Raw genomic sequence first — 60,948 nt, forward strand, 5'->3', positions numbered from 1 at the left:
AATAGGAGCTTTTCTCCCTGTCCTCTCATCAGACATAGAACTCGTGGCTGTCACTGTGGCACTGAACCCTGGCTAACAGACAGGGCATTTTAGTGTTGGCTTAGGCATGCATCTAGCATAGCCACATAATTCTTCGTCGGTAGGCAGTGTGAGTTCATGCCTGTCCTCAAATAATTGTGCAGACATTCTTTCTGTTGCATTTCTGTAAGACTGAGAAAAAAATGGAATGATGACCATCATTTACCACATGAACAAACTTTGAGATCTTGGGGGCTAATCTCATCCCTCCTGGCACCTCCAGTTCTGAACCAAATCCTTTTTAAGGCAACATCTGTTTACAAAGTATGCTATTCTCATAGCTTGTTCAGCTTATGTGACTTTGTCAAATCATGTTTCCTCTCCATCCTTTATCTGCATTCTTCATGTAATGTGAACCAAATGGCTGTGTGTTTGGACAGCAAGGAACTCCTATGTAATACAAAAGAAATACAATGGTATGAAGGTGCCCCAGTTTAGCAGCATTTAACCTCCTCTCAACACATCACTGTGGCCTCCTACTCCTTCCTGTAGCTCTGATCTTTTATTGCTTGCAGTGTTCCACACTCAGAGGCTTAAGTCCGTTGGTGAACTAGACCAAATCTTGCTCTCCCCAAAGCCAATAGAAGTTTTGCTTAACTGTAAGCAATTTTGAGTACAAGACATAAAGATATATATTTGCTTGATGGCATTCAAAAAGGTTTATTTGAACAGTAACAACATAATTAGAAATCCAAACACGTTTCAATACCTTTTGTATCTGACTTTGTTCTCTTCCCTCTCACTTCAGACGGCCGAGAGACTCATCCATCTCTCAGTAATTCTGGTTTTGGCTTATCAGTTAGTTGTGTACTCTTCTTGGACATTAAAAAAACTTTGCATTTCAGGTTAACTTTCAAGCACCATTTTACTGGATAACCTATACTTTGCCTGAAACCAACCGGGAGGTCTTTTTCACATAAGCATTTTGGCAGTTAATATTGTATTGCAGCATTTTTATTACACTGTATGAATCCTTCAACACACTTCAACAAGTAAATGAGAAAGAAATTATTAAACATATCTGTGCAATTAAATACCCTAATATATTATAAACAAAAAATATTTCATGAGTAGCTGAACAAATGAAGTCTGGTTTGCTATGGATTTGTTCATTACATGCCTTCATTTACTCAGTCCCCTCTCCTTACCGCAGTATGATCAGCTCCTTTCCTGTCTGCTTTCTGACTGAACAAGAAGTATCAGAGTGCATTGGTCAAATGGATGCTGCACCATAAAGTAGAAACACAGCTATGTTAAATTGCTTTTTCTTGGTAGGGGAACTACTTTGGTCTTTCTATACGCTTGGTTTTCCTAACACTTACAGGGACCAAGTGTACTGAAGCTTTGTCTCTGTCTGTCAAACATAGTTAAGGTCTCTACTCTTTTCAGATATATGTAAAATAATCTACCCCTTGGTCAAACCGATGGGGGGAAAAATAAAAAAAGAAAGCCAGAGAGGCAGGTGTAAGTCTTGCTTCTTTGAAAAATACTCACTTTTATAGGAGACTGCATGAATACTTCTTGTAAGTTCTCATGCCACATGTTACCAAATATGAAGTGGTCAGAAATGTTCTCCTCACTTATTTTGTTACTCTCTAATGCTGGACAAACACATTTCAACATTTAACACCTCTGTCTGAGACTTTTAGGAGACTTCTGCCTACTTTTTATTTCCAAATCAAAACTGGCACAAATATGCTCCTACTTTTCAATGTAAAAAAAGTAATTAAAATGTAATGCAATGTCAATGCAAGATGTTCAAGAATTTATGACAATGAAATTCTTTGCTAACATCTTTGGCCATAGTCTTGAGATCATGTCAGCTTTAGGCTGGCCAAAGTCCTGCAGGACCACCCCATAAAACTTAGTCCAGAACTGCAGCTGGAAAAGCCTCAGTGATTCCTTGTCATTTTCAAACATTAAATTAAGAAATTTGTTCTGACAGTTTTCTAGTAAACTTTCCAAACTGATTTTTTAGATATTAGGGGGAGCGTTCTGTGGCTGGCAGAGCAATACAGAAATGGACATATCTTGAGGAGAAAGAAGACATCGGTCACCTGTGCTGCTCTGGGAAGGAGTAAGGCTATGGAAAACCTGCTAGGAACCTGCACAGAAGAAAGTGGGCTATTGCTAAGCCCACTCTTAGCTGAACTAAGCACTTCTTTCCAAAGATCTGCTGCACCACTAGAATCAAACAGTGCAAATGTTTTGCCCATTTCTAATCCTTGCAGGAGCCATTCACCATTGCTGGAAGATATTTGCCTCTGGGCTAAGAGCATTCATGCATATCGTCAACTGAGTCCAGGACACTCTGACACAAAAAATATGCCAGAATAAGGTTGAAGAAAAGATGTTAATTGCTATCCAGCAGAGAAAAAGCAACATTATTGGCACAGAAAAACATTATGTCAAGAGGTGGTCTGGAATCTCATTTGTAGCCTGTTTGAATGCCATTTCTTTTTTTGTGAGCAAGGATCATGTTGGATTTTTTCTTCATATGAAGGGCATATGTTAAATACAACACGAACTGTCAGCTCCAAATTCCTTTATACTAATGGAAGTCTAGAGTTAACTCCACAGCCTTCTGAACCTGGTTTATAGAGCTTAATCAAAAGAGCTGCATAGCTCTTCTCATGTATTTAAGAGGACTGCAATATAAATGAAGGAAAAAGTGGGTCACAACTTTGGCAACCCTTTTTCCTTCCCTCTATTTTTGGTCTCAGAGTTAAAGCCTTCAACATTTCCTTGTACGGACAAAACAATTAATAAAAAAACAAACATTACAGTGGAGGCAACCATACAACTAAGATGGCTTTACTTTACCAGTGAGGAAAATACATAAAAATGGGCAACAGCCTGTAAAAGCCCCAATATCATACCACATATGGTGCGAACCGATAAAATTAGCGTAGGTGATCTGCAGATAGTATCTAGGAAATGTTAACAGTAAAACTGTATGTGCTAAAGGCCTCCAAAGTTTAAATAAATATTCCAAGTAAATGTTATGAAAACCTCTATTCCTTTCATGAGAACCTGTTCCAAGAAGGCTAAATGAGATATAGTTTATTTACACAAATCCCATTTTGATCTTCAATAAAAATAAAGTACGGGCTGTGTTGGGCAGGATGGTATTGCACACCCAGCAAGACAGGGCACAAATCCCATTCATCTCAGGGATATAACTAGCCTGTGGAAATGGGAGATACTGTCTTCCTAGGAAAGCATGCAAAATTTTCTTCTGTGCATGGTCCAGTTTTGCAACTTCCAGAGTGCTTAAATATGCAGATTTGATTGATCCTTCTGTAGGAGGGGTCCCAATTCAGTTTATTCCCTTTAGGAAAGTTATAAAAAGCCGAAGGGGAACACGTTCTGAAATGCTTTGTCCACACACAAGGCCAAAAAAGGCCCCTGGTCAGCACAGAGAGAGTTCTGCCGATCCTGGCCCAGCAGGACACTGCCCTTTCCTTTGCTGACCTAATGCTTGCATTGGGTTAAGCACAGCCAGGCTTGGGAACAAGAACAGAGGATGTTCAGTGAGATGAGGAGAAGGTGGAGTTGGGATGCTGAGGCAGGTCCATGATGTTTCTGGGCTGGTGGACATAATAAGGCTTTAGGTGGGGATAGGGACAAGAAGAGGTTTCAGGCCCTGCAAATGGGAAATTATTTTTTGAGATACTACAGGAACAAGGTTTCTTTCTCCATCTCCCATCTTCTCAAGAGCTGTCTCCCTCACACAAAATGCCCAGACACGCTCCTGTACTTCCTCACTTCTGCAGCACGTTTCACCAAAGGAAGACGATGGAGGAAGGAAGATGGTAAGGTTGGGGACCATTTCCCCTCATCAAGAGAGGGACAGGAACACATCCCAGCTAGTGAACCAGTAGGAGAGCCCCAGGGGGATGTGCTCACTGCTTTCCCTGTGCTGGTGGACCTCTGCAGAGGGCAAAGCCATACGCAGGAGGGAGAGGCAGAGAAGGAGGCTTGTTGCCAGCTGGGGGTGGGCTGATTAGGGGTTGGGGTGACAATACCTCTGCAAGCAGGGAGGCACGGCAGCCTCACTGCTTGAGGGTCCCTCCCAGACTTCAGCTCAAGGCCAGGAGAAGCCCCCAGTGGGACGAATGCAAAGTCTGGCTGAAGCCAGCTGTGTTACTGTTGCTCCCCTCCATCGCTACCCCTCCAGACTTTGTTTACAATTGATTGTAAGTCCCACTCTGTTTTATTTACAAATGAACAAATTCCTTGTAGGTTCTGTACCAAAGTCTCCATAACCCCTGACTTGCAAGTTGAAACAATGTTTTCAACATGGTGGATCACCATTGCACACTGTGAGTTTTTATCAGTGGGCTTGGGCAGTGGGATCAGGCCTTGATACTGTAATTTCAAGATATTTTGAGATTGTCTAGGGGCGGGGACAATGCAGAATGCAAAAGCAGATGCTGGGGCCATGGGGCTGGTTTATGCTATTTTCTGTCTGAGATAACTAAGCCATTTGATTCATCTGAAAAATCACTTTTTTATATATTGAAACAATGGCATGACAAAGCAGGTAGAATGAAAACTGAGTGACCCACAGTTTCAATTCTTGATTTTTAAAGGCTAATTATCTCAAATCCCAACAGAATCACATTTGTCAGGTTTTAATTTAAATGAATGTCTTCAGTTTCATAAACCAGTTTGCTTTTGGGCTGATGGTACATGTGTCAGGATTCCTATTTATGACTGAGACAATGAATTAAATAAATAATACAGAACCATGAACGCATTCTTCTTTCCTAGCAATTTTTATTTTGTAGAAATATAAAAATAAATATTTGCATTTGATTAGTAAGTTTTAGCTTGGTTGCATAACTATGTTGTTAACTTTTCTTTTGTGTTCATTTAATACGCCAGTTTTTCACTTCTGGCTTGTCCTCAAGCCTGTTTTGTACATGGTCCGGTTTTAAAAACGTTAATGCTAAAGAGAACATGAACTGTGCATTGTCTCTGCTAACGTCATAATATGATAAAATAATTTCCAAGGATTTTTTCCCCCCAGTGTTAACATTTTGATGGCTATATTTTCCACAGGTAGGGTAGGGTTTTCTTTTATTTATCTACATCATTACATATGATATTCCCAGTGATTCACTGAATAGGGAAATTGTACTATCAGATGAAGTATCTTTGACAGAACAAACAGCAACATTTAACTTTTGGAAAGCTGGTAGTTTCAAAAAACTCCTATGTAGTACTTATAGATTATCAACTTTGATGACCTAGGGTTAAAAAAATATTAAGCTGAAATAAATTGAAAATATCAACAACTTGGGTATTACTTAAAAATCATGCTTCCCTTGATACAAAAACAATTTCATTCATCTGCACCACTTCCTTTCATTTTTATTAGCTGTCCAAACTTGGAGTCTGGACTCCAAACTCTGCAAATCCCAGTCCTACTTTTTTTTTCAATTTGATAGGTCACACTGAAAACTGATAAAAGATGTGTATGTTTTTTCCTGCTACATTTGCAGTGCTGCCAACCACAAACTTAAAGAACACAAGGCTATAATCCCCATAGCCTTGAAATGGAGGAAAAGTCACGAAGAAGAAAAAGAAAGGTGGGTTATTGATATCTGACTTGGGACTTTTCAGCTCTCAAACTATAATTGTCTCACATTCTTCACACTTTGTCTACAAGTAAAAAAGACAGAAGCTTTGCTTTTAATGCAAGCAGAGATTATTAAGACATAGAAAAGTTTTAGTTTTATCTCAGCCATCAACTTAAAGCTTTAAGAAAAAACATAAGTAGTGAGACTTGTGATGAAATTGTGAGAGCTGGAAACACCTCAGTCAAACTTGTTGTCCATTTCCATTGAAGTTGAAAGAAAAAATGCCAAAACCATATTTCTGGTACAAAAAGTGATAAACCAGCAGAAAAGTCTTCCCAGTGAGCTTTTTCTCTGAAATGAAAGACAAGCATCTTGTAAAATGTCTACTCAGAGTCCCAATGAAGTCAGATTGCAAAACCATCCCTAGATGACTCCAGTGTTAAAACAGTGTGCTCACCGAAGGGGTTGTTCAAGGGAAGAGAGGGTACTTGGTACCAGGTTGAAATTTGGATACTCTTGGTCTTGATAAACCTGTAGCTCTTTAGAGGCTGGCCAACATAGAGAAATCTTCTTCTTATTGCCTCCTTACCTTCAATGGCAAGGCAACCTGCTTAGTGGATGAGGGAAAGGCTGTGGATGTTGTCTACCTAGACTTTATTAAAGCCTTTGACACCGTTCCCCACAACATTCTCCTGGAGAAACTGGCTGCTCATGGCTTGGATGGGTGTACTCTACGCTGGGTAAGAAAGCTGGCTGGATGGCCAAGCCCAGAGAGTGGTGGTGACTGGAGTCACATCCAGCTGGTGACCAGTCACAGGTGGTGTTCCCAGGGCCCAGTGTCGGGGCCAGTCCTGTTTAATATTTTTATCAATGATCTGGATGGGGGGATTGAGTGCACTCTCAACGAGTTTGCAGGTGACACCAAGCTGGGTGGGAATGTCGATCTGCTTGAGGGCAGGAGGCTCTGCAGAGGGATCTGGACAGGCTGGACCGATGGGCCGAGGCCGAGTGTGTGAGGTTCAACCAGGCTCAGTGCCGGGTCCTGCACTTGGGTCACACCAACCCCACGCAGCGCTACAGGCTGGGGCAGAGCGGCTGGGAAGCTGCCCAGGGGAAAAGGACCTGGGGGTGCTGGTCAACAGCCGGCTGAACGTGAGCCAGCAGTGTGCCCAGGTGGCCAGGAAGGCCAACAGCCCCCTGGCTTGTGTCAGAAACCGTGTGGCCAGCAGGACCAGGGCAGTGACCGTCCCCCTGCACTGGGCACTGGTGAGGCCGCCCCTCGAATGCCATGTTCAGGTTTGGGCCCCTCACTGCAGGAGGGACATTGAGGGGCTGGAGCGTGTCCAGAGACGGGCAGCGAAGCTGGTGGAGGGGCTGGAGCACAAGGCTTATGAGGGAACTGGGGGTGTTTAGCCTGGGGAAAAGGAGGCTTGCGGGGGGACACCATGTTGCTCTCTACCACTGCCTGAAAGGGGGTTGCAGCGAGGGTGGTGTCAGTGTCTTCTAAGTAATAAGTAATAGGAATGGCCTGAAGTTGTACCAGGGGAGGTTTAGATTGGATATTGAGAAAAATTCTTCACCAAAAGGGTTGTCAAGCACTGGAACAGGCTGCCCAGGGAAGTGGTTGAGTCACCATCCCTGGAGGTATTTAAAAGATGGGTAGATGTGGCACTTAGGGACATGGTTTAGTGGTGGACTTGGCAGTGCTGGGTTAACAGTTGGACTCGATGATCTTAAAGGTCTTTTCCAACCAAAAAGATTCTATGAACTTCTGCTACTGACTTTGCTGTGAAATATTCAAAAGTTATGCTGAATGCTGTGTTTCTGTTTATGTTTAAGAGAAGCTGAATTTATCAAGCTAAATTAAATATTTAATAGAAGTTTGAGTTAGGAAACTAAATTAAATTTTTGCAATTTATTAAAGAAAGCGGTTTTATTGGCTAAGGGATACAGACCTAACAGGATGAGATAAGTCATAAAAGTGTAGGTTTAAGAGTAAATACGGCACCATGATGAATAACATATGAAGCTGTATACTCAATATTTTTTAAAAATATTGAAAATGCTAGTGCCAAGTCTTATTTAGCATCACAATATCCTTTCTACAGGTGCTGTCTTCATCCAATGCATGGTCATGTTGACATGAAAAATGCCTGTGCAATCATCTGTGCTCTGGTTGTGTGTACCCACCACTTCTTTTTCATTAGCACTGGCAATCATGCATCTCAGAGCTGTTGGATTGTTGGATCTGCTTGCACAGCTGCCTGAAAATCAGCCCATGGGAAAAAAAATAAGAAAGAAAAAAAAAAAAAGAAAGGAAAAGAAAAGAAAAGAAAAGAAAAGAAAAGAAAAGAAAAGAAAAGAAAAGAAAAGAAAAGAAAAGAAAAGAAAAGAAAAGAAAAGAAAAGAAAAGAAAAGAAAAAAGAAAAGGAAAGAAAAGGAAAGAAAAGAGAAGAAAAGAAAAGAAAAGAAAAGAAAAGAAAAAAGAAAAGGAAAGAAAAGGAAAGAAAAGAGAAGAAAAGAAAAGAAAAGAAAAGAAAAGAAAAGAAAAGAAAAGAAAAGAAAAGAAAAGAAAAGAAAAGAAAAGAAAAGAAAAGAAAAGGAAAGAAAAGGAAAGAAAAGAAAAGAAAAGAGAAGAAAAGAGAAGAAAAGAAAACAAAAGAAAAGAAAACAAAAGAAAAGAAAAGAGAAAAGAAAAGAAAAGAGAAAAGAAAAGAAAAGAAAAGAAAAGAAAAGAAAAGAGGTTAACATTTAGCTGAAGCTTGAAGATGACCTGGCTCTCTGTTCATCTGAAATACCCAAATATCAGACATGGGTGGTAGTAGAAATATGCATGCAGTGGTGGTGGAAAAGTAGGACTACTGTTTCCGCAGAAGCATGGTCTTACAAAAAGCTTAAGCTATTCATTAAACTGGACCTTGACATTTTAAGTTTGTCTTGAGTAACAAGGTCTGTCTGATTCTAATTGTGCTGCCTTTCCACCACCTTGCACTTTAGGAAACCCTTCCAACCTGTGCAAACTGGGCATAAAAAAACAGAGCAGATGGTTCTCTGTTGGCGGTGCTTTCTAACTCATTTCTGCAGGTTTAAATCACTCCACCAGGTGCTAACCAGAAAGCCCAAAGGCTGGATTAATTTTTCTTCTTTAAAACTGCTTTGTACTATTGTAGTGAAAATGAATACAATTGTAATAAAAACTGTTTTCAAGTTAAGACAGTATCTAGCTCAGCATTTGCTTATTGATGGTGCCATAGTGCAGAACATTAAATTTTCATGTCTACCTACAGACATTTAAGACATTCAATTTAGTCTTTGCTTTATTTTATTTCCACCTGCCTAAATCAAATGCATTTTATATTAAAGACAAGGTTTCAATCAGGAATCAAATTAACAGGCTGAATGAGCAACCAGCACAAGATTTTGTTACTGTAGCAGAGAGTTGTATACACTTCACTGAAAATCTTAAGCTGTTGCTTTAAGAGTTTCTGTATCACAAAGCAAATTCCCCACTACCTTCCTTGATAGTAAGCAAAAAATCAGTGCTTGAAGAATTAAGGAAGAGGAATATTATGATTTTCTACAATACAAGATGAAACTCTCGTGGAACAGAAAGGACATTGATCTACTAGTGTGGGCAAATGCCTAATGGGTAGTGCTGTGTCTTTTACTTTGCCACAGTAAGGAGCACACAAAGGAGCAAAACTGGGACAGTGAAGTCAAAATTAACTGTTTACTGTGTGTGACTTGTCAAGTCCAGATACACAACTAACTGTTTGATATGAGCAATCAAATACACAGCAGTTAGGAATTATGTTGGGAAAACAGCTATTCTTTTCTCATCAGAAAGCAATTGATAGCTAATTAGGCAATTAAAATTCCTTCTAAGACAAATCCTTTGCTAAGCTAATACTTAGACCGTATTTCCTTTCCTTGTTCACTAGGCATCCACAGTTCCTGTTCTTTTTTTTTTACTGTACAGCAGGATCCTGTCTCTGTTTTGCCTGTTCCTCTTCATAAAGTGAACAGTCCAACAGAACAATGTGAGCAAGGTCCAAATACCTCCATTTACTCTGTAAATACTCAGTGTGTAGTGTGCAATACCAAGCAACATATAAACACCACTGCTTTGACTGAGTTTTGGTGGCTTGGAAACAGAGGATACAGTCAAGGTCACTAGATGTTTCACAAGCTGTGAGAGGGATACTCCTCAGTTCCTATCACCGCAGACATATTGTGTTAGTTTGATAAGGAGAGCTGTATTTAAAATTATAAAGTAATATTAGTCTAACAGGACATCCAAAGGTGATCTAGCCCAAAGCAGGGCCAACTTTCAAGTTACATCAGGTTGCTTGAGGTCTTTCCAGTCTAATTTTGAGCATCACCAAAGATGGTGATGTGATACCACAGTCTCTTCGGACAACCATTTCTGGTGCTTGAGCACTCTCACTGTGAAGAATGTGTCTGTTCTTTCCCAGAGACACAGTTCAGGAAAAAGGGGGATTACACCAAGCATTAGAGCTAAAGAAGAGGGGCAGCACGTCTGCTAGGCAAATGCTGGAGGGCAGGTGGCATCAGAGACACAGAGAAGATGGCTTCCAAAGCTGTGAGGTCATTTAGGTCACATGCTGGGTGGTAGCTAGTGCTGTGCAGGGCTAGAGGATGATGTCTGGATTCATGAGCAATAGAGTAATACTGCTAGTTTTTGCTTCTACTTGCTTGAAGGTGATGATCTATTTGAGGCCACTTCATCTTGAGGTCAAGATGGTATTCAAGCACTGCTGTAGCTCGCCTGTGATGAGGGTTGTGTAAAGAGTTTGCATAGCCAGTTGCAGCCTTTATAGCACCCCTTGTAAGCTTGGGTTGACTGACAGAAAAAAGCCATTTACAGTGTCTTCCCTAGCCTTGGAGAAACTACTGGGAATTGGTGATCCTGCAGAGCCACCTAAAGTGTGATGTGGCTTGCCAGATTGCTTTGGGGTGCTGTATCGCTTGCTTATGATCAGACTTCAGGCTCTCCAACACAGCATCAGTTATTGTAGAGGTTCATTCCTGACACAGTGTCGCAGCAGCAGCTTTATAGGCCTGAGGAATTCTTGTTGCCTGCCTGTTTTTTACCACCAGTAATACTTCACCCCTATTAACAAACATGCTATCTGTCCTACGTTGTTGCCTTAGGGCACAACCAGAAGTTGCTGCTGCATTGTGCTATGTTTTCTCTGTGTGCACTGCAGCGCCATATGCTACTCATTCAGGGGCATCAGTTTTAGCCCTGCTGGAGCTGTACAGGGCCATACTGATCGTATACTTCTAAATATGATGATGTATAAAGAAGTAGAACTCCATTTTTGTGATTTTTTTTGATCCAATTCCTAACTGAGAGGGTCCATTGATTTCAGTGGAATTGTGCAAGTGATTAAGCTGCTTTTTTTTTGTTACAGTAAGTCCTATTCTGTAGACAAATGAACACCCAATTAAGGGAAGTGTTCACCACTTGTTTTACCAAGACACTTTGAGAGAGGATAGGAGTTGATTCATAAGGAGGTCAAGAAACCAAATAACACAACAAAGAAACATTCTTTTTTTTCCTTAAATGTTTGCAGAAGACGATAGAGGCTCTTTTATGCATGCCAGGCTGAAAATTTCCATTTTATGAAGCTGCTTTTTCCTCTAGAAATCTGTAGAAAAACCTGCTTAAAGCCTCGGTTTTTGCAGGACAATCAGCTGCTGCCTGTGGCATTGCTTCCAGACAGGTTTTCTTTTCCCCATAAATAATCAAGTTTATTTTGTTTGAAGTATTTTACATCCTGTGCTAAGGCATTCATCTTGTGCACACATTTAAACATGTACACACAGGAACATGCTGGGAGATATTTTTTTCTCCAAGGCCAAGACAAAGAAAAGGTGGAGACTAAGTCTGAAGTCTCTTGCTGTCAGTGATGGAGATTCAAAGGTTACTGGATAAGCTCTGAGCCTCTGTGTGAACATCTGAGATCAACTGAGAATGTGTCAAGGTCTATAATGTTACCTAGAAACTTTAAAACTTCTGTGGATTAGGAAAACCATTCCCACGGCTTACTTTGCCCCTTGGGCAAACATTGCCACTCAAAATCGGATAACTTCTGGGACATTACAAGCCCAGAGGCTCTAAGCTATTGCCTTCTGACAATGTAGTTCGGTCCTCATGGGGTGTTAGATGATTATTTTGATTTCATTCCTAGCTTCACCTTCATTATCAGTCTTTGTAAAATAAGAAAATGAGATGGATCAGTTTTGTTGTACTTATTTATTGGTGCCCTCATAATTCTAGAAGATAAGAGTTAATTTTGGAAAAAGACATACTCTTTTCCAGCAGTTGCACTCCAGTGATGAAACATGGATTTCTGTTAAGCTTGAACAGAAATAAATAGAAGAGGAAAAAAAGATGTAATTCTGCTAACAGTTTTGGTATTCTTTTTCCAGTAGTTAGCATGGGAGAAATAAAAATGGGAACTAGCAATCCTGATACAATAATGATTGCAAACATAGCCTAGCGTTGAACTTCAGGTCAAGTAGGATTACAGAAATGAGGGGAAAAACAAGTAGGCTAAGAAACATAGAACAAAATATACCAACTAAAATTATACCTAAGTTGGAAAAAGCTTTTGTGTGTGAGCTTGTTTGTAAAACTGATGCACTACCCACCTCAGGCAAACTGCTGATTATTTTTTTCAATTCCAAATTCTCTGACCTCTTATCCTGGCAGAAAATGTTTGTGGAACTTGCTGAATTTCTGCCAGACTTTTAATTATCCTACTGGGATGTTATTTACAGCCAGCATTTTAGGGTGAGCCTTGGAGGTGCAGTTCCCATTAGTATTAATGATGTGTGTATGCTGTGAAGGTAACTGTAATCCCTTTGCAGATTAAACACTTGATGCTGTCAAATCTTTTCCTAATGCTATAAATCTGAAGGCATTCAAAATGGGTGTAGGCCTTTTTTTTATTTTAATTTTCCATATGAGTGATTACAGCATTTTTGAATGCCTTGGATGAACAAAAAGATCTCTCCAGGAATGATGCTGTCTGCCAGAAAGCATAGCTATGAATGGATGGCCTGATTAGTGTAGGTGTTCAGGATCTTTGAAAGTCACACCAAAGAGTCTATCCAATATACTCTTGTTGGAGCTATTGTAGTTAATGTGTATAAAAACTTGCAAATTTTAATTCTTTGGTTGAATTAGTCCACTGTCAGATTGCTCATGGCCCATGCTGCATTGTAATACATTCAGTGAAGCAGGAGGATGGTTCTGTGAGTTTCACGAGTTGTGGATAAAACCAGAATGTGATCCCATGTGAAAAGTAATTGCTCTTATTTCTGAAATATAAGCTTCTCCACACACTAAGTGTGATATATCTAGTTTTGCTCTCTATGGATGTGTTACATCTTCAGCTGAACAGAAAACTAAGGTAAAGAATTTCAACATCAAACTTGTAGACATGCTGTGCTGGTCTACAATCAAATTAATGTGCAGATAATTGCACAAGGAATTGATAAACATGCTTCAGACCGAGAGGCCTAACTGTGGGTATCCTCTGCACTGGAGACCTCTGCTTTGTAACTAAGCCAATATGGGAATCCAGAAAGAGACAGAAATACAGCTGAAGTACTCACATCTTCAAGCTAGATAGCAAAACAAGGCATTTGAGAGAAAGATATAAACAAATCAAGACACAATGTAGCCTTAAAATTAATTCTCTTTTTCATATTATGCAGTTACACTTATCACACATACATTTAAACACAGAGATATTGAGGCCTGTGGGTAAGAGGGTTTCCCTGGGGGGAAATGGCCCTTGTACTTGTTGGCACTGGCTGATGAGACGGCTGTTCTACTTCATTTGCTACAGGCAAAGCTGAGCTGGCTCCTGTTGCATTCAGGGCTGCATCTGCCTTTGCCATCCATCCACCCCAACAAAATGTAAAGCCTAGTCACATTTATTGCCTCTTTCTTCCAACCATGTGGTGGTAGTAAATTGTTAATTGATTCTTAAGGGTAATCTAAAGGTTTAGCTCATTAAAATGGCCCCAAAATACCTTGTAGTTATTCAGGAATATGATCTGTCCTACCCAAAGCCTCATGGAAACCTGGGTGGGAATGGAAACCAAATGTACTGGGAGAGTCTAGGAGTTAGTTACTACCATCTTAGAACCCATCTGAAGTATCCTTGAAGGAAATGAAGTGTCACCCATTCACATCCAAATTACAATCTGCAGTTGTGTGCTATTTAGAACAAAAGTTTTTAAAAGGGCACAATAGTAAATTTGTGTTGGAGAGAATTTGTCTCAGGCTGCATAAACTGTTTGTGCTCTTTAGCACTGTTCAATACTTTATGAACATTCTGTAAACTCTGGGTAATCTCTGTTTTAGGTAACAAAGACGTGTCCAGGCTGCATGTACACCAAGCCAGGTACTACTCAAGCAGCAATAAAAAGAGTTGCATCTATCCTGGGTACAGAGTCTGAACTGGAGCAAACTCAACACCTCAGAAGAAAAGATTATTTCTCACTGCTTGACCCCAGTTGTCACTCTCACTCCTTCACTACTTGCAGCTGCCATCTGGGAAGAAGGCTCCTCCAAACCTCTTTAATAATATTTGAAAACACCTATTGAAAAAGGCAGAGGAAATGCAGGTATTACACAGCAGGAAGAATATCAAGAAATTCAACTGAAATCAGGGCCATTTTATGAAGTGCAGAGCCCTCCAAAAATTTCTGACTACACGAACTAGGCGAAACATGGAAGGGCAGATGTCCATCTGAAATAGCATTTTTTCACATAAGTCACATGGAGCGATGCCAGCTGAGACTGGGGATTGACCTCTTCTTTAAATTTTCTATTATTAATTTTTAAAACAATACACAGGTTTTGTAAGTGAAACTGCAAAGCACCCGAGAACATTTACATTGCAGCAGGAGAGCCTTTTTAGTTCTGTGATCACCACTTCTCTCTGCACTTCTAGTTAGTGTTTCTATAAATAGGGAAGTATCTGTTACGGGTAGCCCAAAAGAAGAAGTGCATAATAGTCTTCCCAGTGGGGTAAGTGCTAAGAAAACATCAACACACTCCCAGGTCCTCTACATGCACTCCTCTGTGAGTCTGGGAGAGGCCACTTACCTCTGCAAGGAGAGCCTTCAAAGCTGGAGGTGAGAGTTTACCAGGTCATAAGCCATTCAGGGTCTCTGCAGAAAATTTCTCCCAATTCAGCTGCCTGCCTGCCCCCATGTGTCCCAAACCCCTCACGTGCTGCAGGTGCAGTGAGTGCAAAGGGGCACTGGGCAGTGCCCAGCCACGCTGCAGGCAGAAGCAGCAGAGTGGAGAAGGTGGTAGGAGGGAGAAGCAAGTCATGTTTGGCGGGTGATGCAGTCCTGAGGGCACCTGAAGAGAGTCTTCTGAGAGAAGCCTTGAAGGTCATGGTGGCAGTGGAGCGATCTCCCCAGACTAGATCCTCCAGTTGATATAAGTCTGCAAGGTTAATTGGTTTCTTGGCTTTATGTGATGAGGCTCATTTTCTACCACATGCACATATTGTGGTTCTATGGTAGCTTAGTCAAAGAATATTGCTATCAAGACAGATTTGAACACAAGAAGAAAGTGATAACAAGTGCACTAACTGCATACTTCTGAGCTTCCCTGCCCTGCAGAGGTACCTACACATCTCCTGAGGACTTTTAGGTCCTGACCCTGGCACTTGCAGGTGGAAGAGTGTACTCAAATCCCAAGGCGTTGAAAGACCAGAGTGGGCCATGGTGGGCCTAAGACAGACCTTCCAATCAAGCCAAGCATCAGGGTTCATCCCCTCCTCTTTGTCATCCAGCCCTGTCCCACTCTGGCTAAAGGTCACTAGCGGATTACAGCAGGTTTGGTAGTTACGCTACTGGCAGGATCCAGGGGTGGGAGGCTTAAAACACAGCTGAACACGTGTGAAAACATGGCTGTTTGGGTTACTGTAGGCTCCGATGACTTCTCCATTTTTTCCAGTCTCTAAACCAATGCCTGATTTCTTCCTGAAAGCAATTCTTCACTTTGGTGGTCATCAGCTTGTGAACTGTGTGACTCTTCTATGGGCTGCTTCTAAGATGATTAGGAAAAGTAAATTTTTGTATGCTAGATATTGTGAGTTTTATGCAGAGGTCTGTGCATCTAATGGAATATTTCAGGGACCCATAACCTGAAAAAGATTGAAAATGGCTGCTAGTTTAAACTGTAAGTCATCTGCTGCTGCATGAGAATTATCTGGTGAAGTGTTAAAAGCTGGCATTGCAAGGATGACAGATGACTGGAGTTACTTTCTGAAATACTTGGCTCCTTTTACTGTAAATAGTATCACGACCAATTTCATATATGCAGCTAAGGCTGATCCTAAACTTGGCATGTCTTGCTTTTCTGGTCACCATAGCATTGGATAAACTTCCACAGGTGTGTTTAACAACATGAGCAATATTTATCTGGGTTTTTTGCGGTTGGTTGGTTGGTTGGTTTTGTTGTTGGTTGGTTTTTAACAGGGAAGTGTGCACATTGGAGTGACTTGGTAGATTTTGGGGGTCTTTTTTGCTGAACATGTATGCTTCTTTTTATTTAGGCAAGATAAAAGAATGTGGTAGTACCCGGCGCACAAAAGGCACTTGGTTCTTTGAGAGAGCTCTGAATTTCTGGTGGATTCCTCCACAGGTTCCCATTATGGATGCTACTTCCATACAGATGAGCTCTTCCCTGGTAATGGAGACCTTGTTGATTAGAGGAATTTAATGGCTGACTAGAGTAGAGTTATAGTGTGGGACTGGACTTTGGGCAACCATAAAGAAAAGGCTCAAGACTCCAAGCTTGATTTGAAGTTCTGCAGGAAACTGATATGACAAGGCCCCATGTCTTGCCTCTCAGCTGAGACTGTTACACATGGGAAAACTTTTTCTATTTCCTTCAGACTGAATTAGGGTTCACAAAACCTCGCTGCACCTTTATATGCATGGTGCACGCATGTGTGTGTAAACACTTGGGTAGAACTTGGTAGCATACGGTCTGCCTACAATGCAGGGACTCTAAGATCTCTTAGAGTCCCTTAGATGAGTCACAAAGAGGTGCCTTATCAAAACCCACATTTGCCTAAGTCCATCATCTGACTGAAAAGCTTTGTTCACAGTTCTGCTCTTAACCAGCAAGATATGCATGGAATTTGGATGAACAAAATAATTCAGAATATTCTAGATGCTGCAGATGTTAGCTCTGTGCGGTTCAGAATATTTCTGTGCAGCCTGAGAGCCAAAATCTGCCCTGTACGCTGACACAATTACACTCACTTACATGAAGTGACATGGCTGTAACTAATTGGACTAAGCACGCAAACTTTCACTGCATTTAGCCAAAGACAAACTCTGGCTCCAAATGTTTTTTCCCTGAATACATTTTCATGGTACCTGGCCCCATTTTAGCCTGAACAATACATTTTTGTCTACAGACACTAAAAATAGTTCATGTACTAATTAAAAAAAAACCAAGCTGTGACAGAAAACAATAAAGGCAAGGAAATGGGGAGGCATTTTTACATAGCCAGCAGCTTCCCTGGCACCATTTCTAGCTATGAAGAGGGTTATTAGTAAGCCCAGAATTATATAAACAGTTTCCTCAGCCAGCCAGTGCACACCAGAATCATCATTTACTTTCAAATTATTCAAGTCAGCAAAATCCACCTTTTCATCAGACCAGCGGAAAGATTGGCAGAGGTTTTTAAAAGTGGGATTATGATCAGAAAAATTACTCTCTTTCTCAACAGTTCAGTGCCCTAATTTCATAAACTCATTATTATTCCTGCTTTCTACATTGACAAAAAAAAGTGGTTATTCCTGCTAGCAAAGCACCCTCACCAGCTGCAGGAGGGGGAGCTGCATTCTTCTCTGCAAAATGCACCATCGCAGAATCAGCCACAAACTCCAAGATGCTGAATATTTGCTACTGAACATGATAGCTGAGAAAGAAATACACAGATTGAGTTTTGGACTATGCTAATCTTGGTTATAGTTTAAAGCAGCAGGGCAAATCTGATCTGGAGTTCATGAGAAATAAACAGTCTTAGCCACTTTTTGCATGAATTTAAGTAATAAATTTGAGGATAAACTATTCATCTCTTCGGCTTTACACAGTGATGAAAAAGGAGATGACTGGGCCTAAATCAGCGCTAATGTTTGCTCTAGATGTGGCAGAAAAGTGTGGGTACTCCAAGGCTGTGCAAGGCTCAGGGGCTGGTGGCTGCCATGCGCAGCTGAGAGTGAGCTGCATCTCAGGGAGCCCTCGGGCACACCAGGAGGCCCCGGTTCAGTAAATCCTCCGAGATTGCATAACTTGGAACAAGTGAGCAGTCCTACAGTGGGGTTATTATGTGCCTCGGGTTATGCAAGTGCTTAAGTGTTTTGCTGGATAGGGGCCCTAATCTCTCAGTATCGTTTTCTCCTGTCTTTAAAATGGTAATAATAATTCCTCCATCATGAAGGGAAGTAATCGATTTAGTCACAATTACAGAAAGGAAGGGGTCTGTAACTACCAAAAGCAGGAGAATCAGGGGTGTATGTGGAATAATATCCTGGGATGCTTCTTTTATAAAAGGCAGTTCTGTTTTGGAAAGTGCATGTGTTAAACTGCCACTCCCTCTTACTCTGGCTGATCATATGCATTTGAAAAGTAAACCTACCTGTTAAGCTCTGCAGGGAGAAAGCTAACAAACAGTCATCAAGTGAATTGTGTTCCTCACAAATCATGAATAGAATGCCTTCACATCTGAGCAAAGCCTTTGAAAGCACAAGGGTCCTATTTGGCCTGAAGAACCAAGACAGGTTGTCTGAATAACAGGCTGACTTCCCAGGACCAGGAGTTAGAAAACTCATCGCTTTATGCATCACTGGATATGCTGCAAATGCTCTTCTGCAAACACAGCCAGGTACTCGGCATGCCTCCTTGTGAGCGACTTCTGGGGAGCATTGTTCTCGACATCACTAAGACAAATGAAAATTGGAATGACATCCTGATCATACTTCTAGATTATAATAACTTTTAGAATTAAGATAAAAGAAGAACTAACATGAGAAAATGTACTTATGACAGCAATACCATTATTCTTAAGCCATAGGCCGTTTACTGTGACAAAAGATGTAGTTGTGGCCTGATGAGTAAGGGCAATGTTCTACCATGTGCACTAGCTGAGCCAGTCATGTCGTTAATTGCTGTTGGTGGAGCAGTCCTGCTGCCCTCTGCGCGCCCTGCCCTGGGCTACCTCGCCTTCCTCATGCTGGCTTAGGTGCTTCATTTCAGTTCAGCTCCCTGAACCTGTAAAAAGAGACACTCAGGAGGAAAAACCAGGAGAAGGGTGTTTTCCAGCCCTGATCCGCTTAGGTTGGGTATGCAAATTTGCCTGACATTTTCTGCATAGAAGCTTGACAGCAGCTTGGTATTCATCTTAGTACTTAGACATTTCTTCAGTAACATACAGGGAGGGTGAAGGCCTTTAAAAATCAGCCAAAACTATCCTGATAGATAGCTCTGCTATATTCCCACTAACCTCTAGAATTCAAGCAATTTCATGCATCATTACCAACTCCAACAAAAATCAATGGTTGTAATTGAGACACAGCAAGCCAATGTGTCTCCCACGGCAGGGTTGCACCTGATAGCTCTGCCAGGACAAAGCAGGTGGAAGGGGAAGGCTGTTTGCACAGCAAATGACCTCTCTCAAATATAGCCAGGTACTGAGCAGGCTCTCTTATGAATGATGCAATGTAGAGCAGCTCAAGCTAGCCATTGAAATAGCATTGTGCTTTCTGTCTAACAGCACAGGCTATGAAACTATAGAAACCTTCTTTTGCATATCACCTACTGTGTTTTTCTGATACAGGCTGATTGTTAGTGAAGACAAATCACACCTCATTTTTCTTACATATAAAATGTTGGTATTGCTTTAAAGCTGTCAGCTGCTTTAGCAAACGCTGTGATGTGGTCATTCACCTTAGTAGGGATTATTTCTTATCAGGAGGAAGTTGACTTTTTCAGAATAAGGGGGAAAAGGGCCTTTTATGACAAACTCAAGCTGTAGTTGACTGTGGTGCTCCCAGGAAGTGTGATCCTGTGTAGCAGGATGGAAACAGCCTGAACCCTTTGCAGCCACATCAGTCACCGTGTTGTCTCAATATAAAATGTAAACGGGTTAATTTCAGAAGGGTATTTCTGTAAATTAAATAGAGTGCAAACACAAGTCTAAAAGCAAAATAAATGTTCTGCAAGATATTTGAAGTCTTCTAATTTTGTTGCCATTGGATTAACCTCCTAGCAGAAAGGAAAAATGGACTCTATTTGTGCAAGTTAGGACCTTCCAGAGAGTTTGCTTGTGAGAAGGTGTGGACGTGTGGAATGCTGCAGGCTGACAGATAATGTATTTGAAAAAGTCTTTGAAGCTGAGCTTATATCAGGTCCCCAAAATTATGGCGGCTGTAAGTTAAACTTGGAAAAACAAGAGAGGTATTTTACTATCAAACATATATTTTGTTCCCAGACCGAAGCCTTTCCCAGTTGCAGGTGGCTTTGGTCTTCTGCCTAAATACTATGTGTAGACATGCACTGCAGGAGTGGACAGAGAGTAAGCGTTTGGCTCTGCTGTACATGTTTTATATAGAGAGAGCATAAATAACCATGGTAAATAATAGAGTTGGTAAGCATGGTAAATAAGAGAGGCTAGTTCTCTTTCTAATTTAATGTTGGAGCTCATTTGGCTCGGTTTTGTCTTTGTGGTATTATAAACCAAGGAGAGCTCCATGTAAGGCAATGGGGACACTTTAGTTGGAAATAGCAACAGAATGAGGCTCACTGGAACCATTTACATGTTGGAGAAATTAGTTGAAAAATGTGTTTCACAGTCTTGATTTCTTTTCCCCTCTTACCATATAATACTGCAGTTATATTTTAGTTTGGAAATTTGAGTTTTGAGTCATTAAAACTAAAATAGGGCAGAAATAGCAGAAAGACACAAAAATAGCTGGCAACGTGAGCTAGACCACAGTTTTCAAAATCTCAGAGCCAGAAGGAACACCTGCTTTTGAGAGGACTACAGTCCTCTGTCCTGAGATTTCTCCTCACCTCTGGAATTAAGAAGAAGTATTTCAGCACCAAGGGCATGTGTGGAACAGATGACTGATGACCTCTGTTCCATTCAATGGCCCTCTGTGGCTTACAAGGAAGACAAAGCAAGGGCTTGGCCCATTCCCTAAGCTTACCTACATATACCTTTTATATCAGCCTTGCCCAAAACAGCTTTTCCTTGTAAAGTTATCTGCATGACAAAAAGACAACTGACGACAGCATACGAGCAACACCTACTTTCTGTGGATGACCTCATGTCAGACTAGAAAGAAAACTGCCTATTTTGCTGGAATTGCCTGCAAGAGTTTGAATGCTGCTTCATTGCCTGAGAACACATCGCTGTATTTCTTTGTCCTTCTTACCCACAAGTTACCTAGTGCTAGTCCTAATAGCAAGGAACTAAACTGAAAGGGAAAAACCAAAATATTTGCTGGAACAAACTGGGTGAGCTTGTTCTGTCCTTTAATGAAGACCCTTTTTTCTGCTTGCTCTGAAGAATCTGCTTTTCTGCATCTAGTAGAAATTTTAACATTTTTCATTTGTATTCTGTTTTCTTTTATTAGACCATTGCAGACATAGTTTCTTGTTTTTCTGTAAACATATCCAGTTAAGACAAAGCCACTCTAATTTGTCCCAAACTCGTCCAAGTTTTGCTGACTTATTCCTTTAGCACAAGTCATCCACACATGATTTATCTACATATAAAGGTAGTTTTTACATTGATTTGCTAATATTTTGCCTTTCAGGTGAACCACAAGAACCCAATAAAGGAAAGGAAAAGGTAAAGAGGCATTCTGCTCTCACACCACCTTTCACCAAGACAGGCTGGAAGTCTTTTTCTCCTCTCACCCACCGCAGGAACTCCCCCAGTGTTCACTATTCATTGGTTGAAGTTTTAGGCTGGCAAGGTGCCAGTGAGTTCATTAGTGGCACACTGGATAACAGTGCAGACCCAGTCCTCCAGGATTTAAACAACATTTTAACAGCAACATTGTGATGGCTAGAAGAAATTAAACTCTGGCTGGCCCGAGCTGTCTCAGGGGGTCCAAGTACCCACAATGTAGCAGATAATATAACAGACTGTTACCTCCCATCTGTAGGCAGCTTCGGGAGACCAGATGTCTCATGCCTTAGTAGCTAGCTATCTGCAAATTGAAGTGTGCAAAGCTAACATTTTTTTGCAGTCACCTCACTACTTACTTTTGGGATTTGGTTTTTGGCTGCAATGATCAGGTCCCATTAATCTTGAAAACCTCTTAGGACCGGAGATAACTGGAAACCGGAATCCAAATCTTCATGTTTAGGAAGTTACTTGAGGATCCGTCCTGCTTTCCTTGTGCACCTGCAAATACAGCTTCTTTTGTTTGTTCTGGAAACAGAGCTTTAAAAGGGGAAAAGAAAAAAAAAAAGAAAGAAAGAAAATGAAAAACATAACACACACAAATGCTCTTGGCTGAGTGGGATGTGCCCTGAAATGAGAAAGCTCCTGTACCAATAAATCATGTCCGGTGGCCCCAGGCTGCCCACACCCGCCAGGCTGTCGTGGAGGTGGATAGGGACACTCTGGGACAGCTGTGTGGGTCGCTGTGTGTCACTGATGCACAGGGTACGGCTGTGCCATTTGCAGCTGCATGGGTCACTTATGCAGGGCACCGCTGGGTGGGACGCTGCCGTGCAGATCAGTTCTGTGAAGGCCACCACTGTGCAGGACATGGCTGTGTGACACTGCTGTGCAGGACTTGTGTGGGAGGGACATCACCGGGGGGGGGAGGGGGGGGGGGGGGGTTGGGCACTGCTGTGGGGGGCATCACGGGTCACCACTTTGTGGGTCCCTGCGCATGGGGTGTTACTGTGTGGGGTATGGCTGTGTGAGACGTGGTTGCATGGGACGTGGCTGTGTGGGATGTGGCAGTGCAGGACATCCCTGTACGGGATGTTGCTGTGAGGGTCATCGTGATGTGCGACATTGCTGTGTGGGACATCGCTGTGCGGGACATCCCTGGCTATGACAGTGTGGGACACCGTGGGTCACTGCCATGCAGATCTTGTGGGGAACATCCCCTGCCGTGCAGGACACCCTTGGGGACACGCACCCTCCCCACCTCCCGCTCCCGAAGCTTTGCCGCGGCAGCCTGGCCGCTGCCCGGGCCCCCCGGGGCAGGGAGCGGGGGCGGCCGGGCCTCCCAACCCGACCCGGTGGGGCCGGGAGGGCCGGGCAGGACCGCGCCGGCCGCCCCCCCCCCGCCCCCGCTCCCTGCCCGCCGATCCCGCCCCGCTCCACCGGGTGCCGGTGCCGGCCGGAGCGCGTAGCGGCGGCAGGATCCTCACGTCGGGGCGGCGCGGTGGCGGGCGGCGCGGTGGCGGGCGGCGCGGTGGCGGGCGGCACGGTGATGGGCGGCGCGGCGCTGTCGGGAGCGCTGTGGCTGGGGCTGCTGTGGGCCGGGAGCGGGGCCGGGGGCAGCTGCTCGGGGAAGTGCTGCGAGGGCCGGGACGCCGCCTGCGTCAGCGAGGGATGGAGGGAGGGAGGGGGCTACGGGACCTGCTACTGCGACGGAGGATGCCGGCGGGCCGGGGACTGCTGCCACGACCACGGCCAGGCGTGCCCGGGTAGGTGCGTCCGCCCCCTCCCCGGCCCTGGGGGGAGCCCACCGAGAGGGGCGGGGGGCGCCGAGCGGGGATCCCCCGGGAGCCCGGGCCCTTTCTCCAGGCGCAGTTAGCGGGCTGCCTGCCGCTGCTTTGCGGGGTGAAGGTTGCCCTGGGGGTTGGAGTGGGGGGTGCGGTCAGGGTCTCAGCTGTGAGGGGGCTCTGCAAGGGCGAAGCCCTCCCCGGTACCACCAGCCGCGGGGCGAGGGCCGGAGCAGAGACCAGGCTGGGGCTGTGTGAGCGCAGCAACAGGCACAGGCATGGGAAGAGAGACCTTTCCCGCACTAGGCATTTGCAGGGTTTCTGGATCAGCCATAGTGCAGTGCCTGGCGTTTGCCGGTCTGAAGTTATTTTCCCTCTAAAATGTGATGTTATGTACTGCTCACTCACACTCATCCTAAATTCACATCGGTTACAGTGGGGATGTGGGATTACAGAGACAACAGGGAGATGGATTTAGTGCCGTCCGTGTTTCTGAGCGGGTTCCTTATGTCTTGCCAAACATATACCAATGAAATAATCGGGGAAATCCCCAGGGCAAGGTTTTGTTCTCATTTCTAGGGGCAGGAATCAGCAAGGATCCACCGTGAAGGCAAGGACTTCAAAGTGAGCATAGGGGAGTGAGTGAGAGGGTCCTCTGCCAGCCTGCAGGGAAGGCCTGGCTCTCTGCAGAGCAGTGGCAAGGAGGGGAAAGTGACCCAGTTCTACCAAACTGAACCCAGCAGCCTTGTAGGTATTTACACCCCCACTTTCCGTGGTATTTCTGCCCTTTGTGGTCTACACAATTTGTCCTCCCTCCTCTCTGCGATGCGGCACGCAGCCCTTGCTTTACAGGTGCAGCAGGGGTACTCAGCCAGCCTCACGTCTCTTCCCGGCTGGCTGGACGCATGCCAGCCTGCAGCCAAAACGGCATGAGTCCTCTGCACAGTCCTGCTAATTTGGGTGCATTGAGCAGGCTCAGTGCTGTGCTGACATAGCCACACAGCTTGGGGACCCATGTTGGCTTGCGTCTGCCTGGGTTGGGAAGGGGGAGTATGACTGTCAGGTGGTGCAGACCCATCCTAGGTGACGTAAAGCTGTGCAGACTCAGCAGAGGAGAACCCCAGGTCTCCAGAGGAAACACGGTCAGTTCTCTCACCACTCAATAATCTCTTCAGAATAACAGAAGGGAAAAAAACATGCACCACAAGGTCTGACAGAAGGTAGCATCTTTAAAATTAGCATTTTTTTAATATATTCATATTTCATTCAGGAAAATCAGTAGGGAGAGAACTGACAAGATGCTTGCTTGTCACATAGTCACAGCATATTGTGTCTTTTCAGTAAATCAAATGATTTTGAATATTCAAGTATAGTAGGAGAGAGCTAATAAAGGTGCATAGTGTCAGTATTAAACCGGAGCTGTAATCTGATAAAAATTCCTATGCTCTTCAAAAGGAAGCTCTAACTTGTGCTTGAAAAGAAAGTTTAGACACTTCTCTTACCATAACTTCTGGCACCTGATGATGCCTTACTGTGTTTAAGATGGTATTTTTTGTCTCAAGCACAGTGGTGACGCCTCAAAATGCATGACTGTCTTGTACCCTTGTGTGGACAGTGCGTGCCCTAGAGCCAGGCAGAAAGATGGAGTCTTGGCAAAGTCTCCCTGCGTTTCTCTCTCCTGCACCAGGACTGAAATTTGACTGTCTGTGGTGGCCCAGTTCAGGGAGCTAAACCCGCAGGAAACTGCTCCTGTTTTCTCTGTTTCCTATTTTCGGCTGGTTGGCTCCCTGCACTGCCTCACTGCCCAGCTGTGTGAGCACCGCTGCTAGCGCAAGCAAAGGGAGCAGGATGTCTTGCATGAATGTAGCATGGGTGGGACAGGATTTTGGCAGCCTGAGGAGGTGAACCTAGAATCATACATCCAAAACCTACAAAACTGATCACAAGAAGTCATTCTTTTGAAGGCAAATGATCATATATACTTTCTATTGCAAGCAGCCAGTAAGTTATGTCTTGTATAAACAGAATATAAATAGTTCCAGTGGGAGTTTGCATCAACTTTAGACAAGTGTGGCTGGAAATTTTAAAGTAATTTTTGTTCCGGTTGGATGTTGAGGTCTCACCATTGAGTGTTTCTAAATTCTTTCTGAGTGTTTAATGACACCAAGGGTGTTTATTGGCATAGTTCGCTCTGAAATAGTTTTGAATGTAGAGTTCACAAATTTAGAACAGAAATGTGAAGAAAGGTGATCAGTGGTTCTCGTGCTACAGCTTGTTTGTCAGCCTGTTTGCCACTCATGACTTCAGCACCTGCTGAAATGACATTTCATCCTTTTGCAAATATTTAACAGGATGAAGTATTTGGGAAAAGTATGAGTGCTTCAAGTGTATGTAATCAAGAAATGTGTTAGGAATAATGCAAAACCAATACTCCAAAATAATAGAAACCACTGAAAGGAGGGGTGTCCTAAAGCTGCCAATGCCATGGTTAAATTCTGTCATGCCTAAAAATCGTAGTAGGTCTGGGACTTTATAAATAGATGGCTCAGCAGAAGTCCATGGGCTGCTAAACCTAAGTCCAAGGGTTTTCACATTAAGTATCTTCGAAGTTCTAACAATGAAGAAAGAATATTTGTACATAGAGAGCATTTAAATAGGAATGACTGTACAATGAAAAAGCCTGAAAAAGGAATGAGTTTGTCATTGAGTCGAAGTTGTTAGTCTGAGAAAATCCATAGATCCTTATACATTATACATTACAAAATATGTTGTGCAGTGATTCAGTAGAGATACAATAATCCTCTTTTTTCCAGAGATGGGAAAAAATTAAATAGAGTGTAACTCAGAAAAAAACCCAAACCTAACCAATCACTTATGATTCACGGTGCTGTAAATGGAGAAAAAGAAAATACCCTGACCACTCAAGCTGTGTTTCATAGGATAGCAATGTAATTTTTCAGTGTAATTTTGAACTTCTAAGTGTCTCATTAGCTTTCACATTTTGGTAAGTATCTGAGCACAAATCCTGTCCTTCAGGTTCCTTTGACTTGCATTCTTCTCATTTTTTCAGTGAATCATTTCTACCATCATTGTGTTAACTAAGCTGGACCAATAGTAACATAGACAGAGACCGTAACAGTGTAGCTATGGATCCCTGATACTTCTTTTTGTATTTCAAGAAATGGCACAATTCCTTTTATGTCAGCCCTGGGACCCATTCTCTGTCATGCTGGGGAAGTTAACATCTTTCCAATGAGGCACAAAACTGATGTACTGTCCCATAATAGTTGCTGGGTACTGACTGCAAAAGCGACATTATTATCCCACTGGCTAAATTCCATTCCAGCAATCCAATGTTCTTATTATTCCACATGACTAAGGCAATTCATACTTCTTTTTCTAAATCTTGATGACCATAAAATTGCCATGTATTGCTGCAGATGACCAATATTTAACTGTCACCTTGGTTTAATTCTAGTAAGATGTGAAGCCATCACTTCATTTGTTGTGCAGCTACTCAGTCCCTTTGGGAGTTTTCTACATGGAGAATGGGATGATAGACCTGATGTTATCTGTGTATCAAGGTGCTAATATGGGACTAAAATTATGTGGAAATTCTTACTTCATACAGCCAAGGAAGGGAGCCAACAGATAAGGAAAAAGGGCTAGAGGATATTTACTGTCCTTTGGGTACTCTAGGTAGAACTAAGATGTGTGATCAGACATTGAAGTCTATGTTTCTACTATTAAATAGAGTGGTGCCAAGGACTGTTTTCTGGACCTGCAGCCAGCTGGCAAAGACTGAGGTCCATACTACATTTAGCACTTGTCCTGGCTATCCCATGACAGGGTCCAAGACATTTTTACTATCACTGCTTTTCTTTTTTTCGAGTTCAAAATGCTTAAAACAAATGTCTGGGGTTTGGGCTGCAACACGTTAGAGCGGTGCCTTCACAGCCACAGAGACTGTGTCTTGTGCCCTGGGGTACCTCGATGTGCCAGAGCAGTGCCTAGTGGTGCAGCATCAGGGATCTGCACATGGAGCCATACGCTTTTTCAGTGTAATTTTCCAGTGCTGTTTTACAAACTATACCTAGGATCTTCCTGGAAAGGTGTTTATCAGTAAATAGAAGAAAATTTCAGAGAATGCTAACAGTTAAGCAGGATGGACAACTGGTGGCCCAATGCTCAGGGCTGCTCTGTGGTTCTGTTTCAGTGGAGTTCCTTAGGGTGTGGGATGCAGCATCCTCAGCCACTCGTGGTGCTGTCAGACCACTCAGAAGTGGGCAAGTTTGGTCAGGACAGGTGCACAGTGAGAGGAAAGGAGGGGAACTGTGATGGTACAGTAAGGACATCTGCCAAGGAGCCTCAGTCGGGGGTTTTATCTGCTTTACAATGGCTGTAGTGCTCCAAAAAAATTGGAGATGCAATGGCAGAGCAAACATCAAATTCTGTGCCTTATGAGAAGAGTCACAAACACCAAAGAGGTTATCACATTTTACTCTTCCCAATGTCTTGTACTGGCAGAATCCTAGAGGGCATGGAATATTTTCCTGAAAGACTAGTTTGGTCCCATCACTTTCCTGTAACAGAAATACAAGTATGTAACTAGTAGTCAAGCTGTAAAGCTTCTTAGGGATTAAAATTGTAATCAGAAAATGCAGGAAAAAAGAAGGTTGAAAATATATGATATGTTCCATTACGAGCTAATGAGAAACAGAACACATGGGAAAGGAAAAATCTCCGTTCATCTAGATAATGAGAGGTGTGACTCAAAACACTTCAGAAAGCCCAGCCATTGACTGTAACATATATTTTCCACCATTCTCTAAGTATCATGTTGAAGACTTGCCTTTATAAAGGAGTGGAAAAGCAAAGTAAAATGTGATTCACACTACACAGAAAAAGATTTTCAGCCTGCTTGTAATGTGCAATTAAAACAAGTCTTTGAAGAACTGGGGAGTTTCCATATCACTAAGAAACCATAACATTAACATAGGCACCTTTAGGCTTTTATAAGACACTGTGCTAGTATTTCAATTACATGACATTAATTACAACTTTATTGAAAAAGCAAGCCCATCAGAGGACAGAAAGGAGCTAATGATGTTAGGGGAAGCAGCATGGACTAGTACACAGCGCTGCAGTGTTTTGATTGCTTATTTCACAGTTAAGGAAAGCTGCAGAGGGCCATTCCTTGCTCGCCCAGCAGCATAATGTGCATGCATGGGAAAGCTGGCACCGCTGCTGGTGTCCTAGCAGAGGACATTCCCTCTGGACACACACACTGATGAAAGGGGAAGGGGCCTGGAGGGATGCAGCTGCCCAACTTGAAGCACCTGCCAGGTGGCCTCCAGGAAAAGTGGCTGCTGGAAATGAACCACTGGTCAGATTAAAGGTCCTTGTGGGCCGCAGTTGAGGACTACTCACGTAGGGAAATGACTGCTTATTGTCATATGATTCTTCTGCTTGAAGGATGCCCATGTGTGAGACATTTTTCTTACCTGTTCTTTCACGGCTCGGCCTGCTGAGGCTGTGTAGACTTGAAATTCCTATCTGGAGAGGCTGTGTTTGTTCCATCAGTAAGCACTTAGATATGATCCTCATCCAGCCCCTCAGGGGTCAGTGCTCAGTACAGTTTTGAAGTTCTGTAGAATGCATTTTGACTGCTAAAAGTGAAATTGTTAGGCCACACCGTTTTCAAAATCTGGGGCTTGGTGTTCCTGGAGGCTAAGGAAACTTGAGTTTGTTTCATGGAAACGTGAAACGGCTGTGTGTGTGTTAATGGGCAAATAAAGTGAAGACTTGTGTATGTAGCTTCTTAGTCAGGAATAATATGTCCGTCACCTGCTTCTGTATTCTGCAAATCAGGCTGTAAAACCTCTTCTTCTGTAGCAGATTATTTGTATCCACCTGGAAGATACCTCGCATATTGTCCATACTTCCATTAGCAAGGTTGACACAGAGCTACTGTTTTGCCAGAATACAAATGAGAAATGCAAGAGAAAGGAGAATTACAGATTGGAAAAATGTGTGTCACACTTAATGTAAATGAGAACTACAAGGAACACGCCATCATTATTAGATGCACTGCAGAGAATAAAATAAGCAAGGAAATGGCTAGTGGATAACAGGTATGATAGATTGGAGCATTTCTGAGTTTCAAGACAATACCAAAACTAAGAGATGCTTAGTTTTCCATTTACATCTCTCCTAGAAAGGTTACAAAAAGTGACAAACATGACATGAAGGCTCATTGGCTACATAATATGATGATTTAGGTTTTTTTCTAAAGAACCTGTGTGTTATGTAATCAAAAAAAGTGTCAAAGGCCATAAACTGGGCTAAAGTTTTCAACAGTTGCCAGAAAAGTACCACAGAACACAAAGTATTTTTCTTTCTTTCTTCATCTGAGACCTTCAGTGAGCTCACCTAATATATGTGAATTTAACAGGTGAAAGGAGTTCTTTGTACCTCTGACTATTAGGCTGGGTTAGGAGCGGTACACGTGTATGGTAGCTGTACTACTGATTGCTCTCTGCCTGAGGAAATGCTGTCTCCTATAACTGAGTTTACATCCAAAACAATGGCACTTGCCCCATAATGTTTTGGTCAAGTTCAGAGGAAGTTTGTGACCCACGAGAACTAAAATGCAAATATCTATTGGACTGTTCTGTGGTGGGGAATGAGCAAAAGAGGGCCTTAAAATCACATTTTCACACATTTAGCACATTTAAGTATCTGCATTGTTGTAAAGCTCTGTGTACATCAGTAAACATACAGACACAGAAACACAACTCTGCACACATCCCTGCATTGTTCTGACACTAAACAAACCCGAAATTATCACCAGAAACTGTCTTTGCAGCAAGGACCATGGTGCAGGATACTCTGTGTTAAAACAGGGCAACAAAGATGTGGCAGTGCAACTTCATTCAGCGTCGAGGAAAAGGGGTTAGAAATCAATCTGAGGGGAATCAAGAGGGCTGAAAGGCTTCCTGAATTCTGCTACTTTATGTTCAGAGTTTAAACAAAATCTGGTGGCGTAGGAACTGCCAAGGTAGGTCAGACCACTCACTGGTCTAGATAATCCATGAGTTGGCCTCCTTCGGGGCTAATGCCATGTGCTTCAGAAGATGGTACAGAAGAACCCCACAGCTGTAGTGAAAGGTTTCCATGAAGAGCTGTTTCTTTCCGGACAAAGGATGGAACAGGGAGCCAAGCACTGCAGACATGTTTGAACGTTAAATTTGAAGATGAAAATGAAAGCATGTAAAAAAGAAAAAATCAGCCTTACTACGCAAGCTCTTGAGAGCAATTAGGATAAAACAGAAGTCTTGACTGCTAGTAATGTTTAATACTGCTTTGCAGCTCTTCCGTGCATTGTGGGGGAGTGGAGTCATTGGAGTGGCTGTGCAGAACAATGTAAACCTGATCTGCGGGTACGTAGGCGCTACGTACAACAGGAACCTAAAAATGGTGGGGAACCATGCCCTGCTCTAGAAGAGAAGGCTGGCTGCCTGGAGTACTTGACATACCAGGGAGAGGACTGCGGCCATGAACATGGTAAACTCTCTTTATCTGTATATTGTGCCCATCATGGCCTTTGTAAATTTTACTGATGTCAATGAATGGAAAAAAGTGCATCTATCTGCAGCTAGCTGATTAAAAATACAATTTTAAACCTTACTTTCTATTGCCATATTGCTCTTTATTTATCTTTTTTTTCCTACTTAGGCTTTTCTTAATTTCGATTAAGTAAACCACTAAGCTGCATGCATTCCTTCAGTTTCTTGATTTAAGCCCCTCTGTGCAAAGTTAGAACACAGATCCAGTACGGAACACAAAACAGAGCTCCTTGTAGGCTTCCAGCACATCCTGTTTCCTCACAGACTAGATGGTGTGCATTTCCAGACAGATTTCTGCTGAATAAGGAGAGAGCTTAGCTGTGGGGAACGGGCTTGGGGTATGAAGTTGCCAGCATTTTATCAGTTTTTCAATAGTCAGCCAGCAACACCATCCACAAGCTTCTGATTCATCCATGCACCTACAGTAACTGAAATATGACTCAATGGTGTCTTGCTGCCTTACCACAACTGTTCTCTTCCTCAGTCCCTGCTTTCATAACTACCTCTGAATACGGTAAAGAAAGAAAAAGACGAGCAGCATCCTCTCTCTGGCCTTCAGATAAAGAAGCAGCTGGGTAATCTACTTATCATATGCATGTGGGTCATCTTGTTCAATAGAAAATAGCTGGCTACAGAGAAAAATGTAATTAAATTTGCAATAATTAAACAATAAGCTATAGCTTGTGCTGTTTTTCTCTCCTGCAGTTCATTTGTGTGTTCTAGATGTTGTTTTTTATTACTTGCTAATTGTACTGAATTAGATATTTGGGTCGTGGCAAATCTGAGGATAGCCGCTTTTGAAAGCAAACAGTAAATAATGCTAAATCAAAGCCAAATGTATCCGTAAGTGTTAAGGCTGATAAATTAGACGTAGGTCTCTGAACAAACAAAATGGGCTGAACGTGATCGGTCCCAAGAAACCTTTCTTGTAAATTAATTGACACAAACAGTAAAAAAATTTTTTTGGTTTCCAGTAGAGATGGTTATGAAGTTTAAATTGGGCTATTACTGGGTCTGTAATGCTCATAATACTTTGCCCTATGCTACTTTCCCCAGAACAATAAAGCCCACTGGTATTCTTAAAGCCTCTTTTCCATTTTCTCTTTTTAGCAGCATAGACGAAAAAATACGGGCTACTGAGATCTAGTTTTCAATGTAAATTAAGAACACAGAACACAACCAGAAAGTGAGATTATACATAAAGCACTGGACGGGGGGCATGGAATCAGAAATAGTTTGTGTAATGTTTTTAAGAATCCATTAATTAGGTTAGGGCCAGAAACAGGCTTGTTAGCAATGATGCTGTCTAACTTGCACTTCACAAATACCACTCGTATGATACATACATTTGAAATGTATACCTAGCTTATGCATTACTGATTATAACCAATTTAGTGTTTTTCTTTCTGAGCAGATACTGTGTAGAATTTAAAACCGAATCACTTTCACACCACTGTGCTTTGGAGAATCGACCATACGCTCAATGGATGCAGTACCTACGAGAAGGACACACTGTGTGTGTAGCTTGCCAGCCTCCAGCTATGAAAACAGACACGCATCGTTGTTCTGGAGATGGGCATAATGCAGATGGGTAAAAAAATCCACTTTTCTGTTCTCTTCTGTAGCAAAACCTAGTACAGAAGTTAAGACTACTCAGTCTCATTGAAAGCTGCATTTACCACACCCTAAAACTGAAACAGCTCATATCCCTTGTACAGCTCAGAAGACTGACCCTTTCAGTTCTCACAGAAACTGCTTTTAAAACCTAGATAAAATTGGTAAATAATTTCAATATAAGAGTTCAGTGCCTTGAATGCTTAATTTACTACTGTGAAGGGATGATGCAACTTTTGTAGTGCAAGAGGTCTTTTTACAGCTACAGGCACTTTCACTTAAAAACGGTATTTCCTGCCACAATCCAAATCTGATTTCAGGTTTAACAGTGGTGGATCATTACGCTTCACAAACCTACACACCTGGTTTCTAGAACAGTAATTTTTAAAGTAGACATTTAATATTTGGAAGAGATTTTTATTTGATCTACACATTTTTTAATATGCATACTACTTAATACCTGTACAACCAGCTACTCAATCTACCGCGCTGTATACTATACTCAGGAATATAGTGCTTGCTCCAGGAAGCATTTTAAGAGCTAGATGAGCTAATTAAAGTCTTACACTATCAAGCAAATCCAATCTTCTGACAAGTTATACAACACAGCCTAGTTAATATGAAATGTACAGTTTTCAGCATTTTAATTCCTCACTTATTGTCACATTTCAGAGGTAAAATCTTACACTGGGAAGCAGTTGGCAACTCTCAGTGCCAAGGAACCTGGAAGAAGATTCGGCAGCTGGAGCACTGTTCATGTCCCCTTGTGCATAGCTTTATTTTTACATAAAAGTCTGAAAGACCTTTGAAACATAAAGATTAAGAAAGTTAACACCAATGCCAAGAAACCTAGACCTTTCTGCTGCATTTTCTGGAGCCTAATCAAACTCTAAAGGAGTCAGAACTCTGGAAGAAGCATTTCAGGAAACTCTGCCTAAAAACAAATCACCAAGACTGATCTTTGTATTAGAACACTAGAAGCATGCATCCATGTTTTTCTTTTGTAATTAAAAGAGCTAATGTTTCTAACCGTAGTAGCTGCTTTTCCTAAAATTCTCATTCTTTATTGACCACAGTTCTGTCTACAGGCACTGCTCCTACTCAGCAGTGAATCCGCCAAACATTCACAAGTCTGAGAATAGTTACTGTCATCATTAAATAGCAAGGGTGAATAAAAATGAAAGTTTGAGAGCTAAAACCAGATTTCAGTTTTGATCCTTTGCTCCTTCCCAGTACCATCTACACAGCTGTTTATATTACAAGTGGTATTCTTCCTCTATATTGCAGTTTTCATCTTCAGCCACTTTTATGAAAAGGTGTATGCTAGTCAGCATTGTAAAGGAATCAGTCTTGTTCAGAATTTCATGTCACTTAATACAGTGTGAACTTTATGGCAGATGAACCTAAACAAGACTTTGTGACCAAAGCCTTGCCTAAGATTAAAAAAAATCACTTATTACTAGTTAAAACTGCTTGTGAACAACGATTAACATAGAAATTTACAATATTAGAGCACTGGCAAGACTGTATGCAGGGAGCTCAAATCCCTGTTTTGTTACCTATTTCCTTGAATTATTGTTATAGCATTAAAGAGGCTGCATACTGCACTTTCTCACTTGTCAGGTACCTGCTAGGACTTTTTGAATTGTTGGCTTACAGCTGCTCTAGCATTTCTTGCTGAAGGACAAAGCCTGTATCTTATCAAAACCCTGAAATTCACAATGTTTGCTAAAAAGAAATTATGCCTTAAGGTTGAGAAAATTTACTGTTAAGGCATGCAGCATCTCTGTAGAACCTAGCAGCTGCAAGAAGAAACCGTAGTATCTGGCGATAAGAGTGAGGAAGGTGATCTGGCTGACGTTTTGTCCACAATAAGAGTGTGAAACAAACCTTTCTAACGGTGCTTTACCTTTTTATCTTAATGGAAGCAGGCCTCCAAAACAGAAAGCAGAGAGATTATCTTAATACTTCCTGAACATTTCAGCCTTCAAGAATATATCTCTTCCTGTGTAGCCAAGAAAAATATCTGAAAGGTTTATTTTATTATGACTAGTTTGGACAGATGCTTTTCCATGTTAAGGTTCTTGTGAAATAAAAACCTCATTCAAGGACAAAAGTACAGAAAACATCTGAATTGAAGAGATTTCACTTCTAAAAGAATGCTGTGATATGTGAGTTCAAGTCACTAGATTCACACCAGTATGACAGTGCAAAGTATGTGTTTTCTGAGGTTGTGGAACTCTTCCCCACACAGTGTGAATCAAGACAGACAGCACAGTACCATCAGCATCTGTTACAGTCTCTCACGAGCAGGGTATCTGCAGTGACCAACTGACACCTTGATAGTTACTCTCATCACAGTGTGTCTTTGCTTGCTATTAGTTTGGACAAAGACAGTGGAGACCATAGATGAAACATCTCATGAGCTGTGCTATCAGTGTCAGTATAAACTCATAAGCCCCACTTTGGCCATTCGTTTTTGAGCCTTCCCTTTTCTGCTGGTCTAGAAGAAGCCACTTCTCAAGACAAGTTAGAAGACACAAGATAATAAAGAACTATTAAGAGCTAGTGCCATACTCTTACTTTCCATGTGTTTTCTATCTCTTCTGCAAGACAAAAAGTGCTATTTATGCCAACATACATGAGTTCAAAATAACCTTCCACCTAGAACTTAAGCTTCTTTACAAAAAAAAGCAGCACCTTTACTACTTAGAAATATAAAATTACATAGAGTATCACATTTTTAATTGCAAAAAAATAATCAGTTTGCAAAATTAGCAGTACCAATGCATACATACTTTTTGGTATAAATTACTGACAGAGATGACAAGTCTGACCAAAATTTCAAAGTGAAGCAAATCAGATTAGAATGAGTTATATGGCAGGAAGCAAAATGATAAAAAGCTCAATCTGACTAGCAATACAGCCCTTTAAAAACACAGAACACTTGAGTCTGTATTAGCAACATATTGCCAGTCATTTAATATGCCTATGTACATAACTGGCTTTTCTGAAATCACTCCAAATATTTTCAACATTTCAGAAATTAGGTCATCTATTGCATGTAGATAAAAGGCCAGGCTTTACATTTAAGTCATCATTACTTAAGCAAGTGAGCTTACATAAGCATTTTATGCCTATTACTATTCTGTTTCATGTTTTAGGACAGCAACACTGCTGGACACTCTGAAACTAAAATGTTACTTTTCTGAAAAGGTAGACTAAGTCCTTAAGTAGGGAAAGGTCAAGAAGAGTTGATTCCTGTAGTCCAAGTTACCCCTGCTCAATCTTGCACAGCGTTCTCCACCGGTCTTTTAACATGACACTCGTTCGGTTCTTGAAATTACCATGGACCAAAATTTTAGCCCATTTACCCACTCCAAACTCCTTTACTCCTGACTTTAGTTCCCAGTCTTCTTCGGAAGTCCATCGCTAGGGGAAGAACAGAGAAAAATACCAGATATATGACCAGAGAAAAGTATTAATGTTAGAGCTAAGCTTATAGCAAATATAAAAGCAAGTTTTTATACAGCTATCCAGTTATTAGAGCACAGATGTCTGAGGGTCAGTAGGGTCATTTTGATTTCTTTTGAGCACCATAACTTGACACTAAATACAACAACAAAGGTTACCAAGTCAAGTGTTACAACACAGTAGCAGACATCATCTGGAAGGAGAACCAGGAGAACCAGGAGGAAAAGCAAAGAAAAAAGACATAGGGCAAAGTTTTGCTTCATTCAAAACATGCTTTCCAAAATTGTACTTTATTAGCTAATTGACCCAAGACGAACCTTGACTAGTATGCATCACAAACAAGAAAGCATTTTGTAATGCGTTAACCTAGGGACTGAGAATCAAAATACTATTTACCACCAACAAAGGCATGTCAGTATTCTTAAAAAAACCAAATCGCAATACTTAAAATGCTGATGGAAGCAAAAGGATATATATTGCATTTGAAAGTGACATCAGCCATAACCTCAGGTAACAGTTGCATATTTGGTTTTGGCCATTTGTTGAGCCCACTTCTCAAGTCTCACTGTCATGACTTACAAGCTTTTTAACCTTTTAGGGGATGACATTTCTCTCATAAAAGGAGACCAAATTATTAGCAATTATACATCTGTAAGCAGTCCCTTTCAATGAAGTTCCCCAGTGTACCAGCTATTCCTTAGTTGTATCTTGATACAAATACCTCAAAACGAACCATTTTAAGACTGCACACAGAGTGAAAGAAAACTGAATTTTAAAAAACCCTAATACTTAATTTAAAAAATCTTACCTTTACAGTAAAGTGTGAGGCAGAAGTATCAACTTTTATTGTAGCTTATAGAAATATGCATATATATAGCAAGAGTCTAAAGATACTATGCATGCTATCATGCCTATTTTTAACCACTGCATTTTTAATATAGGTGCATTACATAAAGCCATTTTTTCACCCTGGAATAGCAATTGGCAACTTTGGTATGAAATTATTTTAAACGAACTTATTCTGCTAGAATCTGATCTTCCACACATGTCTTCAAATCCTTGCTTGCTTAATACACAACTAATCATACCGATATATGATCAGGTTACCTCCTTAGGCAAATTGAACTGCATATCATCTATACAAAGACACAACAGGATCCCCCAGTTGAAACAATTGTGTAGGAAAACGGTTTCTAAAAAGTAAGTATCAAGTTCTATTCCAAACTGGGTTTTGATAGCATGTTCTTTCAAAATTTATTCCACACAATCTGAAATGTAAAGACTTAACTTACAGAAAAAATGTATACTTTAAAATGTTAGTGAGATTGAAATGTACAGAGAATTGTATTGTGCAGCTCCTCCATTTAATTTATCTGTGTTCTTTATCTGCTTCTTGCACTGGAGATGTCCTGCTGCTCTTGATCGTCTCCTGGACCATTAGTAAGTTATGAAAGGAGATAAATGGTCAGTTTTCACTGGTGTCATGCTGGCACTTCTATGGGTATACAGCAGATTCCATATTAAAAATCATTAGTTACCAGACTTTTACAAAATCTGCATATGTTTATGTGATGTCATGAGCAAATGACTGCTGAAAATCCAACCCAGAAGCTTTCTTATCTCTGCATTTAACCATTGACTGTGCTTTACTTATTTTGGAGTTGCTCTGAAACAGCAAAAAAAATTGGCGTTCTTGTTCATAATAGCACTATGAAATTTACATAGGCAAGTGATCAAAAGCACTGCAATTACTTACTCATATTCACTGTGTGTGAACAAAACACGTTCATAGGCCTTTGCCAGCCTCACTAGTTAAGAAGCATTTGCAGCTAATGGTCTTGCTGGTCAGAACGATTTAACTGTCAAAGAAGTGAACTATTTGTAAAAGGATGTACGGTTTGGAGCTTCCTTGTCTGACAAATGTCATTCACTGTTGTTATATGCTGGTTATCTGACAGAGTTTTGGTGAAAAACGGGTTGTAAGTTATAAGAACTTCATAGCTGCCCCAGCTGGCCAGAGTTCACATAGAATCCTAGAATCATTTAGGTAGGAAAAGACCTTTAAGATCATTGAGTACAGCCACTAACCCAGCACTGCCAAGCCCACCACTAAACCATGTCCCTAAGTGCCACATCTACACATCTTTTAAATACCTCCAGGGATGGTGACACAACCACTTCCCTGGGCAGCCTGTTCCAGTGCTTGACAGCCCTTTTGGTGAAGAACTTTTTCCCCAATACCCACTCTAAACCTCCCCCGGTACAACTTCAGGCCGTTTCCTCTTGCCCTATATTAGTTGTTACTTGGGAGAAGAGACCAACACCACTTTGTACAGTCACCTTGCAGGTAGTTGTAGAGAGCGAAAAGGTCTCCCCTCGACCTTCTTTTCTCCAGCTTAAACACCCCCAGCTCCCCCAGCCGCCCCTCATAAGCCTTGTGCTCCAGCCCCTCCACCACCTTCGCTGCCCATCTCTGGACACGCTCCAGCCCCTCAATGTCCCTCCTGCAGTGAGGGGCCCGAACCTGGACATGGCATTCGAGGGGCGGCCTCACCAGTGCCAGTGCAGGGGGATGGTCACTGCCCTGGTCCTGCTGGCCACACGGTTTCTGACACAAGCCAGGGGGCTGTTGGCCTTCCTGGCCACCTGGGCACACTGCTGGCTCACGTTCAGCCGGCTGTCGACCAGCACCCCCAGGTCCTTTTCCTCTGGGCAGCTTCCCAGCCGCTCTGCCCCAGCCTGTAGCGCTGCGTGGGGTTGGTGTGACCCAAGTGCAGGACCCGGCACTGAGCCTGGTTGAACCTCACACACTCGGCCTCGGCCCATCGGTCCAGCCTGTCCAGATCCCTCTGCAGAGCCTCCTGCCCTCAAGCAGATCGACATTCCCACCCAGCTTGGTGTCACCTGCAAACTCGTTGAGAGTGCACTCAATCCCCCCATCCAGATCATTGATAAAAATATTAAACAGGACTGGCCCCGACACTGGGCCCTGGGAACACCACCTGTGACTGGTCACCAGCTGGATGTGACTCCAGTCACCACCACTCTCTGGGCTTGGCCATCCAGCCAGCTTTCTTACCCAGCGTAGAGTACACCCATCCAAGCCACGAGCAGCCAGTTTCTCCAGGAGAATGTTGTGGGGAACGGTGTCAAAGGCTTTAATAAAGTCTAGGTAGACAAAGTCCACAGCCTTATGCAATAAGCAGGTCACCTTGTCACAGACAGAGATCAGGTGAGTCAAGCAGGATCTGCCTTTCATAAACCCACACTGGCTGGGCCTGATCATCTGGTTGTTCTCTACATGCTGTGTGATGGAACTCACAATGATCTGCTCCATAATCTTCCCCAGCACCAAGGTCAGGCTGACAGACCTGTAGTTCCTTGGACGCTCCTTCCAGCCCTTCTTGTAGATGGGCATCACACTGGCTAACCTCCAGTCAACTGGGACCTCCCCAGCGAGCCAGCTCTGTTGCTAAATGATGGGAAGTGGCTTGATGAGGACTTCCACCAGCTGGATCCCATCCAGCCCCATAGACTTGTGTCTAAGCGGTGTAGCAGGTCACTGACCATTTCCCCCTGGATTACTGGGGCTCCATTCTTCTCCTTGTCCCTGTCTTCCAGCTCAGGGGCTGAGTACCCTGAGAACAAGTGGTCTTACTACAAAAGACTGGGGCAAAGAAGCATTAAGTGCCTCAGCCTTTTCCTCATCCTTTGTCACTGTGTTTCCCCCCACATCCAATAAATGATGGAGATTCTCCTTAGCCCTCCTTCTGTTGCTAATTTATAGAATTTTTTTTTATTGGCAATGGCCAAATTAAGTTCTAGTTGGGCTCCAGCCCTCCTAATCTTCTCCCTGCATAACCTCATGACATCCTGGTAGGCCTCCCGAGTTGCCTGCCCCTTCTTCCAAAGACCATAAACTGTCCTTTTTTTCCTGAGTTCCAGCCAAAGCTCTCTGTTCAGCCAGGCTGGTCTTCTACACAGGCTCACAGGCATCAGGAAATGCCATCCCTCTACTGCTCCCTGTCCTCTCCTATAGCCATAGCAATGAACTGCTCCTGCTCTGACCTGATCTAAACTGCAATTCAGGTTATTTCTGTGACAGCATCTGGTGCTGTGAATGGGATTCACATGGTCCGCTTCACCTTGGAGGCCCACAGGCTGCTCCCTGCCACTGCTTAGAAAGGACCTTTTGAAATCCCTGCTGGGGCTTCAGCCAAGGGTCATCTGTAGGCTGCTCTGGTGTGCACGGATGGCTGCATCCCAGCTTTTAACATAGGTCAGTCCAGCACCTCTCTGCTGCTAAAAGACAGAAAGGTAATTACAATCTGGTCTGGTCAATATAAGTCTGGTAAAGGTACTTCTGGTATCTGGTAATATTGAAGAGAGGTTGGTCAGAAAAGTCTGGGTGGGTTTCAACTATTAACATGGTACGAACAAGCTGGGTTCAGGACACAGCTGAAATCACACGCAGCCACCCTCACGGGGATTGGCATTAACACAGCTGCAAAGGCAAGGGTCAGAGGTTTGGTTCTGGATTGTCAGTTATCCCTTCCCATTCTCTGTGTCCAGTTCCAGTACAAGCTTCCTCAGGACCTGCTGTTAACAGTCCTGACCGGCAGAGTGGGATCAGGATGGAGAATGTGACCAGAAGGAGCCCTTATGTGTTTTGTAGCTTTTCCTTTGAGTCTCTAGTTATCATCAGGTTGGAGGGTCAGCCTGGCAGAAGCGACAGTAAGCTGACACCCAGGCGGCATGGGTTCCTTCATCTCCTTGAATGAGTGAAAATTTCATCTTTTGCCTGAAAGGGAGAGATCTTGCAAGCGTAGACTGGAGTACAAGTGGAACACAGAGTGCCCATGGGACAAACACATGAACATTCATGTTTGGGGCACCCAGCTGAACCAGTCAGCAAGTAAAGGACACAAGAAGCAAGTGTGAGGGCTGAGATGGGGGCACGGTACTGGGCACCAAAAGAGCTGTGCCCATACTTGCACATCGGGAAACATTCATGAGCCTGTGAACCTAGAGAGGCACGTGTGTACATTCACTAGCAAACTTACACCTCTACCAGACAGCAAAGAGGAGATTTGGCTGCCTGTGTTTATGTCTTACATGGGTACCACATGTGGGTGCTGTTGAGAGCAGCGGCCAGTGTGACTGGCTACGTCAGGGTCCTCTGTCTCTGGGATTTGTGCTCAGCTGCACTACTGGGTGAGCCTGCAAACAGTAAAGCAGCAGCCACATCCACCAGCCTGAGCAGGGACCTGCCGTGCTGGGCTGGGCTCCAGCAGCCAGACAGGGGGTGCTGGGCTGGGGCTGCTGGAGGAGATGGTCACTTCTAACATCCCTTAACAGTCTTGTAGCCAGCAGGATCTGGTTGAGTTGTGAGTATTCCCAAGATTAAATGTATATAATCCTCATGTTTTGTGGAACCAATCCTTTGCTAACATGCCTATAATGATAAATTTGCAACCAGACTTATAGAACCTTATGGAGGCTTCCAAAGGGGAACTGTGCTGATAAATCCTCAGCTTACTTTTTTTTTTTCCAGTCTAGTTGTTCCAATTAATAATGTTTATAAATATTAGAAAAGCAATAGGAGGTATAAATGGCTGAAGCTGAAGGCATAGTGATCCAAATTTGTAGTATGTGGTATGAAAAGAGAGGTTTACCAGAATATGTACAACACCTCCTGTAAGCAACAGATCACCTCCAACTATCAAATGGATAAACGGTGTTGGCTATAAAGCAGAAGGGAACCTCAGAGAATCAGGCTATGGCTGACCTTTACAACTGGAACTTTCAAAGTTGTAAAGAACTGGGTAGAAAGGGAAATTCAGTTGCAAAGGAATAGCCCCAACTTACAGAAATTTAAGCTTGATAAAGCCAACTAGTAGAACTGAGTGGTAAAGAGGAAATCCATGAATTACAGGGGAATAAACATGACTTAACTGCAAATAAGGTACCCAGTGGAAATATGAATCTCATGGCTGCTGTCATTAGACAAATGCGTATCACCCTGCTTGTGCACAAGGCAGGGGCTGAGCAGGACAACCCAGTCAGTCAGTGGCACAAGAGATCCATGTGCCCAAGAACGCTCAGACAAATCCCGCATCCATGGCGGTAAGAAAAAGAAATTACTTTCTCCTTTCCTAATGACGCGGAACCCTTCTGGGGAATCTTTAAAAAGATTCTGCTCTTAAAAGCAACAACAATTCAGGCACTGGGGATAGGCCAGGTAACAATTTTGAGTGCCATTCTGCATGGTTCTCCCCCTTCCCTTGAACTTAAGCTGCTAAAAGTGGCAGCAGCACTCAGAGGTGAAAGACAGGGGGTGTCTCTAGGGAAGAAGGAGCTTAGATACCAGAATATAATTTTGATCAGGCTTAATGTTTATTATGCAACAAGCAAAAATGTGGCATCTACACAAAGTGGAAGCTGAGGTATGGGAAGATCAAACTTTACGTCTGAAAGCTGGGCTTAATCCAGCTTAATGGAACTATCAGTACCTCTTCAAGAAACTACAGTCACTGATAAGCCTCACTAGGCAGCAAAAGAACTATGAGTGGTAGTAGTTCAGCTGTGTTTCTAAACATAAACTTAAAGGGTAGACTACTCTAGAGTACTTTTATCAAAAATACTTCCGTTTCCAATATTTCCTGTTCCACAGATAGTTTGCAACACTAGCAGTGAATTTTTTTTCAACTAATATTACAAGGCCAGAGACTCCATTGGAACCATCTAGTTAATCTCATTTCAGAGCATGCCAGAAAAATTTCTTGAATAAAGATTTTATTTAAGTAACAGTTATGTTTGACCTACAGCAACAGATAATTCAAATACTTCCAAGACAGACAATCCCAACCCTTGTTACTTGTAATGATTAGTTACATTTCCTGTTAAAATGATTTTTTTTTTTGCTCGTTTTGCTTTTGAAGTGCTTATACTGAGCTTTTCAAAAGATAAGATTTCTTCAGTTTAACATATAAGTGAGGAGCCTGCCTCACAGCTAAACCACAGACAGACTCATTTTCCTTGCACTGAGGAACTGTATAGAGCAGTAACTTGCTCCCTGCTCCTGACAAACTGTCTGTGCCCACTGGGATGACTATAGCAATGCATTGTTACAAGCTACCAAGACTGGTTAAGATATTGGACATAATGCAGAACTATGCTTGAGCTAACATACTAAAAAAACCATAATAAAAAAACCACCTAGTCTGAGCAATGTGACATTTGGCTAGCTCAGAGCACTGGCAGAGAAAGCTTGAGTTTGCCAGACAGACTACGTAGACATACCCTCACATATCTAAAGATCTTGTTATTCCTTAGAGTCAGTTCTGCTCTAGTAATCTGTTTTCTTTGGTTGTACATTCTGGGACTTTACTCTGACTTCTTTTTCCTCCAAGTTTAAATACATTGAAATTTTTTTCCATACATGTCTGACTAAATTCTGAAAACCCAGATTTTCAGTGTCTTTAATTTAGGCAAACTGTCAGTCAGATTTTAGACAACCCACAGGGCTTGCCATACACATAAAAGATACAAAAGTTGAGTACAAACAGTTCTCTAAATTGTGACACTTGCATTCTCTAATTTAGGGATGAGAAAATAAAGTACACGTCCTTTCAATAGCACTGCAGATTGTTGTATGCAGCTAACTGAAAACACAGCAATGAAAGGCTGAAAACAGGCACTGAACCATTGCAATGAAATGCCATTTACAAAACAAGAGCAAACAATGCCAACATTGAAAAAGGGACTACACAGAAAATTAAGTTCCAGAAGTCAACAGCTCTGACATTCACTGCATTCTTTCATGCATGCAGACAATTTTATAACCCAGATTTTTAAGCAGAGGAGCAGATTTATTGTTTAAAAGGCCAATTATCATTGCTTTCTATACAGTATTTGAGAGGTCTCACTGGCAGGGTGTATGGCCTAACTATCACACAGACAGCAAACGCCTACTTTTCTACGTGTTTTGAGAAACATAGCTCTGAATCTTAATTTCTTTCAAGACTTTATAAAATTTTCAATGAGTTCTTCATTATACTATCAGAATATTTTCCTACAAATTTAGACTTTACATTTCAATTATAGTTAAACTGTAACAACAGATTTAAACACATGACATTATTTTTTCCAGCAAGATGTGTGCACATGCCCTAGGCCTAGATACAGTGCTTGCAAGCTGACCTCATAACACACTACCTCAACATAAAAATAGGTGAATATAAAGCTGTCATTATCTCTGTCAGTTATGGTTCAATAGGTTTAAATCCTGATGTTGAAAACAAGATTGGTGGAAGTGTGCACGCTTACCAGCAACTGGCTGACAAGGTACCACCTATCCAAGTACAAGCTGGAACAAAGTAATTCATTATGTTTTTGAAGGCAACAAGCAAAGCCAATAAGTGTTGGGTGGGGTTTTTTTTTGCTTTGTTTTAGTGTTTTTGTGGGGTTTTTTGTTTGTTTTGGTGGTTTTTTGGGGGGTTTTTTTGTGGGTTTTTTGTGGGGTTTTTTTGGGGACACTGGTTGTATTTGCAGCTTTTAAGGAGGTTCTCAGTGATTTAACTATTGCTGAGATTTGTGAGAAAGTGAAAAAACTGCTTATATGTAGGAGGGGGCTTAACCTGCTTAACCTCCAAGGACAGATGAGCTCTCATTAGGACCTCAATCAATTTGAGGACAGCATGTAACTGAAGATTTAATCAGTGCTTCAACTTCAGTAAAAATGCCTGAAGAATTAGGAATAAGTACAACCCTCCTCAATGTCAGTCTGAAAAAACATAAGCAGGTTTGTCCTTCCCTGTTTTATGAAAAATGACGTTAAAATGAACGGCAGAAAAATGAAACTGCTCACACCAAAAACTTGTTGTAACTTGCACTGTTATCTAAACAGAAAGATTCCATATTGCTTCCCAAGACATACTCTCAACAGGAATTCAACAATTGGAAGACACTTATTTAACAGTAATTTCATTCAGAAGTGTTTATCATTTTATCATAACTGAAGAAAATTGGCTGTGCTCAAAAAAAGTTTCTAACAGTTCACCCCAACACCAAATCAGCTTCAGATTTCCTTCTATTAAGGCATATCCTTCTATACTTCCCCCAAATATAGAATTCTAGTGTTAGTGAACAGAGTACAATTATTTTAAAGTAATTCAATGGAATAGGCTTACCCATTAAGAGAATGCAAAGGACTATTTGAAATGTAGCATTACAAAAAGACCTTAATTTGTTTATAAAAACCAGAGTAGTTTCCCAAGTAAATATCCGTTTTTACCTCATACAAGCAAAGTATTGAATTATAAAATTACTAAATTTTTAACCTTCCAAGTGGGAAAACAAAGTCTTTGATGTTTGCTCAAAACTCACAACCAGATGACATCCTGAATTCTTTAATCCAGAGCGGAAAGATTTTTTTTCTTCTTTCCACGTTTTGAAGAGTCAGACTAAGCTTTAGTAACTGTATTTCAACAAATTGAAGTCTCATAAGCATTAGCAACAATATTTGAGACTGCACAAAAAATCCTTTTCTTTAAAGACAGGAATTGAAACTTAACACAGTTTCAGAAGCTGTAGCACAGCCTGGGTAATGTGGAGAATCTTAAACCCAAGCATTTTGAGGACAGTCCAATGAAGTTGGGGAAAAAAATTATATAGAGTGCAGCTTAATTTTATCACCATTTAGATTAAAGAATGGGTACAAACCTGTCGTCTTCGCCCATAAGTCAAAGCATCTCCACGTTTTTCCAGATTCTGCGAGTTGTTTAGGCCTAGAAGAGAATAGTTACACACCCAGACATATGAGGACTCAACATTAAGGCAGCAGTTTTGCATTCTACCGTTTAGACACAAGAACGTACACTATTTTGATATGCTTTGACATAACGGGAAAATTTTAGTATCTGTTTATATAAGAATATGCTTTTATATATGCACACACATGAATCTCACCTTAGCCCAAGGACTCAAAGATCAGTCTGTTCAAAAAAGTCACTATATTTTCTATGCAATAGATCTCACAGAAGAATTATATTTCAAATATATTTCAGGTAAAAATCAGTACATAATAATGAAACATTGCTATTTCATGCTGGTAAAAACATTTATACAATATATACTGCTCTTATTTACATAGCGAGAATGGAAGCTAACTAGCAATCAGAGCTATGATACTTTATATCCAGGTTCCATCACTTCCACAGAACATGTCAGGTTCTAACTGTGGCACGTATTCAAGGCACCTTAAGAATTTGTCTTGCCAAGTACAACACAACCACATGCAGAAGCTATAATGTCATCTCTGCAGTAAAAGGGTGTTAATGGTTTTCAGAACCTACTTATAAGGATTATATAATCCATGTTGTAAATTCTTAAAAACTAATACCAGGAAGATGGACAAACATCCTAACTTTGTGCATTTTAAACTACAATTTGTTTTTCCAGTCAGCCAACCTCTTTAATTCCTTCCCTCCAAAGTTATTTAGGTCATAAATCAGAAAAAAACAAGTTTCAGTATTCCTCTACCAGCTTTCTTTTGCACAAAATACCGTAAATCCCAGTAAAGCAAACAAGTAAACAAACCCCCAAACAAACCAGAAAATAGTGAATTTTGCAAAATGAGTTGCCAGAGAACTTTAATCCACCACATATCTTCCTAAATGTGGCAACCACCAAATCTGGTTTCTGCATGAATACACACGCAACTAGGAGGGTTTTCACCACAATCACGTTTCTATTAATCCAATCACACTAGATAGCAGATATCAAATCAAAGATCAATTATTGCAGGGGGTGTGGGATAGAGAAGTGTTTGACATGACTGTTTTGGAAGTGTAAAAATAAGCTAATACTCACTTCGAAGAACACGGTTTGCACTGCATTTCCATTGTGAACGAGGCCTGCAAAGAACATAGTACTGAAGTAAATATATACAGAACTTCCTTAAATGTCTATGACCAAAAGCAACAACAACATTTTTACCTTATTTTGGTGGGTTTTAGATCTCCAGGTGATGGATTTGTAATACTCTCCTCCTCTTTCATTGATCTTAAAAAAAACAAAAAGGCAAAAAAAATTCCTGGGCAGCAACTTGCCATTTATGTGATTCAGCCATATTTAAATGAAAGGAAATCCCAAGATTTCCCTACAGAAATAGTGGCATACAAACACTAACTGCTTCAATGCATTATCCCTCTTAACCTTGCTTCCCTATACCTGTAGGAGACATACACAACACATTACACACTTAAGTTGACATGAGGTATTTTACACATCTACTTTTTTCATACCATCTTCACAATCTAGGAGTATTTCCACAGGAGTTTTAATCAAGTCTTTCATCATATCTCTCAGATGTAATTGTGTCAGGGGCTGTCCTAAAAAGCAATAATCTTATCACTTGTCTTCCTGTCTACATCAGTCAATTTGCCTTAACTAAACAATGCCAAGTATTCAATGTCTAAAACTGCAGGAATACAAACTCTATTCCAACTAAAGACTGCAACTTACTCTCCATGAAAAAAAAGTGGTGATAAACCTAGAATATCAGTATTTTTGAAAAAAGTCAAGGGAGGAGGGAAGAAACTGGGCTTCAAGCTCCCCCAGCAATTTTTAGAAAAGCTGAAATTCTTTGGAGGGTTTGCATTGTCAGAATCATGAAGCAACCCAACTAAGAGAATCTTGTGTTTAGCTGTAAAAAAAACTAATAGATTAAATTTTCCTTATTGTCTTTCTTCTCTAGGCAACCTATAGCCTGAAATTAGGAAGGCAGCACTAAAAGAACCTCAATCAAGCATGAAGAAAAAAAGCAAAGAATTTCTATGTCTTTATTGTTATACAAAACTGACAGCTTTCAGTTTAAACTGAAAGATATATGTCTTCAACAAGTACTTAAACTTAATGCCAAGCTATTTGACATAACTGCCACAAGTAACAAGCACAGAAAAGCCAAAACTTAACTACAAGCACATTCTGTTTTTTTAATTTTCTATTAGACAGCATTCTGGAACTTAACGTCCTTCCTTCTATCTACTCTTAGCTCTACAAGTTTCAAGTTACTACCCAAGCATGTCCCTCAGCAGTTTAATACTTAATGCAAACCTTTGTTTTGTTTCCAAATTCCTTCTGTCGTTTTCATTGACATTCACAGTTTTGTTTTCCAGTGCTGGTGCTCCCAGTCCTTCAGACTCTACCTGTTTTGTGGCTGCCTGTGAGAAATGGAATTGGTACTTTAAAGTAAAAGCCAGCCAGTAGTTCACATTAAGATTAATATGTGTACTCTCTACTAGGACTAACAACAGTGCTTACTTCACAGACCCTTCAGAGGTATTACCATTAAAATAAGTAGTTTAAAAACAACTCTAGTGTGTTATGTTGAACTCCATCAAGATCTTTATCAGCTAATTAACTCAAGAGAAATATTAGTCATAGCCATAAGCAATATTTGTATGGACACAAGCACAATTCATACTTGCATAATAACTGAACATATAGGTGTGGGAAACAGTGCAGAGATTAACCAAGACTGCAAATACTATCAAAGTACTCCAAAGTCTGTTTTTTATAATGAGATTAGAAACTGGAAACTGACAGGCCTCATAAGTTTATCTAGTTCTGTAGTGCATGGCAGGATCAAGCATACCTGTAACACTTCCAAAGGACACACCTAATCTGACTTTAGGTTTGTAACGTAACTTCTCTTGTATTAGCAAGAAAATTTTATAACATCCTGCCTAAACTTTTAGCAACAAACTAAGATTATTTCTCCTCCACTCCCAAGAGGAGGAATAGTTATTTATTCTTTACTGAATGTCCAGAAGATCTTAAGATTTGTACTTTTCCCTAGATTCCTCCCGCTTACTTGCCATAATAAATAAGACCTTCAACCCTCCCACACCAGAAAGAAAAACAACCCCCCCAAAAAACACTTAGTCCACATGAGGTCATACTTGCCACTTCGCTATAAACTTTCTTCTCTAGCATCTTAACGGTATACTTACTGCCCAAACCATAAAAATCCCCACCTGGTTGTGCACTATCATAACATATCATTGGCATAAGAGGCAACCATCTTCCATCCAACACTGTCTATACATCCTGAGAAGTGACCTGTTTTGCAACACTCAAATATCAAATTTATTCTAAATTGACAGATTCACTACAGGCCCAATATTAATTCTCTCTCTGCTTGGGCAGTTGCTCCCACTTCTCACCTATTTCTTTCAGGGCTTGCTTTTGCTTCCTGTCAGTTTTCTGTCATCCACCCAAGTTTCAGTCTTTTTGAAATCTTAACCTGTCCTTCACAGTAGCTTGTGGAGTCTCTCAACATTTATCAGAGGCAGGTAACAAAGGTATTCTCCATTTCACTCCTTCAATCATACTCGAAGGTATTCTGGTCACAGAATATTCCCAGTCACAGAATAAAATGTTTCACTGTCAGAAATTTCATAGCTAACAAAGCCACATCTTTCCTCTGTAATTTTTCAGAATAACAGCTCATTTACAGTGGTTGATGGTAGCAAAACACGTGAAAATAAGGACATGTTTTCATACAGACAAAAGTGTAGAAAGGATTTAGTTAAAGGTTTAAATCTACTATATTGTATTTTAAAAGTTAACAGTAACTTTCAAGTTGTACTTGTCCTTAAAAATAATTATTTTTTAAAAGAAATAAAATTTATAAAGAAAAATTAAAGTATTCAGATTAATGCTTTCTTGGTATAGGTCCTTTTTCCTTGTAATGCATTATCTGCAGACTGTTTTTCGGGCAGCTAACCTGTAAGAGTTTCTCGAAGCACAAGAGCTTCAACAGCTGTATGAGCTACAACCCTGTAGATTCCACACTTGACAATAACCTAGAAAAAGCAACTTACAGAACAGTCTAGCAACATAGACCACCTTATGGTGGGTGAAAAGCAAGACATGAGCCAGCGATGTGCATTCACAGCCCAGAAGACCAATTGTATTGCGGGCTGCATCAAAAGAAGTTTAGCCAGGTCAAGGGAGGTGATGCTGCCCCTCTAGTCTGCTCTTGTGAGACGCCACCTGGAGTACCGCATCCAGCTCTAGGGCCCTCAGCACAGCAAAGCCACAGACCTGTTGGAAGAGGGCCAGAAGAAGGCCATAAAAACTGTCAAAAGAATGGAATACCTCTCCTTGGAAGAAAAGCTTGAGAGAGTGGAGCTTGTTCAGCCAGCAGAAGGTGGCAGGGAGACATTACTGCAGCCTTTTAGTACCTAAAGGGGGCCCATAAGAAAAATAGGCCAAACTTTTTAGCGGAGCCTGTTGCAACAGAGACAAGGGGTAACTGTTTCAAAACTAAAGAAGGGTAGATTCAGACTAGATACAAGCAGGAAATTTTTTATGATGAGGGTGGTGATACACTGGAACAGGTTACCCAGAGAAGTAGTAGATGCCCCATCCTCAGAAACCTTCAAGGTCAGGATGGACAGGGTTCTGAGCAACCTGATCTAGTTGATGCCCTGGCTCATTGCAAGGAGGTTGAACTCTATGACCTTTAAAAGGTCCCTTCTAACACAAATTATTCTTCTGGTGCTGTATGTAGAAGTATAACCATAGAAAGAGAAGAGATTAACAGTTAAAGCTAGAGTGATTTTCTGTAGAGAATACAGGATACACTGCTAGGAAACAGTTATGTGCATTACACAGCAGAAGTGGGAACTCTTCATAGAATTGTCTCCTCCATGTCCCAGAGTGAATCAGTCCAAGTAAAGATTTCAGAAGTAAGATTTGCAGCATTGGTACAGACAGTAGCACAGATGTACAGGCAGTGCAGGTGCAACACAGAGGGCCCAAGTATACTAGTATGGAGTTCTGGGCCTTCAGCACCTCCATCTCCTCTTCCATTCAAAGTAGCAGCTTTGAAAAATAAACTTGAAAACCGACAGCCAAGTGAAACCATTAAAAGGTATTGCTTGTATTATACCTTGAATGCATTTAATCAGTTCTCTAGTCTCTTTGGTAAGAAAATGAAAGCTCCCGAGGAACTTCAGGTTTGTTTATTTAAAATTTGCTTCTTATTACATTTAGATGTCTGTGCTTTTGTAATACAGTAATTCAATATTCTTTTATAGGAAGTAAACATAAGAGAAATTCTTTACAATCCTCCTGAAGATGTACTGCAGGAGGAATGTTGTTCCTGCCAATTTTAAATCACTTCTGAGCAAGACTGTAAGGATCTTTTATATTTACAGGAAAACATCAATAATAGTTTTCCATCTCCTAAGTTCTGACATTCCTAAAGATTTTAGCCAGATTAATAGGTCTTGATCTTTTAGTTTTAGTATGAGAAGTGTCATAATTCAACCCCAACAAGCAATTAAGTACCACACATTCCCCAGGGGGATGGGGAGGAGAATGGGAAAAAGGTAAAACCTGTGGGTTGAGATAAGAACAGTTTAATATAAAGTAAAATATAAAAAAATATAATAGTAATGAAAAAGAGAGGAATAAAACCCAAGAAAACCAAGTGATGCACAGTAGAATTGCCCACCACCCACTGACCAATGTCCAGCCAGTCCCCAAGCAGCAACTGGTTGCCCCGGCCATCTCCCCCCAGTTTATATACTGAGCATGACATTCTGTGGCATGGAATATCCCTTTGGCTAGTTTGGATCAGCTGTCCTGGCTGTGTTCCCTGCTGGCTTCTTGTGCACCTCCTCACTGGCAGAGCATGGGAACTTGATTTAGTGCAAGCACTACTTAGCAACAACTAAAACATCAGTATGTTACCGTCATTATTCTCATACTAAACCCAAAACACAGCTACTGAGAAAATTAACTCTACCCCAGCTAAAACCAGGACAGAAGTCACAAAGCCTTGAACAAGAAAAGCATTAAATATATAGTTACATGAACGTGTCTCACATCAGAATCACTTTTCTTAAATAAGGTCTGCATTATTATATGTTTAAGTTATGCTTAAGTTATGCTTTTTTCTTAACTATTTTTCTAATCAAAACAGTTGGGAAAAAACATTTACAACATATTTTAGAGTAGTCTTACTCCTACTAACTGTCCTAAACAAATATTCAGTTATTTTTAATTAATAAGACAATCCAAAGGAAGATTAAGCTTCCTTTTAATTTAACACAATTAACTGAATATTGCCTAAACAACTCCACTGAAAGTATAAATCTAACCTCATCATGTACCTGTTTTGAAAACAGTTTTGACATACCTGTATTAAGAAGTTAGTTCCTTTTTCTTTCATGAAAAGTTCAGTGTAATCCTTCATTCTACTTATCAAACGACTGTAACTGAAGGTTTGGAGAAGGGGAACATATGGATCCTTGCTTCTAATTACAGTTGCCAGCTTCACCCTTAAAGGCTATGGAAAGCACAGCTTTACACAATGCAAAAACATACCCTGCTAAACAGGACAACACAGAAAGCTAAACATGATTATTATAGTGTTTCCTCAATATGCCTGCATAACTTCATGCTACAGTTAGAAAGCATTCTGGAGTTCACTAGGCATATTATCAGGAGTTTATACGCTCAGTAAACTGTTAAGTGTAACTCTCCAGAGATCTTTATTTTCATTCCCTTGATGAATAACATTGAAAGCAGGGTTGTCAAGGGATGAAGAACACCTAGAAAAGGCTATTCATTACTGGATTCTCTTTTTGCATTTGCTGCCTCAGAAAGACTGCCACTGAAAGGGGTTTACAGTGTTCAGAAAAAGGACTATTTAGTACAGTAGCACTAAGGACAACTGATACTGCTAATTGCAACTTTACATTTTGTCTACCAGCCACTCTGTATCTTAGAAATGAACATACTCAAGAATTAAATAAGACTAACTTGTACACAGAAGTTATGAATTTAAATACTATTACCATAGCCTACACTTTCCAAACATCTGAATCCTCTGAAGTTATAAATGTGCTACTGTTTACATAGGACATGTGTCCTAATATACCAGAGGAAGACAGAGCCAGCATTTTTGCCTTTTTTTTCTTTTTGCCTGCAGTCATTCTTTTGCTCTTTTCTCCAGCCCAGCAAATTCAGATGTTAATTTAAAGAGACATGCTCTTAAACCTGCATCTTTCTGAATGATGCAATCAACACCAAACCAGAAGGTGGGCTGACCCACCTATGTTATATTTTCCAGAGAGAGACATAATAATATACACTATACTACAGATGCTACTGAACTTTCCTTCCCTGTGACGCTTCAGTATATGGAACACTAATCACAGGCAACAAAAAACACTGCAATGGTTCAGAAAAAGTCAGCAGAAACTAGTAGGGACTTAAGATGTCTCTACCAGCATGTTTGTACTGTACTTACTCTGAAAAAACAATAGCAAATTCCCAGATTCTGTACTGACTTCTCACTCTTCACATGAAGCAGGAAAGGGGATGAAGTTTGGACTGATGCTGGCCACAGTGAAGAACAACTGCTGCTAGAAGCATTTTACTCCTCCAAATCACCTATTATTTCTATCAATATCCTAGCCACAAATTTCTTTTTGTATTTACCAATGCCACAGGTGTCTACATGACTGCATAGGCTGTAATTAGGACAAAACTATGCAGGTAGCAACTGCTAGCTTTGGAAACTCATTCCCTTCTTCTCTGAAAACAAGAGAGCTTAATGCAAGTTAAGCAAGTTACTACCTTATCTGATTCAGAGTCTGTAAATAGTCTTCCAAGAACTTCAGCAGCCTCCTTGAAATACCCATTTTCCATATAGACTGCTATAATCTACAAATACAATTACAAGATACACTGAAATACATTTCATCTGATACAGAAAAAAAAAGTCACACTTACAGTTTTGTAAGAATTCCAAAATCCAGAGCATTATATATTTAACAGTTCTTAACAATTATCTAGTTAAAACAGTTTGTTCTGAAGTATATATTAAATCTCATGTAAGAAGGCCTAAAACCTCTCCAACAGGTATTTACATGGATCCTCACTGCTATCTACTAAGTATGGAACATGCTGTAAATACTACTTTCATCTTTCCCTGAAAGACTTTTCACAGTCCCAAATAGCTATCAACATGTTTTTACACATGTGTCTCTGAAATTAAGTTTTCTAATAAAAAGAATTATTTAAGCAAAACAACCCCTATTCATATTTTTTTCTTTTTTCGAGATTGGCAGATTCTGAAACAATTTTGAACTGGGACAAACAGGAACCAATTTGGATAGGAAAAGGTCCCCTCTACAGATCTGTTTACTCTGTACTTGCAAACACAACAAACTTAGAAAATTCAGTTCAACCTGCTAATAGCCCAGTCTTTTTGAAGAAGGAGCCCTGTTTTAGCAGAATGAATAGGCAGCATCCTGAAGCATTCTGATTAAGACACACAGACCTGAATTTGAATTAAGTGACGAATATTTTCATGAAGCTTTTCAAGTTTAATTTCTTCCTTTTCAAGTGAAGTCCAGAAAGACAGAGCAGATTCCAAAGGTGAAATTCTTTGATCATTTTCAAAATGGCATTCTTAGTGGGGAAAAAAAAAAAGAATTAAAGGATAAGTGCAATATATTACATGATTTATACACAATAAAGCAATATATATTATACATAATTTCAATCCCTTTTTCATCTAATATTTTTAGTCTCTCTTCTCTCTTTAAGAGACCTGAAGTAACTGCCTTCTCTTCAGACTGGTTCTTCCTACTCTTGCTAACATTAGCATTGCATTTTTAAGGGAAGTTATGTGTCTACTAATTATTCTTTGCTTAAAATACCACTTGCAATAGTGCTAAGTTTAGCATCATGTATTTGGATTGATATTAATAATACTTTTATATTAATCTGTCATCAGATATCAAAATATTTGGCATTGACACTTAAATTTGTAATATAACCACTACCCCAAGGTTTTTTTCCCCCCTTCAGTCTCTCTAAATTTCCTTGTCTTAACTTTGTTATATCCAAAATGGTTAAACTGAGAGGGAAAGTCAAACAGCTTAACACAGGAGCACCGCTGAAAAATCAGAAGCAATCTCCCATGCGATTGTATTGCTGTGCCAACACCAAGGTTTGCCCAAGCTCCCAGCAAGCTGGATCGGTGACCTGATCTGGCAGAAGTCTAGCCCAGCCTAATAACCATCCCCTCAATGTTCTAGAAACGGTTTGCCACTCTGGTCATTGCACATCCACACAAGTGAACACAGCAGCAGAACAGTAGGAGCTGGCAGGTACATGACTATTTTTCTCCCCATGGCACTGCCACCTTAGCTCAAGATGTTCACCGAACTACAGCCTCAATTATTTCTTCATTTTATATGACATCGTAGTAGAATCTCTCTCAATATCTTCTTATCCCTTAATACAGTAAGCATTTTTCAGATAGAACAAAATTTAAGGAATACTGAAAAAATAAAGAGCATTTGATAACTGCTACAGCAGAAGACAAACACTGAAAATTAAATAGTATTACAAACACATGAAAAATATACTTCTGTGTTTAATTACTATTTCAATCAAGTAATACGACACTTCACATTAAGTTTATTTTAATATTGTAAAAACAAAGTTTTTAATTCTTAAAGAGCTGGCATCTGAAAGCCTACTGTTTAAGGCTCAGGACACATCAAATATTTTAATAATTGGAAAAGAATTAGGAAAGCTACCATACAATATATTAGCTTTCCACGTACATTGTGCAACTACATCTGACATAATACCTACTAAGCACATGTAATCTTCCTCACCATACAGGTCATTCTCTACACTGATTGATAAAAACACACTGAAGTCTTATTCCCTAGTTTTAATAATGTAGTTTCAACACATTGGAAAAGTTTCGTAATTTGTTTATGAAGAACTATTTTAAATATTACAATATCATTCCAAGATTGAACTAAATTAAGAGCAGCGTTATTACCCAATAAGCAATGTTTCATTTTTATAATAACAAGTCTTTGTGGCTAGTCTAGAATAGACTACTTTTTTTTTTTCCCTTCCACACTAGCAAGACTACTTTTAAAGTCTTTAAACTCCAGTGAGTTTTATCAAGCAGTGAAAACTTGCAGCAAAAAATTTAAGTCTTTCAAAAACTTGAACGCTGACAAAATCAGTAAGTTGTTACTACAGCCAAACAGGAGACTTGGTAGTGAATAAGAATCCCAAGGACCTGCTGCCAGCTGAAAATCTTACAACATTCTGTAAACAAGGGCAGTCATCCTTTTCATCCACATGCTTATTCCTACTGTCTGTCCTACTTTAGTTACACATGCAGAAAGAAAATAAACACACATTCTGTGCTTTAAACTTGAAAATATTGCTAAAAGCTGGTCAGTCTTTTCCAGTATATTTCTTTTGTTGATGCTACTCTGACCAAAAAAAAAAAAAAGAAGATCTATAAGAAGTGTATAGTCATTCAAACTCAAAGCAGATCAGTCTGTGAGGACAAAATAACACTGGTCCTGCATACAGCTCAGGCACATAAGAAAAAGACAGTCCAAAATGTAGAGTTCAGTCATTTTACTTATATATGTACAGTAAAAGCACACCTAACACACCTCTGTGCAATTTCATGCAAATCTGTTTAAACAAGTAGGAAAAAAAAAAAAGATTCAGAGTATTTACCAAGGCTTTGTCCTTTTGCAATTCTTATCAAAAGCTGACAAAGATACACTGTTTTTTTCTGATGTGGAGGTATTTTGGAGAGGTCATTAATAAGAGCTGGAAAAGAAAAGTTAAGTCAGTCTTGCTCCAGCACTGCCACAGTGTGGCTAGAAATATACTAGACACTGTGTTATCAGACTTTAACCTGCTAAATTTCTTATTCATTAGGAAACTGATGAAGCACATTTAGTCAATATTCTTTCATGTTAGAAGAACTTAAATCATACTTAAGAATTTGACCAGAAAAACCTATCCCTCTTGCAGTTCACAACAGTATCCTAGAAGGCGTAAGATGCATCACAGGCTTTTCATCAAATCAGAAGACAACAGTATCTTACATACGTTAAGTGTTTTGTTTTGCTCAGTAGTTTGCTAGGAAAGTCAAGGGTCTGCTCCAGAGAGCATTTCTGTGGAATGCCCACAAAAGACCAGCTACCTGCAGACTGGTAACAGTTGCTGCTTACTGCTACAGCAACTGACACTAAAAGCAGTAAAAGCTACAGGGGGAGCTTAGTCAGAAATGTAAATCTACAAGTGAAGTCTTCCTCATAAGGTTGGAATGTTGGAATAATTGTTACATATTTTAGAATGAGAGCTATCATGAGATTATTTCCATCATACTAGTTACTGTGAACTTCATATTTTAGTGTGCTGGGTATAGTAATTCATCTTCACAGCATAACAGAAACATATTCTGAAACGTGAAGAATGTGCCAAGTGACTTGCTTAAGTTGCAGACTGAACACCCTAGTTTAGGAAGTGTTTATGCACACATTTCTGTGTCAGCCTAGCAAAAACCAGGATTCTACAGCATGGGACCCCCAAGTTTTGCAATGACACAACTTGGAAGTACTTTGCCTACTTCCTTATTAGTGTATGACCTTTTTCTATGAATATGAAATTACAAAGTAATTAAATAGCCCCAAATCATTATTTAAGCTAATTTCAAGCAGGATATTACCATTTGGCCTTGGAAGAATGTATTTACAACTGCTTCAGTGAGGACAGGTGACACAAGAGCTTTTAATTCCTATAGGAACTAAAAAAAGAACATTGCTTAGAACAGCAGCAAAGTGCTACTCATTATAATCAAATTTATGCATTTCCATGGCAGACGAGAGTTCAATTTCAGAAAGAGTTTGGATGAGTTCAATGCTAGAAATAAGCACCATCATCATGCCCTGAAGAGGGAGCCAGTGCTCGGACATTTTGGAAGTAGGCATAATACTGTAGGCTGAAGGATTCCACAGAACTAGAAGGGGTCATCCTAGGCAAGTAGCTTGAGACATTTCAGCTTTCTCCATTCTTTTAAGGTGTACCTACATTAGTGCATTAATTCAGAGCAGGGACGCATTGCAGGGACTGTGCTTGGTTTGACAATAGAGCAGTCTTGAGGACACAAATTTAACTCCTTTGGACCTATTCCAAAGGAAAAGAAACCTGGAAGTGTTTACTGTGAAAACACCAGGTCCTTAAGCAGCAATTACTCACAAGTAACACAAACAGAAAGAAAGTAGCCTTAGCAATCTTTCCCTGACTGTTCTCCCTCGCCACCCCTAAGGTATTTTCTCTATTAATTTGTTAATAGTGCCCGCAATCATAAATTGCTTTCCTCCCTACGGTCACTTCAAAAGTAATTATCATTTCAGCCTTTCATTACAAATTCTACAATTCCAGTTCCTTGCATTGTAGATACTGACACAAGCTAGTTCAGGTATATAGACCATAATATCCTCTCAAGGCAGGATAAGGTGGACAAGAGATGCACCCGTCATTAAACCCTTAATCCCGGGTAACCTAGCTCTTTCTACTTGGCAGCATACTGAGCTATACAGAACTATTATTTATCTCCTAATAAAACAGCTCATCTTGTTTCCCTAACCTTCCTACCTTTCTGCACTGGCTTCAGTTTGAGTTGAACTTCTTGTTGACAGCCAATCATTCTTTCGGTAGGGTCTCACTGTGACATATGCAAGAATAATAGTTCTGTATTTCTAGGGAAAACACCTCACATCCACTTTCGTAATGCAGTCATGCCTCTGCTTAGCTTTTTCCATAGACTTTCACACTTTCGACTTTGTTATCTTACAGTACTGATATGCCAAACTCTTTCCTATGTTGCTGAACACAGCAGGAACAAATTCCAAATTTGCTGTTAGCTCCCAGTGCCACATAACCTTGCATTCTGTACAGTTTAATTAATTGTTTCTACTAACAGGGTACTCAAAAGTCTTCCTGTTCCTCTCAGGAGATATTCCAATCTGCTTCTGTGTCGACAGTGTCTCTGCTTCCCAGCCATGTGCTCATGAAATTTCAGTACAATTCTCCCACTGAGCCACAGTCCCAAGGCCAAACACCAAAAAGCACCATTAATAATTGAATCTAGCAGCTCCCCATTCAACATACTTTATTATGCTATCTTTAGATTTCTTACCTCTTACAGCTTCTCTTAGCAATCTCCTTACTAATCATTTGGCATGCCATTGTACTCCAATCTTTGCGGAAGTTTGAAGATGTCATACTATCACATTTGCTCGAATCAAGAACAACACACACACAAAATACCCAAAAGCCCTAACCTAGTATCTTCAGGAATATTATTTCTAACAGAGAAAACCACCATAAACCCTTATTACCTAAGGCCTAGCCATTTGCTATTAACTAATCTCATAAGTATTTCTCATTTTAAAAACATATTTTTCAATTCAAAAGCCAGACACCAGACTTCCTTCCACTTTGTCTGCTGGACTACAGTTCCTTGAAATACTTCTAGCCTTCTACTATAACCCTGAATATAAACTCTAGGAACCCAACGTATTTACCACATTTTCATCTCTTCACTATGTCCTCTTCAACTTTTCAGCAGCCTTGAATTCTCAGCATCTGAGGCCTCAGCTTCAGTATCTGCTGATGGCATACAGGCAAACAAGTCATACATTCAAGCTTCACAGAATCAAGCAGATAAACACCAATGCTTGTATTCCACCTAATAATCTAAAAGTCCTCACCCCAACTCCTCAGCAACCACTGTTTTCTTGGAACAGTTCAGTTTGCTTTCCTGGTCTAATTCAACCAAACGTGAAAAAACTCTTCAATACTGCGATTACCTTACAGTAGATGTAAGATGGCAGAGCTACCATCACGTGCTAACTCAAGCACTGGTGGATTAAACAAGTAAACAAAGATTCAGACTACATTCCTTTATTTTCAGCACATGCAGATGTTGCTGATACCATTAAATCGGCTCAACAACTACCCCGTATTCTAGGAATCTCCTGAAGTCCTCAAAAGCTAGCGACCGCCATCATTAGAAGGCTACACACGTATATAGAATGTGCTTACACGGAACGAGAACTAAGCACAGAAGCACCATTAGAGCTTTAGCAGGCCGTTTAGCGTCCTAAAGACAGCTGCCCCGCAGGCTTTCCAGGGACACGCTGCCTTCAGAGCGGCCGCAGCCGCCTGAGAGCCACAGGCGCCCGCTCCCTCGGAGCCCCAGCCACGGCTGCCGCCCCTCACCCTGCGCCACCCTCTTCCACCGCAGGAACTCGGCCTCGCGCCCTTTCCCGAAGTGCCGGCACAGGCAGCAGCAGGCGAACTCCAGCATCCAGTCCGCGACCACAGCTTCCACCTCGGCCGGCGGGACCGAGCAGCCGCCGCCGTCCGCCGCTGCCGGAGAGGCCCCGGCCGCCCCCGCCATCTTCAACCCTCGCGCCAACGGCTGCCGGGCCCCGCCCCGCCAACGGACCGCCTCGCGCTGCCCCAGCCCCGCCCCGCGCGGCGCGGCAGCCACTCAGCGCGGCCGCCGCCGCCTCCCGGCCCTGGCGTCATCTCCGGGCGGGCGGGGCCCTCCGGTCGCTCCTCGGTGGAAGGGGAGGGGCGGGGCGCGGGCCGGGGCCGCGGGTGACGCCGTGGGGCCGCGGGCGGCCGCCCGGGGAGTGTAGGCCTCCCCGCTGCCCCCTCGGCCTGTAGGACCCCCTGCAGGGCATGCCCTCTGCCTCCAGCTGACTAAACGGCGCGGCGCGGCGAGGCGAAGGCAGCTCGTGGCACCCTATCAGGAGCCTGGCATTCCCCTGCCAGGAATGTTCTGGAAGGTCTGGCTGGCTGCTGGTGGTTGGAGAGCTTTCCTCTGCTGTTGCTGCACCCTGAGAAA

General features: G+C 41.3%; 2 protein-coding genes and 1 long non-coding RNA gene across 4 annotated transcripts; 1 reads left to right on the top strand and 2 right to left on the bottom strand.

Annotated features, from left to right (window-relative positions):
* Window positions 1-11,890: 11,890 nt before the first annotated feature.
* LOC114013126 (uncharacterized) lies at window positions 11,891-22,507 on the bottom strand. Of its 2 annotated transcripts, XR_003555987.2 has the most exons (5): window positions 22,313-22,507; window positions 22,021-22,201; window positions 18,386-18,686; window positions 14,821-15,874; window positions 11,891-14,309 (listed from the first exon to the last, which is right to left on the bottom strand). It is a non-coding gene; the product is annotated as an uncharacterized LOC114013126 (long non-coding RNA). The 2 variants fall into 2 exon arrangements; XR_003555986.2 differs by lacking the exon at window positions 18,386-18,686.
* Window positions 22,508-22,678: 171 nt separating this feature from the next.
* SBSPON (somatomedin B and thrombospondin type 1 domain containing) lies at window positions 22,679-33,721 on the top strand. Its single transcript, XM_055800812.1, has 5 exons — window positions 22,679-23,427; window positions 30,817-31,011; window positions 31,558-31,648; window positions 32,488-32,664; window positions 33,360-33,721. Exons 1-5 carry the CDS (start codon window positions 22,857-22,859, stop codon window positions 33,475-33,477), a joined length of 1,152 nt encoding a protein of 383 aa, XP_055656787.1. The 5' UTR covers window positions 22,679-22,856; the 3' UTR covers window positions 33,478-33,721.
* A 989-nt stretch (window positions 33,722-34,710) lies between these two features.
* TERF1 (telomeric repeat binding factor 1) lies at window positions 34,711-60,530 on the bottom strand. The gene is made up of 10 exons (XM_027792194.2): window positions 60,315-60,530; window positions 56,757-56,852; window positions 54,529-54,659; window positions 53,823-53,909; window positions 52,378-52,527; window positions 48,279-48,385; window positions 47,160-47,225; window positions 47,034-47,077; window positions 45,885-45,949; window positions 34,711-36,119 (listed from the first exon to the last, which is right to left on the bottom strand). The coding sequence occupies exons 1-10, from the start codon at window positions 60,493-60,495 to the stop codon at window positions 35,961-35,963; spliced, it is 1,086 nt and encodes a 361-aa protein (XP_027647995.2). The 5' UTR covers window positions 60,496-60,530; the 3' UTR covers window positions 34,711-35,960.
* Window positions 60,531-60,948: the final 418 nt, after the last annotated feature.

This window comes from Falco peregrinus, chromosome 3, assembly GCF_023634155.1.
Source record: "Falco peregrinus isolate bFalPer1 chromosome 3, bFalPer1.pri, whole genome shotgun sequence".
NCBI classification, from domain to species: Eukaryota; Metazoa; Chordata; class Aves; order Falconiformes; family Falconidae; genus Falco; species Falco peregrinus.

Coding starts and splice junctions, on each gene's coding strand:
- SBSPON (XM_055800812.1), top strand. CDS start 22,857: ATGCAGATCTTGTGGGGAACATCCCCTGCCGTGCAGGACACCCTTGGG. Junction 23,428..30,816: donor CCACGGCCAGGCGTGCCCGG/GTAGGTGCGTCC, acceptor ACTGCTTTGCAG/CTCTTCCGTGCATTGTGGGG. Junction 32,665..33,359: donor GATGGGCATAATGCAGATGG/GTAAAAAAATCC, acceptor GTCACATTTCAG/AGGTAAAATCTTACACTGGG.
- TERF1 (XM_027792194.2), bottom strand. CDS start 60,495: ATGGCGGGGGCGGCCGGGGCCTCTCCGGCAGCGGCGGACGGCGGCGGC. Junction 47,078..47,159: donor CTAAAACCCACCAAAATAAG/GTAAAAATGTTG, acceptor TGTTCTTTGCAG/GCCTCGTTCACAATGGAAAT. Junction 36,120..45,884: donor CTTATGGGCGAAGACGACAG/GTTTGTACCCAT, acceptor TTCTTCCCCTAG/CGATGGACTTCCGAAGAAGA.